A 72089-nucleotide genomic window follows, 5' to 3' on the forward strand; every position below is an offset into this window, starting at 1 on the left:
CGTCGGACTTTGGACAAGGTTTATCTAAGCAGGTTGTTACGTCAATAACGCCTCAATCCGTACTAGGTTTAGCATGATGCATGTATATTTCAAATTGGAGCGGGGTTTATAGAAGGGTCTAGACTGGTACTCTCAAGTGGACAACTTGAGAGGGAAAGGCACGAGACCATCGACTGCACCGCTGATCAACTAGTCTACCGCAAATAAGCCTTTCTGATTAAAAAGGGTGATTTCAGGAAAGCGTGGACACTCATCAAGCACCGCTATGTTAATAATAGGCACGAGTGGAGTATGATGTGGAGCATGCTTTTTGCAGAAATAATAACACATTGCCAAGCATTTTATGATAAAAGTACGTAAAAACGACAATTATGATAAAGATGAATAGGAGTAGAAACAAAAGAGAAATAAAAAGACAAAAAGAGAAGTCAGTTTAACTCATTAAAACGTGCGAGAATGTCACGAAGCGAGTACGAAAATAGGGATGGGAGAGTCATGATATAGCAGTTTTAGACAAGATGAAAGAAATGGAGAGGGGTCATACATGTCATAGAAAATAAATGCTATCCAGTATGACCCTTTTATTCTTATGTATTATAATAGATCCTTCAACTTCTATACCTTTCTTTGCTTATCACTTAGCTTACTCGTCTAATCCACAGTTGTCACACGTCGAAGCCCCTTTTTGCGAGAAATTTACACTATGTGGATTAGATGATTAAGCTAAGTGATAAGCAAAGAAAGGTATAGAAGTTGAAGGATCTATTATAACATATAAGAATAAATGATCGGTACAAATCCTAAAGATTACAAGGGTACAACTGTTGGTCTATGTTAAATGACTGTGTGAAAAGCAAGTATATAAAGAAAAGGGGGGTCCTAAGTTTTTTAGCCTAAAGGATCACCTCGTGCATCATAAATAATACTTCGCAACTCCATTAAGGTAGGGTTTGCTTATATTATTCAGCGGGCATAAACTATCATCACCTGCTACCCAATTACTATATATCATTATTCACACAAAATAGCAAACCCAGATCTAGGTACACCCCAGGACATTAGAGTGTATCGGCTGCATGACTCGAACACAAACCCACACCAAGTCTAAAGGGGGAGCTAACTTACCCGGCAATGCCAAACTTAACCATATAAGTAACAAATTGTTCATAAATTGATCAGACCACTTGAAGTCCACACACTTAGTTCTTAAGACTGTAACTAATAGTAGTTTTAACCAGAGCAGATATTCGAGATCACACGGAGTTATATACATAAGATGCTAGAAATTCAAAAGACGGGATGGAACATCACAAACTAACAGACAATCCCAAGTAGAGTTTCATGATATAATATGATCTAAGATCAACTTAAGTACAATCTCGACAGAGGAATCTTGAAGAATTACAGATAGAAGAAAGTAAAATAGCAGTTGTCATATGGAAATTTCTACCATGAGGGTCTAGTGCAAGTATGATCATAACAAACAGGCTGATGAACATGGTCTATAACAATCCACTCAACTAGGCATGAGGAATTTTAACATTAGCAATTATACACGAAAGTTTAAATAGTACCATGCATAATGGACAAGAATATGTAAAATATAGGTTAACAGGACTCGCCTACACTAGGCTTAATCACATATAGAAGAAGATTCTTAGGCAGTATTAAAGAACACCTGATTAAACAAGCCAGGGAACACGTATTAGTTTACAAGTAGTAGGGAAAGTACGTTTGGGCTAATAACACGATCAGGAGTTAACTCTAGAAAAGTATTAAGTTGCACATGAATAACTCAACAAGCATTAGAACATGTTCTGGGCATGACTCGACTTATCACAAGAATACAAAACAAGGCACAGGCTAAACTCAGAATAAGCAACAGTGATAAGCATTCGAACACATACATTAATGCAATCAGTCTTAAGAAAATAGAACCAAGGCAACAAATAGGCAAGTTGGATTACTAGAAGGTATAGAGCCTCAAGAATAGTTTTAGAGCCTATAATAACATGTTGGGTCATAGAAAACAATCTCAGAGACATAGATATGAAGAGCAGAAACTCAAACAAAAGGAGAATGAAATTGCAAGGGTCATAGGTACTTACCAATTACAGATTAATGAACAAGTAAACAAGAGGAATAATTTCAGCAATACCCCAATGTCAATAACAAAACGAATAGTAGAACCCAGGAATCTCAGTGCGTTAAAATTCCCAAAGGTTTCGAATGAACCCCGGGCAGTGCTCACAATAAGAAAGGTCCGATAATCGAATTTCGGTGGCCTTGGCTTTCAACCGGCCAAGAAATTAAGCCTCAGAGTGGTATAATACAAGTGAGAATAAAATAATAGTAGTAATTTCAGTGATTAAGCCCTCTCCTAGGGAATTAGGGGGGGAGGGGTTTATATAGTAGTAAAATTCAAACGAACGAACAAGAAAAATAGTCAATCAACATATTAAAGGAAAGACTATCATGCAAAAATCAATTTCGAATTAGATTAAAAGAGAAACCAGACAAACCCTAGTTCGATAGAAATTAAAAATCGACCACAGATCTTGGTGAATCGGCCCCATATCACCTATGAATGTATACAGACGAAATACCATCTAGATCTTAGAGATTGAAAATGATTTCACATGATTCAAGTCATGGTACTTGCCAAAAATATACAAGTACGAAGTGATACCATAATCGTGTAAGTAACACAGAGACAAAACATATAAGGAAGGAAAATCATAGAGGGATTCCATATTAAGGCCGAAATCGGAGAGGATTGAAGGGTGTGGCGGCTAGGGTTTCTCAGAGATGAATGAAACAGAGAGGATTCAGAAGCGGCTGGAGTGGGGAAATGGGATTAGGGTTTGGGTGAGGGGATATAAGGAAAGGTGTGGATTTATTATAGGTCGTTGATCATTTAAGATCAACGGCCAGGATCAAAGGGAAACGGGGCGGGTCGTTTTACACGGGTCATGATCGGGTTCATTAAAAGGGTTGTCTATTTTGGGCTTGGGGTTATTGGGTTAGGTTTTGGGTCCGAAATTAACTCAAACATTGGCCAAAGTTTTTAAATACACTAAAATTATAAAAATAATTTGTAAGAAGTAATTAACAAATAATAAAAATATTATTTGTGTAGTAAGATGCTTGAAAGTAATAATTTGACATTATAAAAATATAAAAATGCTATTTGGGCACAAATAATGTAATAAAATATAATTATGCACAGCATACAGGCTATTATTGCAAAATTATGTAAATATCTTAAAAATACAAATATAATTATATGAAAATGAGGTAAAATATTATGAAACATATATGTGGATACAAATAATAATTTTGGATGATTAAGTCATCATAAAATAATTTAAATGGGTAATTAATACATATTCAAATAATTTAAATACAAGAAAATTAATTTTATAGCTTTAAAAATTATGAAAAATTATAGAAAATACTTGTATGACTCTTGTAAATTGGTGATGATGCAGGAATAATATTTTAAAAGCATATGTGACATTTATAAAAACATGACGGAAAAATTAGGTATCAACACTCCTAGTCTCCAAATCAGGAGAATAAAAAACCTCCATATCCGATCCCAACTCAACCACTCAAGTGACTGACACATCCTTCATGCACAATCATTCCACGAGAAATACTTCCATAATTTTTCCATGCCACATAGCAAAATATGAATGTCAGCAGTCGATCAACCAGGATATTACCATAATACCAGTCATGCATCCGCAAGTCAAAACACAATGCGCCTTTGGAAATACACACTCTTCTCAGGTATTATCAAAATTGTGCCAGCATTTTTCTAAAACGCAAACTTGTACATGCACACCTCAATCCCACACGACGCACCGCCTCTATCATACCATCATAGGAAAGCACGAGAATCCCATTATCAACTTTGAGTCACAAGTAGGATACATACTCATTCAGCCAGAAACCTTCCACTTGATCCTATCCGGGAGAAAATCACAACACACAACATACTCCTCATGCCGGTAGAAAATATCCATCTCATAGAAATCATTTAGAACTCTTAGAAACTCATTAGCACAAGATCAAGCCATCAGAACTAAATCCATCTAACTCAACCAAGTCACACAGGTTGCTTAACCCAAGAGTATTGCCTCAAAACACCGGTAAAACCCCACCACACAAAGAGAACCAAAAGAACCGATTATTTTCATTACCATGCCGATCTAAACCACTACCAAGTTGACCTATTTCTCTGAGTTTCTTCTGAATTACCTTCAAGTCAATATTTCTCCTTTCCAGGACACAACGATCCTTACGCAAAGCTCACCACAAGAGATCCTAGCATGAAACCATATTGTCATAAGGCCCATGAGCCACTGTATTCCCTCTTAAGTACCCAAAAATACTGCACCCCAAATACCTACTCTAGAGAGACCATAAATAAATCTGAAGTTGTTTTCCTTAACCTCCCTAATATTGAAATGTATAATCCAATAATGATACCGAAATACCGCGAGTCCCGACACTATCCAATGCAAATCTCATATCTTAGCCATTTACAAATTTGGAAATTCCTCAAATACCACATATGAATCTTTATCCCATTAGAACCTTCTCGAGAGTCATCCACTCTGCTCTAATCTCTAATGTACTACCAAAATGGGTTGAACAACTTGTGCTCCATTAGCACACAAATACCTTAAGAAGTAACCCACATCTCTAAGCAACTGAGTAAATTCCTACTCCATGCACACTACCTCCACCTCGCATAATAAACCCGAATCATCCCAAGATTTCCATATATCCGCAAAGTGTAATACATCATGCATCCAAAAATTTTCTTACTCGAGTTAACCTCAAACCAACCTCTTCAAGTCGTAATTTATCCACAAATATGCCTCAGAACAAAACTAATATAACACATAACCATGCAATCAAATCATCGATAGTAGACTCATGTAACGACCCAACCGGTCGTTTTGAGCATTTGCATTCCATTCAGTTATTCGAAGTCTTGAGTAGATTCATGTGATCTATTGTGACTTGTGTGAATTGTCTGTTTTAGTTTTCAGGTGATTGGGGTTGATTTAGAAGAATGATTCTCATTTTAGAAGCTTTAAATTTGAAAAGTTAACCAAGTTTGACTTTTGTGTATTTGACCTCGGATCGAAGTTTTGATGGTTCGATTAGGTTCATATTGTGATTTTGGACTTAGGCGTATGCCCAAATTTGCATTGGATGTTTCTAGAAGGTTTCAGCACTATTTGGCGAAAGTTGACAATTTAAAGGTTTGAAAAGTTCATAGGTTGACTTCGATGTTATCGGGTTCGGATCAGAAGTTGGAATATGTTCATTTTGTCATTTGGGACTTGTGTGCATGTACTCGTCAACCAGATACAAGAAGTCGCTTCATCCCATACATGAACAATTGAAAGATCTACCAATATATCTGCATTCTCAGTTTGCAAAATACATCAAGACAATAACCAAACATATATAGCCCCTCATAGTCCATTCGCAACATTGCAAGCCATCGGTGAATAGCTGATACTAAGTGTGCAACATCACATAAAAATGATTAGGAAGAAATCGAAGATACAGGCTTCAAGCTGAAACAAGGTCGAACGATAAGGAGATAAAGAAGGGAAGTTTCCTAGATGCCCTACAGCCTCTTGAAGATAGGTACGGATGTTATCATACCAATCCGCAATACTTTACTAGACACTTGCTCATGACTCATAGAACTTATGAACCTAGAGCTATGATACCAACTTGTCACGATCCAAAATCCCATCAATGTCGTGATAGAACCTAAACCAACCCGCTAGGTTAGCCAAACATCACAAGTTACTACTACAATGAGAAATCATCAATTTATATATAAGACTGCAAAAGAATTTAATACAACTACCCTAAGGACTGGTAGTATAACTCATTAGCCTCTATGATTTATATTTACAAAGTTGGTGAAATAAATAAATACAACATTTGATTTACCACGAATATTCTCGATCCGTCTAGCAATCTCTATAACCCGCTAGAAGGAAATATCATCCCCAGTCTCCTTGGCCATCTGTAGCCTGATATAAAAAGTATGGCCATCAATTAATTTCCTCACTATCTCCCTCTCGTACTGGGTAACAGTCATGCTACCATGCTGGGGATGATCAAACTGGATACAACACTCCTCTCTTAGAGTAAAAGGGATGAACTTCTCCAAGAATAACTGTGAAAATTGATCCCAAGTGAGTGGAGGTGATCCTGCTGGTCTAGCTCGAACATAGTCCTGCCACCAGCTCTTGGCTGAACCGAACATCTGGAATACTGCAAAGTCAACTCCATTGGACTCCACTGTACCCATGTTGTGCATCACCTCGTGGCAACGATATATGAAATTATGTGGGTCCTTAGAAGGCGTACCACCAAATCGAATAGGAAATAACTTAGTGAACTTATCCAACCTCTTCAAACCCTCAGAAGACATCACGGGCCTCTCCTCGGTCAGTGGAGCAACAATAGGCTGAACTACTATAACTGGCAAAACTGCCGGAATCTGATATCCGTGAGACATCTACTCTGGTGTGTGAGTAGCGGGAGTCTGGGCTCCTCTGCCAGCCTGAGAGACAACTAGTGCTACCGAAAATGCATCGTCTTGGGCCACTCTCCATAAGTCCCACCAGACGGACTAGAGCGTCCTGAAGTAATGGGATGGCAATAAACCCCATTAGGACCTGAGCTGGTCTAATTGGCACGGTCTAAATCGGGACCTTCTCCTCCTACTCGAACTGAGGCTCTGAAATAAGTGTTGCTGCTCGTGCTCTATACTGAGCTCTACCTCTGCCTCTGGCTCGACCTCGGCCCCGGCCCCTATCCCGGTAGTGGATGCAACCTGGGGCTCCAGCTCCTGACCAGCCGTGGATGTTGTGCGTGTCCTCACCGTCTGTGAGAGAATAAGAATAAAATGATTCAAATTTCAGTGATAGAATAGAGTCGCATGACAAAGTAAGAAAGAAGCAAAAATTTTCCTAAAGCCTTATAAACTCTAGAAGATAAGTACAGACGTCTCCGTATCAATCCTCCAAATTCTACTAAGCTTGCTCATGACTCGTGAGACCTAGGCAACCTAGAGCTCTAATACTAACTTGTCATGACCATGAATACCAACCTTGGGGCCATGATGGTGCCTAACATCTACCTGCTAGGCAAGCCAATGTTAGATAATCAATTAACCATCTTAACAATTTAGAACAGAGTAGTAACAATTATTAACGGTCGGTAAAACTAAAATACATAAGATAAATCCATAATATAACACACAATGTAGTCTAATCCTAGAAATCTGGAGTCATTAGTACATGAGCAACTAGAATACTAAAAAGTATGGTCCGAACAAAATACAATTGTTTGAAATGAAATAAACAGAAAAGATAGAATAGAAGGGGACTTCAGGGACTGTGAATGCCAGTAGCTCTATCTCAAGTCTCTGCTGTAGATATGATCTGAGAAGAAGTACCGCTAGACACCGTTGGGACCAATACAAGAATCTGCATAAGAAGTGCAGAAGTGAAGCATGAGAATAACTGACCCAATTGTAATGACCCGATCGGTCGTTTTGAGCATTTACACTTCGCTTGGTTGTTTCAGGGCATGAGTAGCTCTGTATGATGTAATATGACTTATGTGAATCATCGATATTGGTTTTCAAGTTATTCGGAATTGATTTGAAAGAATGATTCTCAGCTAGAAACTTTAAATTTGAAAGAGTCGACCAAGTTTGATTTTTTATGAATTTGAACTCGGAACGGAGTTTTGATTGTTCAATTATCTCCGTTGGGTGATTTCAAACTTAAGAGCGCGCCCGGATTGTGATTCGGAGGTCCGTAATTGAATTTGGCTCGAAATTGCGAAAGTTGAAATTTTGGAAAGTTTGACCTGGAGTGGACTTTTTGATATCGACTTCAGATTGTGATTCCAGGAATTGGAATAGTTTTGTTATGTTATTTGGAACTTGTGTGCAAAATTTGAAGTTATTCCGGATTGATTTGCTATGTTTCGGCACGAGTTATTGAATTTGAAAGTTCAAAGTTCATAGATTTTAGATTTGAGGTATGATTCATCGTTTCGATGTTGTTATGCATGATTTGAGGCCTTGAGTAGGTCCGTGTTATGTTATTGGATTTGTTGGTATATTCGGACGGGGACCCGAGTGGCTCGGATGAGTTTTGGACGAGGTTCAGATCATTTTACTTCATGTTGCTATTGCTGGTTCTGGTATGACCGCACATGTGGCTGGTTTGTGCAGGTGTGATGGTCGCAGAAGTGACGAAGGGGTCACAGGAGTGGAAATAGTTCTGGGTGAGAAAGACCATAGAAGCAGAGATTTGGGTGCATATGCGGATGCGCAGGTGCGAGGTGATGAAACGCAGGAGCAAGGTATTTCGCAGGTGCGGATGGTGGCTCGCACCTGCGATGTCACAGAAGCGGATATGTTATCCGCAGGTGCGAGGGTCGATTCCTCAGCTGATTCTGCAGAATCAGAGGTTATGTCGCAGAAGCGACTCCGCAGAAGCGACTAATGTGACGCAGGTGCGAAAATGCTGGCAGAAGCTATAAATTGAGGTTTTGGTTCGTTTTTCATATTTTGAGATGTGGGACTCGGATTGAGGCGATTGTTGGAGCAATTTTCATCACAAGGATTGGGGTAAGTGTTCTCTACTCAGTTTTAGTTATATTTCATGAATCCACCTTCATTTTTGGTAAATGGATTGTGAATTTTAAAGAGGAAATTGGGGGTTTTGGCCTAAAGTTTCATAATATGAATTTTTGAGTTTTGAACATCGAATTGGACTCGGATTTGAGTGAAACTAGTATGGTTGGACTCGTAATTGAATGGGTTGTTGAATTTCATAAACTTTTGTCGGGTTCTGAGGTGCGGGCCCGGGTTGAGCTTTTGGCCGATTTTGGGCTTTTGATTCAAGATTTGATCTTTTTCGATCGGGATTGGTTCCTTTAGCATTGTTTGATGTATTTGAGTTGTTTTTGGTTAATTTTGAGCCGTTCGAAGGTCGAAACACGCGGGATGGCATTTTGGAGCATCGCTCGGCTTGGTCGGTGTTGGAATTGGCTTGTTCGAGGTAAGTAACTCTTCTATTCTTGGAGTTGAGGGTATGAAACCCCAAAATACGTGTTATATGATTAGTGTTGAGATGACGCACATGCTAGGTGACGGGATTGTGGGAGTGCACCATGTGAATTTAGACTCTGTTATTCCCACGGCATTGTATAGTGGTCCTACTTTGTTGATATTCGTGTTCTCACCATGTGATAAAGTAGTTAAGCTATCAATCATGCTAAATATCATGTTTAGGCATTTTGCCGATACTGTTTGGACCTATAGTGGTCGTTTCTTACTGCCATCTCACTGATTTCATTGATATTTCATACTCAGTCATATCCATGCATTCATACCATATCTCAGTCTCAGATATTATTTATTGATACATCATATCATTGTTGTCGGGATAGTTTCAGGACATTGTGAGCCCGTGAGTGAGACTGGAGAGATTGACGACTGAGTAAGGCCAGGGACCTGAGTGAAAGTGACATTTTAGGATCGGGCTGCACGCCGCAGCATATTATATTGATTATATTTTATATGGATCGAGTTGCACGCCGCAACAAGCCTGAGGGTTGTATGTATATGGATCGGGTTGCACGCCGCAACGAGCCTTAGGGCTGTATATATATATATATATATATATATATATATATATAGATTGGGTCGCACGCCACAACGAGCCTTATGGCTATTTATATGTTATGAGATCGGGTTGCATGCCGCAACGATATAGCGCTTGGGCTGAAGGTGCCCCTCCGGAGTCTGTACACCCTTAGTGAGCGAACTGAGCCTTTTATTTCGGAGATACCCTTTTGTTATGGTACTATGCTGTTATGAAATATGGTGGGATATTGGTGTTGTACCCGACCTTGTTGTTAGCTTGTCACTACTTTCAACCTAAGTTTAGGTTTGTTACTTATTGAGTACATGGGGTCGGTTGTACTCATACTACACTTCTGCACCTTGCGTGCAGATAATGACTGTTGATGTCGCTGTGTTCGATGGGAGCTGGATTTGAAGATGTACCTGCATCCCGGTTGTAGCTGCCTCTTGTTCGTGGTAGCTTTAGATCTGTAAAACTCTGTTTATGTACTATTCAAACAAACTATGTATTTATTTCATTTTCGCTTTGTAAACTCTATTCTTATAAGCTCATGATTTATACTACCAGTTCTTGGGGAATGTATCAGATTTAGATTTAGATAATTTCTTTACTTAATTACTTTATTAATTGTTATTAGAATTGGTTAGTGGTTAACTAGCTTACCTAGCAGGTTGGGTTAGGTGCCATCATGACTAGTTGGATTTTGGGCCGTGACAGGTGGCATCAGAGCTCTAGGTTCATAGGTTCTACAAGTCATGAGTAAGTATCTAGTAGAGTCTTGCAGATCGGTATGATGACGCCCATACCTATCTTTGAGAGGCTACAGGACATTTAGGATATACTTCCCATCTTTCTTTCCTTATCATGCGGCATTGATTCAGCTTGAAGCGTAACTCTTTAAATTCCTTCCATACATTTGTATGTGCATGTGAGCGCTCGGTATCGGCTGTGTGCCGACGACTTGTGATTCCATGGTTGAGGTACGAGATGTGATTTTGGCGTGCTGATGATAGGCCAGTCTGGAGGACTTGAGGTCGGGTTTTGATGGTGGCTTGAGCACAGAGATTTCGGTTATGTGAGCACGTGTTTTTGGGACTTATGTCCGGTGGTGTCCCTGTTATAGGAATTTGTGATTGGATGACTATGGGGTAAGTATGATGAGACTGCGAGATGTGTTCCGATTGTTTGAATGTGATGAGAAGAGTTTACTTGAGATGTAGCAAGGACTATGGGGTGTTTGATTTCTGTCTTGATTTGGCGTATGGTCTCGAGTTATGGGTGTGTTGAGGGACCTCTCATGTTGTTTAGTTATGGAGTGAAGTAGATTCTCATGTCTTATTGATGAGTTTAGAATCAAGAAGATTAAGTGATTGCGTAGTAGTTGTGACTGTGGAAGGGTATAGAGGGATGTCAATTTGAGGTTGAGCAGGCGGGTTATCTTCTGCGAGGTGTCCTGAGGTTGTGTGGTCCTTATGATGTTTTATAGAGGGTTCTCTTTTACCAGTGAATGATATATGTTGCATTTTGAGTTTGGATCGCTTGTGGAAGTTGGCTTGACTATTACAAGGGTGAATGCGAGATTTGCAGACGATTTGAAGTATTATATGGTTTGTGTTACATGGGCTTGCGAAGGATTTAGTTGAATTTTAGTGCGGGATTCTAGCAGTAATAGAGTATGGGTATCGTGATGTTATCGACTATTTTGTTCTATGGCTTTGAGCCAAGTGGGGGAGTCTGTTATCGATGAGCTATTTGCACGGTTATGTGTCATATTGGTTTTAGTTCGGGGTATACTGGTGAATCAGTTATGACTTGCAGAGGTCGAGATCGAGATCGAGGATGACTCGGGTAAAGGAATTTCTAGATACAGATTGTATTACGCTCTATGGGTATATGGGAATCATAAAATAATTGAGTGGTTATTCACGAAGAATGTAGGGTACATGGAGTAGGGATTTTCTCGATTGCTTAGGAGTGTGTCCCTTGGGTGTTGGTGTACTAATGGGGCACAAGTCGTTCAGACCGTTTGGTCGGTTCAATTGATATTTGAGTAGAGTGGATGACTCTTGAGAATGTTTCTAATGGATTCAAGAATTACATGAAGAAATTGAGAATTTTGGATTGGTATATGGCTAGGATTTGATATTTGCATGGGATGGTGTCGAGACTTGTGGCATTTTTATATCATTGTGGATTATGCATTTCAATATCAAGAAGGTGAAGGAAACAGTTTTAGGTTCACATAAGGTCTCTTTAGAGTGGGTATCTCGGTTGTGGTGCTTTGGGGTGCTTAAGAGGAAAGTCAACGGCTTATGGGCCTTAGGGCGTGGTGGTTTTATACTAGGGCCTCTTGTATGGTAAATTTTGGTTAAGGATCGTTGTGCTCCAGCAAGGAGAAGTATCAACTTGAAGGCAATTTGGAAGGGACTTGGAGAAATAAGACATCGTGGTAGTAGGTTAGCACAGTAATGGGTATGATCGATTCTTTGGGTACTTATGATGTGGCTAGTCTTTACAGGTGTTTCGTGGCAATGCTCTTGGGTTTTGGAAACCTGCGTGGCTGGGTTGAGTTAGAGAGATTCGGTTCAGATAGCTTGGTTATATGCAAATGGGTTATGAAGAGTTCTCAATAGTTTTTACCAAGGTTCGAGGGGTATATTTCCTACTGTCGTGAGGAGCGTGTGGTGTATAGTGAATTTCTCCTGGATGAAATCAAATGGAAGGTCCTTAGCTAATTGAGTACGTAGTTGCTTGTGACTCGGAGTGGACTATGAAGTTCTCGTATTTTTCATATGATGGCATGGTATATAAAGTGTGTTGTGTGGGATTGAGATTTACGTGAGCAAGATCACAGTTTTGTTTGGAAGGGAAGGTCATAAAAAATAATTCGTAGGCAACATGGATGGTTTCAGATGACTAGGTAAATGATATTACTATTTGGTATGGCTTGATGAGAGTATACATTTCAGAAGGGGCAAAGTGTTTTAATTTATGGATACTTCTCTGATATTGCGGCACTCTCCTGGTTGATCGACTGCTGATATTTAAATTTTTCTAAGTGGCACGGAAGAATTTTAGAAGTATTCCTCGTGGGATGATCGTGTATGAGAGATGTGTTAGGCATTCGGGCGGTGGAGATGGAATCAGAAATGGTGATTCGTGTGTAGTATGGATTTGGAGACTGGAGTTCTAAGGAGCAGACTGTTTCATGGTTGTGGACTGTGAAGTCATGGATGAAGCTGGAGAGATGATAGTATGTGTTATGATTCAGTCATTGTGGGCTTTCGGAGGGTTATTTATCTATTTGTGGGTGGCCGGAGTTGATTTGGAGGTCCATTGGTAGGCCCAATTAGGATGTGTATTCTACACCGAGCCGGATTGGCTGGCTCCATACTGCTATTGTTGAGAAAAGTACCATTCGGTTGTTGTTGAACTTATTCATGGTCGGAAATGATCTGTGAGTTACTCTTCTATGCTACAAGGAGTTGTGATCCGTTGGTTATAAGCACACCTGGTGCAGTTCTATTTGGGCTTTATAGCAGAATTTGAGCGAGATAAGTAATTGGGTATTGCATGGTTGATGGCGTATGGGTTATGTTCTTTCAGGTTTTGCGTGGCATTGTGTCATCTTCTTCTCCGTGGTTATGGTAATGCACTTTGAGTACTTGATGTCGGATTGCGCGTGGTTATTGATTTTGAGCATGGTGGCTGAGGTATTTCATATGGATCAGTGTTTGGATGGGGTCGCGCATTGCGGCAGAGTTATGTTGAGATATGATCCTTGGTGTTAGATTCGTGTGTTATGGTTCTACGGTGTGTGATGGGTTCTTAGCATTGCGTCGGGGTGGTACCCGTCGAGCTTGCGGGACAGTTCTCTTGTTTGAGTCATTTTCGTAATTGAGTACATCTGGAATATTGCTTATTGGTGCACGGATTACACGGGTTGTGGCTTTAGATAGTATTGGTGTGTCATGTCAGTAGAGTAGCTGGTATTTGATGAGATGAGGTCATTGTACCTAGAATGGATACTATCGGAATTGATGTCAGCATGGTTGGAAGGATAATATCAAAAGTCGACTTAGAAATTTGCTATAGTTCTTGTCAAAGGAGATGGAGTACCATGACTTGTTGATCTGATGAAGGGTTATGAGTTCTGCATGTTTCTTTTATCATTGGCAGTGTACGAAGGTTTAAAACGAGGCTTTGTTTGATATGAGGTTGTCACCGGTATTGGGTTGATTTGAGCAGCTACTGTGATTAGAAATCTTTGCTTCGAGCGTTTGAGCTATGTGGTATTTGAGTTTTGAGTATTTGAGTTATGGTTATGGCTTTTGGTACATCTTGTTTAGACTTATACAGTGTGTAGGTTGCGGGATTCAGATCTTATAAGAGATTCTGAATGTTGGAAATTGGATTCGAAGGCTTGTGTGCTAGTTTGAATTGAGAAATTTTTGTTATGTTGTGTTATCAGACCTGTCCTAGGTATGTGCATGGTAAGGTTATACGGCGGTTTGATGGCTTTGAGAACAACTCTGGACACGTTCGAGGACGAACATATGTTTAAGTGGGGGAAGATGTTACGACCCGACCGGTTGTTTTGAGAATTTACACTTCGCTCGGTTGTTTGAGGGCATGAGTAGCTCCGTATGATGTAATATGACTTATGTTAATCGTCGGTTCTGATTTTCAGGTTGTTCAGAATTGATTTGAAAGAATGATTCTCAGCAAGAAATTTTAAATTTGAAAGAGTCGACCAAGTTTGATTTTTTTGTGAATTTGAACCCGGAACGTATTCTCTACTCGGTTTTGGTTATATTTCATGAATCCACCTTCATTTTTGGTAATTGGATTGTGAATTTTAAAGAGGAAATTGAGGGTTTTGGCCTAAAGTTTCATAATATGAATTTTTTAGGTTTGAACATCGAATTGGAGTCGGATTTGAGTGAAACTAGTATGGTTGGACTCGTAATTGAATGGGTTATTTAATTTCGTAATTTTTTGTCGGGTTCCGAGGTGCGGGCCCGGGTTGGGCTTTTGGCCGATTTTGGGCTTTTGATTCAAGATTTGATCTTTTTCGATTGGGATTGGTTCCTTTAGCATAGTTTGATGTATTTGAGTTATTTTTGGTTAGTTTCGAGCCGTTCGGAGGTCGGAACGCGTGAGATGGCATTTTGGAGCATCGCTTGGCTTGCTCGGTGTTGGAATTAGCTTGTTCGAGGTAAGTAACTCTTCTAATCTTGGAGTTGAGGGTATGAAACCCCAAAATATGTATTATGTGATTAGTGTTGAGGTGACGCACATGCTAGGTGACGGGCGTGTGGGCGTGCACCATGTGAATTGAGACTCTGTTGTTCCCATGGCACTATATAGTGGTCCTACTTTGTTGATATCCATGTTCTCACCATGTGATAAAATAGTTAAGCTGTCAATCATGCTAGATATCATGTTTAGGCATTATGCCGATAATGTTTGGATCCATAGTGGTCGTTTCTTACTGCCATCTCACTGATTTCATTGATATATCATACTCAGTCATATCCATGCATTCATACTATATCTCAGTCTCAGATATTATTTATTGATACATCATATCATTATTGTCGGGCTAGTTTCATGACATTGTGAGCCCGTGAGTGAGACTTGAGAGATTGATGACTGAGTGAGGCCGGGGGCCTGAGTCAGAGTGACATTTTGGGATCGGGCTGCACGTCGCAGCAGGTATTGTACAACGCTGAGTGATTGAGTGTGTTGAGCATTTAGCATAGTGAGAGAGAATGCGAGACAATGAGATTGAGTACTCTGAGAGTGTGAGTACATGAGCTCATCGTTGAGATGCATTGCATTTGACATGCGTACTTGAGATACATGTATAGAGATGCATTTCCTTCTGCTACCCGGGTTTGGGGACATTTATGATTTTACCTGTATCTTGACATGTAGGTATAGAGAAGTACTTTCCTCATGCTATCTGAAAATGAAACATCTTACTATTTGTTGAAAGGAGTTTTGGGAAAAACCACAATTTTCAAACTTACTCGTACTTTGGCTTTTTCGGTAAAAAAATTGGGTTTTCCCTGAGATACTTGAAAAGAAAATGCCTATTTTTCTGAAACTATGAACGAACTGAGCCTTTTATTTCGGAGATACCCTTTTGTTATTGTACTATGTTGTTATGAAATGTGGTGGAATATTGGTATTGTACCCGACCTTGTTGTTAGCTCGTCACTACTTTTAACCTAAGGTTAGGTTTGTTACTTATTGAGTACATGAGGTCGGTTGTACTCATACTACACTTCTGCACCTTGCGTGCAGATAATGACTGTTGATGTCGCTGTGTTCGACGAGAGTTGGATTTGAAGATGTACCTACATCCTAGTTGTAGCTGCCTCTTGTTCGTGGTAGCTTTAGATCTGTAAAACTCTGTTTATGTACTATTCAAACAGACTGTCTTAGAAGCTCATGATTTGTACTACCAGTTCTTGGGGAATGTATCAGATTCAGATAATTTCTTTACTTAATTGCTTTATTAATTGTTATTGGAATTGGTTAGTGGTTAACTGGCTTACCTAGCGAATTGGGTTAGGTGTCATCACGACTAGTTAGATTTTGTGTCGTGATACCAATGTACTCCGTAAGTGTCGAGCCTAACCCTGATGAGGTAGTGATGAGGCTATGACAAGACACCTACTAACAGTGCTTCTAAGTGATTAACCTAACCCTGATGAGGTAGTGATAAGCCTGACCCTTTTTTTGAGAAGTGCTTTTCTCAAAGTGAGAAGCAATTTATGTCTGACTAATTAATTGGAAAAGTACTTTTGAACAGCAATTAGTTTTGCCAAACTTTTAAAAAGTGCTTCTAAGTATATTTTTCTCAAAAATACTTTTGAAAGAATTTTTTTTTTTTTTTACTTCTCAAAATTCAAAAATATTTTTTTTTTTCTAAAAGTTTGGTCAAACAACTTTAAAAAAGTTATTTTTTCACAAAGTATTTTTAGCCAAAAAAAAAAAGTTTGACCAAATAGACTATAAAACCAAATACAAATTGCTTCTTGCCATCAAAAGTATTTGTACTTCTCTAAATAAATAAGATGTCAGTTACACTGATGACCTAAAATTTTTATTGCATATACTCTAATCCAAAATTGTGAAGTCTTGTATTCAATATACTCTAATCCCGTTAGCAGTTTGTATTCAATATCTGTACAAAAAAAAAGGTTTGTATTCAATGTCAAAGTAAATATTGTAGGCGCTAGGCTTCTATTCTTTTCTAGGTTCCTACTTCCTAGTCTTAGGCTGCTCCCCTATTTCCTAACTCCTCCAACAAAGCTAGATTGCATCATCTCCCTCTACCCGTTGATCACAGCAATTGCTCCCCAACCTTATAGCTCGAAATCAATTACTGGTCATTTTAAGTGAAATTTATAGTTTTGCACTCGTGTTTTCGGGCGAAGAAGAAGAGGTGCGAGATAGAGAGAGGAGGCTGGTCTTTGAGAATGAGAAGAAGAGGAGATTTATGAATTCCTTGAGTGGGTCTGTCGTGGATAACATTGATCCTTGAAATTATCTAGAAAGTACACAATTGTAAGTTTTCTGGTGAAATTAGGAAAAGACCCAGTTCAGCTGTGAACGTACAGGTTGTTTTAGTTGCGATGAGTTCAGGAAATGTGGGGCGGCTGCCATTGATGAATGTTGTTAAATTTAAGGGAGTGCCAATTCTGCAGCAATTGCATTTGGAGGAGCGGCTGCTAAGGACTTCACCTCAAAACTGGTGCATTGTAAATGATGGAACCAATGAACCCACCATTGTCATGGGTATTTCAGGGTGAGCTATCAATTTTCACCCTTTTTTATGGTATGACTCTTTTTTTTTCATAGTAATACTTTTACTAGAATTGTTTCTTGATTGTTTTTATTGGCGGGTTCATTATACAACTTGCCTTGACGATTGGGTTTGCACTGATCCTGGTTCCTACTGCTTCACTTATTAATCCTTCACCATCTTTAAACTATAGTGGGCAATGGTGGAGCCAGGAAGGGGATTCGAAAAATTCGAACCTAAAGCAATTTAACATATGTGTGTCATAAAGACACTGATAACAATGCCAGTTTTTCCACTTTCTGATATTATTTAGACTGTATATTCTTTGGAGCTAAGCTATCAGTATTACCTGCACTGCTGTTGCATGTTCTGATCTATCAGCTTTCAATTGATGCAAAAAGTTACGAGTACTTGAATGCCATGGCCGTAATGATAGAACGTTTTTTGTTGTATGTTTCTGATTGAGTTATTTGTATAACAACATTAACCATTGTCACAGTAAAGCAGCTGAACTTCTTGAAATCGGTTCTGTTTTGCAAGACAAGATTCCAGTAGTAAAGAGGTTTACTGGAGGAGGCACTGTAATTGTTGATCACAGGACAGTTTTCATCTCCTTCATATGCAACAAGGATGCTGTCCCTACTGTACAACCATATCCTAGGCCCATCATGTCATGGAGCAGCCAACTCTATAGCAAAGTGTTTCAAGGAGTTGGGGATTTCTCTCTTCGTGAAAATGGTACTTTTGCTGCTCCAGGATTATTTTCATTGTTGGCTGTCCAGCTTTTTGCAGGAAGAGGTGCAGGTTTTCTTCTTCAAGAACCAAAAAATGAACCAAAAAAAAAAGATAACCTTGCTTTTATGTCAAAAAAGAACTTACTTTTAAACTTTGTTATGGAGGAAATACTTGCTTATACTTGCTGTATGGTATTTTTTGCACTATATATTTCTCAATGTATATATTTGTGACACTGAGTTAGTTTGATATTATTGATTTATTTGACTAATCAAAAAACAAAAATAGAATTTTCAATTGGCTGACAATGTATTTATGCATGTACTGGGGCTAAAAACCAAGGTTGAGTGTCAGGCAAACGATGCTATTACGCTGCAGTCATCAAGGGAGCTTCCTTTTATGTATATTTAATTATTTGTTGTTGATAAGGTTCACATACTTTCTTACTAATTTCTTGACAAGAAAAGTGTCATTCATTGGATTGGATGCTTCTTTTTCTGTATTCTTATTTCTTCTTGTTAGCAATATTCTATTCTTTCTTCTCTGTGCAGTTGGTTCCCGTTTCTATGTACGTTGTCTTACTTTACCTTAAAAGAATTGTGAATACTATCCCCCCTCTCTCATTCTCTCGCCCGCTCTGGATATCCGTCGAACTGCTTGGTTTTGTCCTTTATTTTTTGGTTCTTTTTTTTTTTTTTGCTCGCACGGTGATATGACTTGAGGAATCCTTATTTTATGTCTTGCTCACTAGCTTTCTGGACATCCAACATCATATTGTACTTTTACATGATCACAGACTACGTTTTTGGCAACCACAAGTTTGGGGGAAATGCTCAATCTATCACAAAAGGCCGTTGGATCCATCATACATCCTTTCTTTGGGATTATGAGATGATGAACATGGCTTATCTCAAACTTCCAAAACGAGCTCCTGACTATCGACAGGTTTGCAAACAATTCAAGTTCTTTGTTCTGCTTGTTAAATAGTCTTGTGAGCCTTTTTTTTAAGAACTTGATGCAGCTGCTTTTTGAACACTGTTTCTGGAAACACTGATTTAAGATGTTGGCCGAATAATCTTAAACGTGTTCAGGATCGATGCAAAATTTCATTCTCGTACACTGCAACATATGGAACAACTATGTAGTAATTAATAGAATTATATTATTATTAAATATTTTCATAACCATAAATATTTTTTCTCTTCCCTCTAACATATAGTACATTTAGGTACAGAGAATAGATAAAGCATTTTCATATAGAAAATATGGTGCTTGCACTGCATGCATACTCTTCTAAGCTGATGGTGTGAAGACCTCTAAGTTGGTGCTGACATCATGGTGAAAAGATGAAGCATGAGTAGTCTTCTCTGTTTCACTTGGCTTGAGGAATGGGTACTGGGATTAATTACTTCGGAAAATCTACAAAATTGGCTCATGTCACTGGTAAGGGCTGTCCCAATGTAGTTATAAGCTAAATTTACTGAAGAGGCTCTTTCATGTGTTCTGAAGAAATTGTCCCTGAAACTATGGATGTGGCAGTGAGCCTTAGAAGTTGTTTACTATCAAGTATACTTGGTAGTTGGCTTGGCTGAAAAGGTAAAGCTAGTTAATCTCAGTTTGCAAGCAGCCACAATGTTGAAGTCCGTGGTACATGCATCATCTCCTCACATAGGAAATTTCCAAGTTTGTCTTTTACACCTTTGTAGTCTTCTAATTTCCTGCCTGCATATCACCTAATATATCTTACTCTTGCGTGTAAAATACACTCGTGTCCTCTTAACTAAGCTCTTGCTTCAGGTCCACATATGAAACTATCCTCTTTTCAAGTGCTCACGTGGGCAATCAAGAACCCAACTATTCCATTATTCAGAATTTTTGCCTGGAGTCATGTCCGTACCAGGGGTCCAAGTTCAAATAACTGTGTGCAGTTGTGATGAGCTGAGCCCAGATCTCCATCGCGATGAGCATGCGACGCATGCTCTGTGTTTGGTCCAGGAGGGGGAGCATGTGATGGACATGCTATGGGGCCAAAACATTCTGTTCCAGGCTCCCTGCCTTGACTGCACTGTGCTCTCTTTTCTAGTGATAGTTCCTGGCAATATCACCTCTTTCGGGTCATTTTCCAACAGCCACTTTTTCAATAAATTCCAAGTGACCCAACTTTTTTCTGACTATTTACTGCAAGTTTTGTGGTGCCTATTGAATCTTTTTATGTTTTTAACCATAAATAAACTCAAACTGGTTTCCAACCTTAGCGTGCATGTTAGAATCTTAAGTGTTAGTGTTAGAGTGTTAGAATTAGAATATTGAAAGAATTAAGTTCTTTAGTTGGATATTCTCATACATTGACAAATCTTTATATATGTTGAGTCTGACACCTACAAATAGGTTTCTAGTATATATTGAATAAACAAGTTATCAAAGTATCTCTTCCTTTTTCTTATTTTCACATTAGACTTTTCTCTTAGATGTAAATATCTTTCTCAGCTGCTACATCGTAGTGCCGTTATATCTTTTTTATCAAACTAAACTAGTAAACTTATTGAAATTTCATATTGTCGTGCTATTCATAACTTATCAACTAGATGAGATCCACAGTAGTTGGTATCCATTTATGCTTGCATCACTGATTCATTTACTCCCTCTCTCCCGGAGTGCTTGCCCTATTTTGCTTTCTGATATTCAAGTGATATAATCTTTGGCTAATACTTTTCACAATAATTTTCTTCAGTGTTAAATTGGAAAACTTAAATTTGTCTGTATTCTTTTTTGTAAATTCTAAACGCCTGAACGTCATTTAAAATAAAAATAATTTTAAATCCACTTAACTAAAATTAAATCTAAAGTATAATCATATAATTGTAACAAAAGTTATTAAGGAAAAACAGGAAGATAACTTCTACTTATTTTATGATATCCACTGGGGTCAGTATCTATTTGTGCCTGTACCAAGGTCTCGTTTGGAAGTTGATGAGTTCCTTATGTGCAAGATAACTAAAGCTATCCATGATCTTATCTTAGGGAATGCCATATCTAAACAGTGCCTTTTGAGGTTCTAGTTTCTATAGTAAATATAGAGAAGCTCTTGTTTGCCTGTTATGTTTGGAGCTTCCTGGTCATCTCTATGGTGCATTAAGTCTAGGCTCTAACGCTGTTAACCCACTAGGAGCCTTAGAATTCTGTGGCTTGAAGGCTTCTAGCCAGATTCGTCACTGGAGGCCTTCTAAGCTACTGCCTTGACTTCTGGACGTAGAGAACATTTAGGCGAGTATCAGCAACTGGTGATATTACCTATTCCCAGTTCAATCTTGATCTGTCATTTTTTTAGAAATGGTAGTCACTGCAACCTATATGCTGATGTGCCCGAACATTCTCCAACATCCAGATCATACTCTTGCTTTCACCTCTTCGAAAGGACGTAACACATTCCCAATCCTAGCGACAGTCGGTGCTTTCTTTGGTGAAGTATTCCACAGAGTATCAAAGTAACAAAAAGTTGTTTCTTTCACTAGCTACCTTTACTCTAACTCTGTCATTTGATATGTCTCTCAACCCTGCTCTCATTTATGCTTATAGTACTTTTCCAGCTTATTTCACTTTAATGCCTCCACATCGCTTTTTAGATGGCTTTGCGAACTTGAACTTTTTAGTATTTACTAGTGTTTTTCAGTCGAATTATGCATGCCATGGAAATCTTATAGCTGAGAGAGACCGCAACATGATAATTACACCTAAATTCTTTGGCTTGAAAGGATCTTTTATGCTTTAACTTCAAGTTGAGTTTAATATTCTCATGGTGAAGTCTTGCTATGTTTTCCCCATGGAATTATGCATGCCATGACCATCTAATAGCTGAGCAAGACTGCAGCATGATAATTACACCGAAGTTCTTTGGCTTGAAGGGATTCTTTATGTGTGAACTTCAAGTTGAGTTAAATATTCTCATGCTGAAGCCTAGTAGTTCCTATTTTACTCTCATTTGTTACTTGACAATTTGCTGTTTTGGTTCATGAGATACTTAACTACTTTTTATTTGTACTAGTTACTTTTCCATTGCACATTAGTAATTTGCTTGCTTTAGTCTTTGATGGAGAGTTTACCTATTGGTTATTCAGGCAAGAGACCATTCAGACTTTATCTGCCGCATGAAGGATTATATATCTCGACAAGAATTCATAAATAGAACCATATCTGCACTTGACAGCCACTTTTCTGCGACTTCTCTGGAGCTTAAATCATTTGACTGTCCTGATGATACGAAATTTATGCCCTCCTCTAGATTGCTTGGAAAAGAAGAATTGGAGGAAAGTTTTGAGTCTGAATCTGGGAATGTCATACTTCAGTCACTGTAACTGCCACAAGACCTTCGCTTGAGGTGCTACTGTATGTCAATGTACCTTAATTGGTTATTCGTCGAGGAATAATTTTCCCTCTTTCCATGAGAATATTTTTGTTGGATTGGGCTCCTAATCTGGTTGTGGTTGCCTACCTCCAACTCATTCATGTTGCTACTTCCTCGGATAAAAATACTGGGAAGAAGTGCTACCTTTTACCATTGTGCGTTACAGGAGGTATAATTAAGTCCTTGTTTGTAAGCACATCGATTGAGCGTCTACATTATTAATTCACTGGACAAACCACCATCTCTACAGATACTGTTTTGTAATCTGACCATCTCTCTCTCCTTCATTTGCTTGTGGTTTTATTTTTTACAGCAAAGGGACTCTGCTTAAAATTTTGAGCTGCCTAGACTTTGATTCCAAGAGTTTGTTGTTGCTAGTAGAGGTTTTCGTAGTCATTACCAGGAAAGAGAAAATTTTCAATTGTACACAACCTGTTGATTGGTAAGTTTTGCTTTCCAATAATCATAGCTATTATGTTAGCAAGCACCCGCACCATGCATGCCAATGTGACAATAGCATCATGATACAAAAGAGTAACTTGCTTTCTTGAATAAATACTGGAACATTCTTTTGCAATTTTGTTCAGATGCAAAATTTAAGATCTTCCGCAAAAGCTTTCTCTTAACCAGATATCAACTTTCAGTGAGCTTCTCGACCATCTGGAAAGCAAATATTCTCTTGATGATCTAGGGGAATAATCCAAGTAAGAATACAGATCTAGTCGTCCTGTACATTAGAGGTCACTTGTTTATAATAAAGCTCAAATCTTGATTAAAACCACTAACTCATGATTAAAAGATAACAGTATCTTTGGCGTAGTATCTGACAGGTTTTCTGTTTCACGAATGTATGTACAATGGTGTTGTGCCATGGGTCTGAAAGGTCCCATTGATCCTTTTCCAGTCACATTGTGTTGTACTATAAATCCCAAAAATGGCAACATTGCCAATCTCCCTGCAAATCCACTAGGACATTAGCTTGTTTCTATTAAGTCATACAAAGTCTTATACAGAAATAAACAGGCTTATTAGTGACTTAGCATTAGCAATCTCCTTCTCCTTATCCTCCAAAGTGGGTGCAAAATTTAGGGGATTGAAAACATGGATAACCAACTACATTAGGAGGTAAGCCATAATTCTTGAAGATAGGGTCTTGGTTGACACTTCCTGGATTCTTGATGTCTTGCCAACGAATCTCATAGAAGAGGGAGAAGAAGTAAATAAAAAAGAAGATTTTGATGATCTGCCTCCGTCCAAGAGGGCAGAACAATTGGAAAGGTTTATCGGTGAAGGTGTTTTGGCTGCTAAGAAAAATAAGAAGAGAAAACAAGAAAAAAGAGCAAGTTCCAATTGATGGATGAACCAGCTGTTGTTGTACTTGTGCTTATAGATCTTGAAATATATGAAGAAGCTAAAAAGAACAGGTTCTTCTGCTTCCAAAAAAAATAGGAGGTATAATTTTGATGAGCTAGGGACCAACTCAAAAAGGAAGAAGGTGAGTTCCTTAACAACTGTAAGAAAGGACCCTACATCAGGCTTTTTGCAGGAAGCGCGAGTGTTACAATGAGGTGGAGTCAGCCACCGTGTTTGTGAAGAGGAAAGCTAAACCACCAGGTAAGGGAAGCATTGTGCTGAATCACAGAAGTAAGAAGGCTAGATTAGAGTGGAAAATCTATGTTTCTAGAGCATGTGCAGAAGCAACTCTCTTCCGGTCAATAAATATGGTCCTTAAGTCTTTTCTAGTGGTCCTTAGAGCCCGTTTGGATTAGCTTATTTTAAGTATTTTTAAGTCAAAATAGCTTTTAAGCCATTTCGTAGTGTTTGGATAAAGTAAAACAGTGCTTTTAAGTACTTGTTTTTAAGCTAAAATGACAAAAATAAGCCAAAAACTAGATTTTCTAACGTATGGCTTTTGGCTTAAAAGCCACTTACAACAAGCCCATCCAAACGGGCTCTTAGTCTTTTCTAGTCAAGTCCTATTTTGTTATGCTATCCTTTGTACTCTACCGGTTTAACATCTTTTTTTTTGTGGCATTTGAAGCAAGTTCTTTGTTACTTTTGTTGGTTTGGGCTAACAAATTCATATGGTTATATAAATAAATTTTTATATTCTTTGTGTGATGAGTCTCTTAAGATGGATAATATCATGAGACTAATGTTTAAGCTCTTGATTTATGTGCATGTTAGTGTAGCCCAAGTGACCATGAGTTTGATATTGCTTAATTTTCACTTTTGACTCTATTGCTGCTTTGTTATCGGTGATGTCAAAAGGGAAAAGTTAAGAATATGCATATATACTGATCAATGAACCTGGTCTCTGTGTAACTCAGTGTTTAAAAAAGCGCTCGCTTCATCGCTTTAAGCGAGAAGCGAGGCGAAGCGTGAAAGACAGCGCTTCAGCAAGGTGAAGCGACTCAAGTCAGTAAAAGCGACCGCTTCTCTGTAAAAAGCGAGAAGCGGGGAAAGCGAAGCGTCCGCTTCTCTGTATTAAAATACCCAACCCTATTTTATTAAAAATAAGTTTTTTGGATTAAACACTGATCTTCAACAACAGCGACTAGTATTCTTCAACTTCCAACAACAACGACTTCTTCTTCATCTACTTCTAATTTCTGAAAGAATCTCAAATCATCAACTAGGGTTGTTCTTCTTCTTCTTCAACTTCAAGTTCAAGACTTCAAGACTTCAAGACTTAAACAGGTATGTTCTGAACTTCTGATTTTTATTTTTCTTCTTCTTCTTCTTATTCTTTTTCTTTCTAAACGTCCAAAAAGCAGCGAAATGCTAGCGAATTTTTCCAGAATTTTACTGCCCAATTTTTCAGAATTTTACTGCCCAATTTTTTCAGTTATTAACAGAGAATTCCTATGATTTTTTATATCCTTTATTCTTAGTTCTTATTGACTTTCTTATGTGTTATGTAGTTATTCTTTTAATGGCGCCAAAAGAAGATAGGAAAGATCCGGCTTGGGCTTACTCTGAAAGAGTTTGCGAGACCAACAAGATGGCAATTAGATGTCTTTTTTGTGACAAGATTTCAAATGGAGGAATCTATCGTCAAAAAGCGCATCTAATCGGTGGTGATCCAAATATCGCATCTTGTCCTAAAGTTCCGTCGCATGTGAAGGAAGATTTGAAAGCATTCCTTCATAAAAAGAAAGAGTTAAAGACTCAACTGATTCATGAACAAGAACTATATAATCTTGATGACGATGATGAAACAAAAGAAGGTGACGATGCTTCGTCGCTTCTACCAAAATCACAAAAGTGGGGAAGGATGCAACCAATGTCTTCTAGTTGTGGATCTACTGGCAAGACCAAAGGTCCTATGGATTGTTACTTCTCGCAAAAATCTGGAGATAAGGAAGAAAAAAGTGGTAATTCTCAAATTGATGCCAAAACGATTTTGAGGGATCGTGCAATTACAATGTTTGCGCGGTGGATATATGATGCAGGTCTTCCTTTTAATTGTGTTAATTATACTGACACTTTTTCTGCTTTTATTGAGGCCGTAGGCCAATATGGTCCAGGAATGAAGCCTCCAACATATCATGAAGTTAGAGGGCCATATCTAAAAAAAGAGGTGGCAGAGGTGAACAAAATCGTGGAGGAGCACAAAGTAGAATGGAACAAGTTTGGTTGTTCCATTATGATGGATAAGTGGACGGCAAGAAATGGAAAAATGATCATCAATATCTTGGTGAATTCTCCTAAGGGAAGCCTGTTTCTTGAATCCGTTGATGCAAGCGACTCTTCGACTGATTCAACCAAAATGTACTCCTTGTTCAAGAGTACAAAATGTTGTTCAAGTTGTCACGGACAACGCCAGTGAAAATGTTAAAGCTGGCGATTTGATGTCTGCTGGGTACCCGCATATTTATTGAACTCCGTGTGCAGCACATTCCATTAATTTGATCTTCGGTGATATTTTCAAGGAAAGACCCTTTAGTTCAATCTTTAATCAGACAATTAGAGTGCATTCCTATATTGTTCAAAGGCCTTTGTTATTGAATATAATGAAGAGATTCACTAAACAAAGAAGCTTGGTGAAACCCGCAAAGACAAGATTTGCTACTGCTTTCTTGACTTTGCATAGGATGTATGAGCAAAAAAGCAATTTGAAGAAGTTGTTTGTTTCAGATGAGTACACTAACAGTGCCTATGGAAGGGAAGCTCGAGGGAGAGAATCTGCAGATATTATACTTTCTCCTTCATTCTGGAACAATGTGGTTCATGCATCGAAGATTGGTGGTCCTTTAGTTAAAGTGCTTCGTTTGGTGGATGGGGAGCAAAGGCCACCAATGGGCTACCTGTACGAAGCAATGGATAGGGCAAATGAGGCTATTCAAGTCTCGTTTAGTGATCAAAGAAAATACAAAAGAGTCTTTGAGATCATAGATAAAAGGTGGGATAGTAAGCTTCATAGCCCTTTGCATGCAGCTGGACTTGTTTTGAACCCGCAACTGTTTTATGACAATGAAGAAAGGATTCTAGGAGATGAACCTTTGTGGAATAGATACTATGAATGTATTGAGAAGTTGATACCTGAAGAATCCGTGCAAGATAAAATAACAGAGCAATTTAGTATTTATAGGAATGCTGAGCAACTTTTTGGAAAAAACATGGCGATTAGACAAAGAAAGACGAAGTCACCAGGTGAGCGAGTGCTTATATGTTGTTTTATAGTTAATAAGTTATTTCTTTATCAATATTATGTTTTGAAAATTTGTTCTACTTCTACAGTTGAATAGTGGAAGCAATATGGCCATTCCACTCCGGATTTACAAAAGTTTTCCATCAAGGTTCTAAGTCTAACATGTAGCTCATCTGGGTGTGAAAGGAATTGGAGCGTGTTCGAACATGTAAGAACTAAGAAGAAAGATTTAGTATATTGAGATAATTAAATTATATCTCAATTGTTCTAATCTTACTAATTACTTATTATTTGCAGATTCATACCAAAAAAAGGAACAAACTAACCTTGAAGTGTCTCAATGATCTAGTATTCATTAAGTACAATAGAACATTGAGACGTCGTTACAACGCTCGCAATGTAATTGATCCAATTAGTTTGGACAACATCGATGATGCTAATGAATGGCTAACTGGAGTCCCGGAAGAATATGCAGATGAAGAAGTATTTGAGGAAACTTCTGATTTCACTTGGGGTGATGTTGCGGAGGCGCGTGGAATTGGGGAGAGGATTTATGGTTTGAGGGGGAGTACCTCAACTTCAAGTTCATAGAGGAAGGGAAAAGAGGCAGCTACTTTGTCCCTAGTTGATGAAGAAGAAGAAATTGAAGAAGATGACGAGCAATATAATAATGATAGTGGAATACAAGAATTTGACAATCTTGTAGAAGAATAGGATGCTCATTTTGTGCTTTAATTGATGCTACTATTTAGTTTTTACATTGAAGTATTGAACATTTGCTTACAATTACATGTGTTGTCTATGCAATATTTATTTATTTATTTATTTTTTAAATTTCGCCTCACTTCAAAAAAGCTTCTCGCTTCTCGCTTTAAGCGAAATGGGGTTTGTCGCTTTTTCTCGCTTCACGCTCTTCACAATACTGGTGTAACTATATTGTTGTGTTCTAAAGAAATATTTGCAGAAAAATGCTGAATCAATCTGGTTCTTATGCCTATGAAAAAGCTTAAGAAGTATTTATAAAGTACACTACAATAAATTTTTTATGTAGTAAATATATTTAAAACTTCTATACATATAATGTCGGGTTGGTTTGGTTTCGGTTTGACTTTTTTAGTTAAAACCAAACCAAACCAAATATGGACGGGTTCTTTTTTCAACACCAAACCAAATCAAACCAAACCATAGTCGGATTTTTTTTCTCGGTTTGACTCGAATTATCGGGTTGGTACGGTTTGTCGGTTTTATTTGTACACCCCATTACCATGTTATCAAATTTGAAAATTTTATTTTGCTTTCTAGGCTAGAGTTTATAGTTTTGAAAGGGGTTATGATATTAAATTTGTCCCTTTGATTATAGAGTTGTAACCTACATTTTAGCTACAATTGGGTTAATTTTAGAGGTAAGGTACTAGAGTTTATAGTCCATTTAATTATTGTATTGTAACCTAAATCGCTCTTGAAGTTAGTGAAATTTTGAGTCAAATCTCACAAGGGTAGGTCGTGATTTTTTACTCTCTTGAGTAAGAAAGTTTTTCATGTAAAATTACCCGTGTACTTTAATTTTCCCACTTCATTTTCAGTTTTATACAATTCATTCCCCTCTTATGTTTAGGTGCATCCCAAAATAACATCAACATAGTGGAACAAGATGAACTCGATCACAAGTAGAGTTGATGAAGATGCAAAGTAGTCAGAATTTCCTGCATCATTTCACGTTCTTTCGGTCCTCAGCAACTCCCAGTGGATCGTCAAAACCATTGCCTCCCGGGAGCCTAAACAAAGTAATGTTCCAATATCAGTACTAGACAGAGTCAGAGTTACGATTTTGAATTTATGAGATCTGTATTTTAAAAACGGTACTAGGTTGTATATAAATTATTTATACATATTAAGTTAATTATTTAACAAAGAATGGGTCAAAGCTACTGTTTTTACAGAACCTGTATGCGAAACGGTAGCTCTGTAGTAAAGAGTTTATATAGTGGAAAATACTGTTGTGCTTATATAGTGCAAAATATATTTTTTTATTGGAAAACGCTTTTGGCAACGAATGGAATGATATGGTTTGTGAAAATTTATATTGCATGACCACCACGTGAAATTTGTTATTATAGGAGAATAACTTTTGTTATTTATGGGTGGAAGTTATGCTCCTTTACAAAGATTTCTATCTTTGAATTAATTATCATTTGCTTTTTTAACACTTTATATTCTTGCTAACACTGAAAATATATCACCAGCACAATCATATTGCCCTATTCTCTATTTTTGTAAGATTACATATGGATATATTTTTATATTCAATCATACAGAACATGAAAAAGTTTTTCATAGAAAACATTTTTCTCCGCATAATAAAAATGTGATTTAGAATGCGCGTACCTGCCATCGAGATAAGTAAGAGATGCTAATTAAGCCTGGAAGCCATTCTCCTTTCTTAGCTACAACCTTAGAATGATTTGAGCTATGATGTTGTTTCTTTTTTTCTTTTTGTCGTGAATTGTTCCAAGCGTTCAATTTAATTCTTTGGCATAAAGGCTCAATGGATAGTTCTGTTAGGCTGGATAATGGGATTGTAAACATTATACATGAAAAAATATTTATTTTATTTCGATTTTGCTATTTTTTTTAATAAAATGCTTCGTGCATAAATCTTGGATTTTAAGAGTTTCATGCTTTGATTTGAAAATATATATAATTTTCAAATAGCTTATGCGGTTAATTGATTTTTATGCATACATGGTTAGAAAATATATTATGTGATTTTCTTAGTTCGCACGAGTCAGATAGTGTGTCGGATACCGATAAATAAGATTTGAGTCGGGACAATCATGATGGAACTCCAAAATATGCTACATAGGTAGTAGAAAAGAAACATTAGAGAGATGAAAAAAGGAGCAAGAGAAATTGGAGTTTTGACTTATACTTGTTTGGCAAGCTTCTAGAAAATCAAAAGCACTTTTTTCCCTTGAAATATGGTTAATCTTGAATCATTTAGGTGTACGGTTTATTTCCTCCAAAGATCGTTCTTTCTCACTTTCCTATTTCTCCTAGTTCAATTCTACTCCCCCTCCCCTCCATTCAAAAAAAGAAATAAAAAAAGAGAGAAATAAGAAAATAAAAGGTAAATGGAGACTTGGAAAACTTTAGTGGAAAGAAAACTATGTCGCCAACTGGAATCTCTCGTCTCATATGATAATGTGACAATTGATTGACTTAAATTCATCCCGGCAAGAGATATCTCACGTGAAAAGCTATGAATGCATAAGCTGGTAAATACTCCATCTGTTCCGATTTATGTGAACCTATTTCTTTTTTAGTCCGTTCCAAAAAGAATGACCCCTTTCTAAATTTGGAAACAATTTAGCTTAAATTTACAATTCTACTCTTAATGAGAAATTTTTATAACCACACAAATACTCTGAACCCATTTTTGACTTGTTTAGGACCACAAATTCCAAAAATCTTCATTTTTTTCTTAAACTCCGTGCCCAATCAAACAGGTTCACATAAACAAGTCAAAAATGGACCCAGAATCAAACAGGTTCACATAAATTGGAACGGAGGAAGTATATGTGTTGAGCTATCAAAGAAGTAATAACCCCTAAAGAAGCTAGAATAATCCCTACTTGAAAATGAAGCGAATTATTAATTGTGTCGTAAAGACCCTTATGTCCATGCCCCAATCGTCCCCCGAGGGAATATGTGCATCTAAAAGATCTTTCATACTGTGCCCAATCCCAAAATTGATTCTATATATATGGCCAACAATAAGAAAAATAAATACAATAGCTAAATGGTGATGGGTGATCACACCCAACTATGCTTTATAAAAAGGACTAAGCGGTCGTTGAAAATATAATCCGGTTTATAAGTTCGGAGTCGAATCCCACAGAGAACTAAGGCTTAGCTACAACTGTTCAATATTGTAAAGAAACACAAGTTCAAATAATTTTCTAGTTATAAAGATTTAATTTTTATTTCTACTAATTAACTAGCAAATATTATAAAGCAGTAAAATTATCAACTAACATGGATGAAATTCTAGACAAGACTAAGGAGGTCTAGAGTTATGATTTCCCTAATTATCGGAATCTTTTCCGCTACGTTTCCTACAAATTTGCCTAAATTTTCTCTACCGACCATGAGTACTCTAACTGTCGTAACTCTCTCTCGAGTAATTACCATAATTTACTAGGCATATTCTAACGAATTACGCTAGCTGGCATTAAGTACAACTCACTCAGATCGCATCAAAGTTTCATTATCCCTAAACCCACCTTTAAACCTCCGTATTGATCCCTCATATACGTTTAGGAGTGATGTTGTGCAACAACTACCTAAATATGCACTCTCTCCCGAGTAATACATACTAAATAGGCACAGCTAATTGAGGGCCCTTCAATCAACCACAAAAATAATATAGTTTAACAAATAGAGAAAATACTACGGCAAATCTATATTAACGTAACAAGAAAATCATCATTCAATAGGTTCCATCAACACCCTAGATTAGGAAGTTAGCTACTCGTACTCATAGTAACAATATCCCAAATATTTTACAAAATTAAAATACAGAGTAAAAATAAAAAGATGTAGAAATTGATGATTCTCACTCCTAAGGGGGTGATTCCACCAGCTCTTCTTGCCTCTGGCTGCTGAAAAAAACGTTCTCTACAAGTGGTGTTTTAGGTCTATTTATATGTGTAGAACAAAGCCTAAATGTGTGGGCCGAGTCCTAGTCAAACCCGGAACGAATTAAGTGTTTAAAACTCAGATTGGACCTGGCCTCAGGCTTGGCGTCGCCAGCCTAACGCCTGGAATTTGGCTGGCCTCGCCAGGCTAAAGCCTGGTCCAGCCTGGCCTTAGGCTGGTCTCGCCAGGCTAAAGCCTGGTCCAGCCTGGCCTTTGGCTGGCCTCGCCAGGTCTCTCCTTTTCACTGTTCTCGAGCACACTTTCAACGTTTAAGTATCCTTTTTACTCTACTTTCATCTCCAATTCACCTACACATAAAATAGACTCCATTATGCACAAATAAAGTATAATTTATCATTAAAGCATGTAAAATGCAAGGCACATAATATACGAAACTATGAAATTATAACTACACATCAATGGGCAATAATAGTCAGCCATAACTTTGCGTTTGTGGATCCCCGATTTATTTTATGGATGTTAAAAGTACCACAATGTTCCCAAATTTGCTTCGTTCAAATTCAATAGTAATGGGCTAAAAACATGCTGGGCAAAACTTGTGAACGAAACATTTTGTTTTCAATTTGAAAAACCTTATTTGTATATCAAATTATTATGTCTTGAGGTTGTTTTTGCATAAATTCCTTAAATAAAGACAAAATTTTTAAAATGGTGCGAAATGATCCTATGTGCAAGTCACCCTTGTAGATTGGGATACCATAAAATCGTGCTAATTTCCCTTAGTTTTTGCATTATGTTTTCTTCTTCTTTCTAAAGGTTTTTCTTTATCTTTCTCAAATTTTTAATTCCCTTTCTCGTTTATAAAAGTTTCGAAGAAAAAAAAAGAAAGTTAAAATTATATATATATATATATATATATATATACCAACATTTGAATTTCTCATAAACTAAATCAACTCTAAATATAATATAAAAAATACGAAAACGAGCACCAAATATCGGGGTGTCACTAAGTCATGAGCGTCTAAATCTATGAACTAAGAAATAAAACTGTTTAACTGTCAATACAGTCCAAAAGAAGAAATGATAAAAGGAGTAACAAGGGCCTGCGGACGCTAGCAGCTACCTTGCAGTCTCCAACGATAGCCGTCCTGAACTCAACGATCGCCGCGCTCTAACTCACCTGGATCTGCACATAAAGTGCAGGGTGTAGTATGAGTACAACCGACTCAGTAGTAACAGAAATAACTAAGGAACTGAGCAGTAGTGACGAGCTAAGTAGAATAATCCAATTATTATTTCCACAATTAAGTACAAATAGGAATAGACAGGTAATTTCATAAATCAGTAAAACTACAAGGAAAATTAAAAGGTAAATGTAACAACATCAAAAGTAAATGCAACCTCACAGCAATGTCACTCCATCACTCAGTACTCGCACTCAGCACTCAATGCTCAACACTCTGCGCTCACTGGCGGTGTGTACAGACTCCGGAGGGGCTCCCAAAGCCCAAGCGCTAAGCACGGACAACTCACGTGCCATCATATCAATACCTGAATCCGTACGGTCAACTCACGTGCTACGCGGACAACTCACGTGCTATGGTATCAATACCTAGATCCGCACGGTCAACTCACGTGCTACGCGGACAACTCATGCGCTATGGTATTAATATCCTCACAGCCAGGCCCTCGACCTCACTCAATCATGTACCTCACTAGCCTCACCATCATCAACAAATAAGGGAACACAACCCACATCAAGTATCACAGAATATTAGCAAATAATAGAGACTGAGGTAAACATGTAAAATAATTTTTATGACTGAGTACAAATAATATGAGCATGAATAAAGCCTGAGCATGATCTCTAACATTAAGGCACACAAGTTCAACAACAAGTAACTACGTAAATACAGATAATGGCCATGAGGCCTCACGGGACGGACCAAGTCTCAATCCCTTGAGGTATACACTCACACACCCATCACCTAGCGTGGGTATCACCTCCAAACAGTCACACGATATCAAATTCTCTGGGTTTATACCCTCAAAACCAGAGTTAAAACTGTTACTTACCTTAACAGCGTAAAATCCTACTCCGGGATGCCCTCGTCTCTGGACTCGATCTCCAAAAGCTTCAAATCTAACCATAATCAGATTAATACCATCAACATAGGCTAACGAATTAAATTCCACAATAAAAACTATAAAATATGCCAAAAATTCGAAACCGGCCAAAACCCGGCCGCCGGGCCCATATCTCGGAACCAGTCAACAATGACAGAATCAAAACCCTCGTCCTTTTTCGAGTCTAACCATATAAAATTTATCAAAATCGGACTCCGTTTGATCCCTCAAATCCTCACTTAAACTCTCCAAAACTCAAACCCTAACTCCCTCAATTTTACTTTGAAATCATCAATCAAATCCCAAAAATGAAGATGGATTCATGAAATATAATCAACACTGAGTAGAGAACACTTACCCCAATCCCTATGGTAAAAATCGCCCCCAAAATCGCCCAAATCTGAGCTCCCCAATTCAAAATATGATCGAATGAACAAACCTTCATTTTATATATTTTTCTGCCAGTTATTTTACCTCGTTTCTCATAGCAGACGATCCCGAAACTCACTTTTTAAGCCTCCAATTGATTCCTTATAAATTTTTAGTCAAGTTAGACTTTTGAATCACTCAATTTGACCTTACAATGAAGGAGATATGTAGGTTTTAATATTTGCAAATAGTGCAGATTTTTAAATACGAATTCAGTGGCAATTTCGTAATTAATCTGTGAAAATATCGCAACCCAATTATTTTAGTAAAATGACCATAAATTCCTCATACGATACCCAAATTAGACGATTCTTTTTGCTATGACTCCGTAATTACGATACGGATCTAATGCTTCAATTAAAACAGAAATCAGAGCTCATTTTCTTAATGTGGTACCATTTATGCTGGAAGAAACGACGTCGAAACATAAGAAAAACGAGCACAACGCAGCCCAAACCTATCCGAAACTCACTCGAGCTCCTCGGGACCCCGTACGAACATAATAACAAGTCTCATAATATAACACAGACCAACTTAAGGCCTCAAATCATGCATAACAACATTTAAATGACGAAACGCGCCTCAAATCAAACTAAATGAACTTTCGAACTTTCGACTTCCAAAAACTCGCGCCGAAACATATCAAATCAACTCGAAATTAACTCAAATTTTGCACGCACGTTATAAATGACACTACGAATCTACTCCAACTTCCGAATCCGACCCCGATATCTAATTTTTCACTGCCGACCAAAATCGCCAAATTTCTAACTTTCGCCAATTCAAGCTTAATTCTACCACGGACCTTCAAATTACATTTCCGTCACACTCCTAAGTCTAAAATTACCCAACAAAGCTAACCGAATCATAAAAATTCTAATCCGAATTCGCTTACTCATAGGTCAACTTTCGGTTGACTTTTTCTAACTTAGCTTTCTAACTAAGAGTCTAAGTGCCTTATTTCACTCTAAAACTATTCTGAACCCAAGCTAGATGGTACTTACTATATACGAACGTTAGAGATGTACTTACAATATATGAACGCTCCCTTGTACAGACCTTTTATCCTGGTACAATAATTATACTGTGTTTTGTCTGTTATATTCTTTGCAGAAATAAGATTTTCAAATATAATTGGTGATCATATATCATCGAGTAAAATGAGACATAAACGTTTGTGAGCTATTCTGTAACCAATTTTACATAAACGTTTGTGAGCTATTCTGTAACCAATTTTATTTTGGTTTTGGATAAGATATAAAACAAAAGGAGTTTTCGGTTATTTCATTTCTCTCAAAAACATTTTTACTCAATTTCTGTTTCTTTCTTAAACAAACAAGTTTCAATTTCACCACCGGACACAAAAGAGAATAGAGAATTCGAAAAAGAGAAAGGGAAGAGAAACAAAAGAGAAAAAGAAAAGCAAAAGATGTGTGAAATATAATCCAACAAGCAATTGACCGCACTGGGACTATTGTTACTTTTATTCCGAAAACTTAAAACTATTATCAAAATAATTATATTGTGGATGTTCATTTATTACTCCGTTATAAATAATTTTCCTGAAAAAGATTATCCATTTAGTACTCTGTTGAAGTTTATCTACAAGCAGCTGATGCAGGCAGGTTGCAAGCAGCTCAATGAAATGATTTACAGTAGCTTCTTATTAAACAGGCAGGTTGCAAGCAGTTCATGCAGACAGCTTACAAGCAGTTAAAGAAAAGTCTTGCAGCTGCTTCCCGAAAAGCCTTGCAACTGCTTCCTGAAAAGCCTCGCAGCTGCTTCCTTTCTTCTATAAATAGAGGAGTTTTCAGTTCATTATGTACATAAGTTTGAAGTTTGAATAATATATCAGTTTCTCTCTATACTTGTCTTTACTTTACAGTCTTTATTTTATAACACGTTATCAGCACGAGACTCTGCCATCTCGAGAAAATACTTTGAAAGTATCAGAGGTACGAACTTTCTTTCTCTAAATAATGTCAAATCTTTCTAAACTTGAGTTTGTAGCCCTGGATATATCAGGCAAAAGCTACATGTCTTGGGTGCTTGATGCCGAAATTCATCTTGATGCGATGGGTCTGACAGACACCATCAAAGATAAAAATCAGGCATCAAACCAAGACCGTACCAAAGCAATGATATTCCTACGCCATCACCTTGATGAGGGCCTGAAAATGGAATATCTTACTGTTAAAGATCCAGTCATACTGTGAAATAATTTGAAAGATAAGTATGACCACCTGAAGATGGTCGTTCTTCCACAGGCACGATATGATTGGACTCATATAAGGCTACAAGATTTTAAATCTATCAGTGAGTATAATTCTGCTATGTTCAGAATTATTTCCCAATTAAAACTATGTGGTGATAATATTACTGATCATGATATGTTGGAGAAAACTTTCACCACTTTTCATGCCTCTAATATGCTCTTGCAGCAGCAATATCGAGAGATGCAAAAAAGTATTTTGAACTTATCTCACATCTTCTTGTAGCCGAGCAACATAATGGGCTATTAATGAAAAACCATGAAAGCCGACCTACTGGTTCTTGTCCATTCCCTGAAGTGAATGAGACGAACTTCCACCAAGCTAAACGTGGAAGAAGGCGTGGCCCTAATCGTGGTTATGGCCGTGGTCGGGGAGAAAACTCTAATCGTGGTAATAATAATGCACCAAAGAACCCTCCTCACCACCAGCAGTGGAAAAGGAAGGAGCAAAAGCATGAAGCGGTGCAAGCATCAAAGCCAGAAAATGCATGCTATAGATGTGGGGGGAAAAGGGCACTGGTCCCGTACATGTCGTACACCAAAGCACCTGGTTGAGCTGTATCAAGCCTCCCTAAAGAAGACAGAGAAAAATGCTGAAGCAAATTTTATTTCTGAAGATAATTTAGACTTCATGCATTTGGATGTAGCTGATTATTTTGCACTCCCAAAAGGAGAAACAAGTCATGTGATCGGTAGTGAATCTGTAGAAATGTAAATATTTTAATTTTTGTTGTTTGTAGTAGATAGTATAGTTATGTAATTGTTGTACATAAATAAAAGTTATGCTTTGATAATAATGTTTACTGTCATATTTATTTTGTTTATGTCATTTTAAAGAATATGGATAATCCTCAAATTATGTTTGGATCAAAGACCAATCATGAAGACATTTGTGTAATTGATAGTGGAACAACTCATGCCATATTCAAAGATCAGAAATACTTTTCTTATTTGCATAAGGAAAAAGTAAATGTTTCTACAATTTCTGGTTATCTGTACGGGTCACTTGATAATGAAATTTACATGAAAATCCCTGAAGGATTTAAAATGCCTGAAGCATATTCAAAATTTCGAGAAATGTACTCAATCAGATTACAAAGATTTTTGTACGGTTTAAAACAATCTGGACGCATGTGGTATAATCGCCTCAGTGAATATTTGTTAAAAGAGGGTTACATAAATGATGTTATTTGTTCATGTATTTTTATAAAGAAAATGGCTTCAGAATTTGTTATACTTGCTGTTTATGTTGATGACATAAATCTTGTTGGAACTCCAGAAGAGCTCCAAAAGGCAATTGAATATCTTAAGAAAGAATTTGAGATGAAAGATCTTGGAAAGACAAAACTTTGTCTTGGTCTGCAAATTGAACATTTAGCAGACGTGATCTTTATCCATCAATCTGCCTATACAGAAAGGGTCCTAAAACGCTTTTACATGGACAAAGCGCACCCATTGAGTACACCAATGGTTGTTAGATCACTTGAAGTGAATAAAGATTTGTTCCGACCTCCAGAAGAGGATGAGGAACTCCTTGGTCCCGAAGTACCCTATCTCAGTGCAATTGATGCACTAATGTATCTTGCTAGTGTTACAAGGCCTGACATAACATTTTCTGTTAATTTACTAGCAAGATATAGTTCTTCTCCTACACGGAGACATTGGAACAAAATTAAGTATATATTGCGATATTTCAAGGGAACTCTCTTGCTTTATGCTAACAAAGATAGTGCAGATCTTGTTGGTTATACAGATGCAGGTTATTTATCTGATCCCCATAAAGTTAGATCTCAAACAGGGTACGTGTTTACATGTGGAGGTACTATCATATCATGGCGCTCCACAAAACAATCTATTATTGCTACTTCTTCAAATCATGCTGAAATAATAGATATTCATGAAGCAAGTAGGGAATGCGTATGATTGAGATCAATAATTCATTTTATTCGAGAAAAATATGGTTTGAAATGTGAGAAAAAACCCACAATTTTATACGAAGATAATGTTGCATGCATAGCCCAATTGAAGGGAGGATTTATAAAAGGAGATAAAACGAAGCACATTTCACCAAAATTATTCTACACACACGATCTTCAGAAAAATGGTGACATTGATGTGCAACAAATCCGTTCAAGTGACAATCCGGCAGATTTATTCACTAAATCTTTACCAACTTCAACTTTTGAGAAGATGGTATACAAGATTGGAATGCGGAGACTCAAATATTTGAAACAAGGTTTTCATGAGGGGGAGTAAAATACGCGATGTACTCTTTTTTCCTTACTAAGATTTTTTCCCACAGGGTTTTCCTTATAAGGTTTTTAATGAGGCAGCTAGCAATGCGTATTACTAAATATGTGTACTCTTTTTCCTTCACTAGGATTTTTTTCCCACAGGGTTTTTTTCTAGTAAGGTTTTAACGAGACACAATACCTTTTTAATGAACATCCAAGGGGAAGTGTTATGAAAATAATTATATTGTGAATGTCCATTTATTACTCCGCTATAGATAATCTTCCTGAAGAAGATTATCCATTTAGTACTCTGTTGAAGTTTATCTACAAGCAGCTGATGCAGGCAGGTTGCAAGCAGCTCAATGAAATGATTCGCAGCATCTTCTTATTAAACAGACAGGTTGCAAGCAGCTCATGCAAACAGCTTACAAGCAGCTAAAGAAAAGCCTTGTAGCTGCTTCCTGAAAAGCCTCGCAGCTGCTTCCTTTCTTCTATAAATAGAGGAGTTTTCAATTCATTATATACATAAGTTTAAAATTTGAATAATATATCAATTTCTCTCTATACTTGTCTTTACTTTACGGTCTTTATTTTATAACAAAAATAACGGACATGGTCAATCGGTTTTACAATCTGAAAAACACACACGAAACGAGAACAAGAAAACGACACACTTTTGACTTCTTCCTCCTGCATGCCTTCTCCAATTCCCGGTGCCAGTTTTTTAGTGGGCGTTTGGACTTTGGACATAAGAATTGTAAATTAAAAAAAAAAAAATATATTTTTTAAGTAAAAATTATATTTTAAAATTAGAGTTGTGTTTGAACATAAATATAATTTTGGGTTATTTTTAAAGTTTTGTGAGTGAAAATTTTGAAAAATAGTTTTTTGGATTTTTTTAAATTTTCGAAAAATTTCAAAATTCATCTTCAAGTGAAAATTGAAAATTTTATGACCAAACACTTATTTCGACAAAAATGAAAATTTTTCGGAAAAAAGTGAATTTTTTGTGTCCACAATATTTAATTTTTTAAGATATCAAGGAGGAATTTTAATTGATTTTTTGACTTTTTTTTTGTGATCCACAATATTTGATTTATTAAGATATTAAGAAGGAATTAACTTTTTTTTCCCAAAAATTGCCATGTAGTAAAGAATCTAGAAGTATTTGTTATATTTTTAGTAAATAAATTAAAGTTAATATAGTCAATTTTATTATTAATTAATGATAAAATATGAATTTCTTAATATATGTAAAACAACCTAAAAATCAATTAAAGTAGAGACTAATAATAAGAAATCACGACAACAATGTCACAAACTACTTTTCCAAGTGGAAATGGGGACCATACAAGACCATATCTTAAAAATATTAAATAAAAGTTACAAAAAAAAAAAGTGGTTTCACCATATTACCCTTACCATGAAGTACTACTACAGCGGGTGGTGACCAACAATAAAATCAATCCACCTCTGCCTAATTTCTGTCGTCCTAAAATGACATTTGACAGAAATTAACCACTCCATACAAATTAACACCCTAATAATGTCTTACTTAGAGAGACAATTCAGTAGTTAAAAGGTCACAATTCGAACTGTGTATTAAGAATTCGAATTAGGTGGCCTCCCTAAAGAAATGGATAAGAGCCACTTTAAAACAAGCCCTTCCCATAATTTCAACACTAATACTAATCACTAGTAAGAAATCCTATGACACAACACTTGCGCCCTACTCATTAAGTGAACTGGGCGCCGGTGAAAGTTTGGCCGAAGGACCAGCCGCCGGGGATAGCGTTGTTGCAGACGACGGTGCGGCCGTCGCCGGTGGTGACCTTGAAAGAGAGGATTTGGCCATCAAGAAAGGAGTTGCTTTGCCAATTTTGACCCCAATTGCGAGACATGGGTAGCCAGTCAGTTCTTGTGCCTTTAATTGAAACTGCATGAACATCCCCTGAACCTCCCACGTTAGTCACTAGGACTAAATTGAAGTATGAGTGACCATTCAGAGTAAATCTGATGCCTCCCCTCTTCTTGCAGGGTACCCTGCATTTATCACAAATTAATCACAACCTCAATGTTATAATATTATGATTAATTTTCTTTCCACAAGAAAATATCTAATTGTCCGATCGAAATGCAACCATAATTAACCAACTACTCATATGTTAGATAAATTAGAGGGTGTTGGGGCAGAAAAATAACAGGGCGTCATGCGGAGGCTAATAGTTGCAAATCTTGGACGACCATAAAATATATTAAAATATGCATAAAAATATGATTTGGTCAATTGGCCTACATATAAAAAAAAAAACATAAGATCCTATTGAAAGAAAATTCTCCCCATAAATAAAGCTCTCTAAACCACCACATTGTTGATGCTATTGTATATTCTAGTTGTGAAAATGATGTCTTCAATTTATAGATGTCCAAAACTTTTCTACTAAGACAAGAAATAACCAAATATAAAAGATAATTATATTTTTCTTTCAAGAAAAGTAAAATTAATTACGGTAATACTTTGACGGTGAGAGCGACATTCTTAGGTAGCGTATGACAGTGAGCAAAATCAACTTGGTTGGGTGCCTAATTTTTGGTCTGAAATTAGAACCAACTTTTTATTTCCGGCCCAAACTAGTTTACTATGGTCTATAAGCTATAAGTTCTGATTTTGGTCCATAAGCTTTGTGGCAAAACAAAGAAAGGAGGCATGTAGATTAATTGTATGCTTTACCTTCTGTAAGCAACAGGAACAATCCCAGATCTGTACTGAGCAATTTGTTGGAAAACAGGCTGAGAGAGGTCAAAATGGTGCAATGGAGGGTTGCACCACCCACCTGCATTATTTGGGAGGGCATAGTTTGGTGGGCAGAAATTGGTGGCTGTGACCACTATTGACCCTCCTAGGCACCCCTTTGGGTCACTCACACACTTCAACTCAAAGCAGGCCCCACAGCTCAACCCATTGTTGAACAGTGCTGTACTCAATGCTGCTGTGTTTGTACCATACCCTTGACTGTCCAAATTCCCATAACCACATGCCCCACCTGGATATTATCCAAATTATTAGTAAGTGATTGTATGTGACTTCTCAAAATCTGGATATAATCTTTTGCATTAGGTTGCCTGCTTTACTTTCGGTTAACTACTCTTACTTAATCCTCTATCCCATTTTATGTGGTACAATTTAGGATAAGATGGTCAAATTATCTAATGTTTAGTGTGAAGTAGAATATAAAATCTTTACGTTTTTGAAATAAAATTTATATATTTAAAAACTATATAACAGTATTATAAATCATAATAATTAACGATTCATAATATTTAAAAAAGCAAATGAAAAACAAAATTCCATTAACTTTTCAAATAGTAATTGTATCACACAAAATGGGATAGAAGGAGTATTAAAATAGTTTTTTGTTCTAATATTTAGGTGACCAATGAGATAAAAAGAATTTATACTGTGAAAATATTTGTGAGGTAGATAGCAGAAAAGCATAGGCCTATGAGTAGCAGAGAACTAACCCATGGTTCCTGAAGCATCACCACCTCCATAGAAAGTGGCATGAGCTTGAATCCATCCTTGTTCATTGCCATGAACACAGGAAACCACAAAAAGAAACCCCACAATGAAAAGCCACAGAGTGGACATTTCTTGCTGTAAAATCAAGAAAAGTATAACTGTTAGACACCCTTTAAAATATAATAAAAGAAAAATAGTTGTATTTTGGTCAGTACTAACCTTAATTTGTTCCTTAACAAAAATGGAGTTTCTTGATATCTTTCTTTACTGTTGTGTTCCAGGGAGTGAATGAGTGTATTTGTAATGAGAAAGAGGAGTTGAGGTGCGAATAAATAGATGCTGTGAGGGGAAAGAGGGCTCTGCAGTTTGCAAGCCAAAATATCAATGTTTTTCATGTTATTTTGACACCTTTTTTGAGGTTGTGGGGCCTACAAACCGTCAACAACTGTGCAAAGCGGTTATTTTTGTTTGTTGAAGAGAACCAGTTCTTTTTTGCCTACAAATGGCTAGCTGCAAAGTATACCTCGTTTCTTTTTCTTTTTTTTTCTCTTCAAAGTAGCACAATGGTAGCTTATTAATAAAGACAAATCAAGTTGAATGGGAACCGTCCAGTTGTAGCTATTTCTTCCTTTTTGGGGAACGCAACTTGGTTCTTGTGTTAAAATTGAATGGTTTAATTGTTTTTAGCGAATCTGGCCGATATGCTATAGTTGGACTCCTTAGTCCTTGCATGAACCTGCGAATGTGTAAACATCTGATGTGTACATGTTTCGTTTCAAATATTAGTGATAAACTGAATTTGTTTAATTTTTTTTTTACGTTTTAGAAAAATTATTATTTTTGGTAAATAAGCAATTTTATTACCTACTAAGAGAAATACAGCTCAAGAAAAAGAAGAAAATACCAAATTAGACTACCCAGGTTTGCACTCCGATTCTACCCAGTTCACCACACCTTCCAAATCACTTTTGCACGGCAAAATCCTCGTGCTATGAAGTGTATAATTTCTGTATCAATATCAACCAAGATAACCAATGAATAATTTAAACACAATTAAATACAATTTTCAAATTAAATACAGTGAAGCATCATGAGTCATTAAGCCAATTTAGAATTTAAATAAGATAAAATATTGGAGAGGTTGTACAAATAGAATATCAACTGAGTTTAGTTTAGAAGTATATGAGATCCGATAAAATATTATATTTATACAAAATAAGACATTCAATCAAGTTTTAATGAGATAAATATGAGATTTATTAAAGTAAAACGAAATAACAAATTTTCACGCAAATTACACGACAATAAGACAATGAGAAGGTTGAGACATCAATTAGAGTAAAAATATAATTATCATTTAATTTAGTAAATCTTCGAATAAGATATGAGTTTTATTTTTAAAAGACACATAAGTGGAACAACTTGAAAATTCTTTCATTTACCTCAGCTAAATTCTCATCAACTTAACATATCACATAGGATGCATGACTCACGCAAGAAGGCCATATTGTTCCATTTTTAATATATTGACAGTTAATTAATTATAATCAAAATACAATGAGGTGATTTAAGAAACCACAGTAACCGTCCTAGCATGAAATGCATCATGAGAATCATAATCGGAACTAACCTTAACATCACAATAATTTTATATTTGTTCATTTGTTGCGGCGTGCAATCCGATCCCATGCAATAATAAATCATATCTGTTGCGGCATGCAATCCGATCCCACACAATAATAATTATATTTATTGCGGCATGCAACCCGATCCCTCTCAATAATAAATCATATCTGTTGCGGCGTGCAACCCGATCCCTCTCAATATTAATCAGCCAATTTACAACCAACTACGGTATACCACAAAATCAAAAGAAATAACGAGTCTACACAAAGAAGTCACAACTAATGAAAAAGGCTACACGATAGCTCACGAAATAAAGTAGCAAGGAAATAACAATCCATAAGCCAATGCACAATTTATGAGCATCAATTAACAATTAAGGCATGTAGTAGGTAAAGCATGAATTCAACGAGTGGTTACGATCAACAATTAGAATATAAGGTGATCTTGACAACAAAGATGGAACATCTGCTAACAATTTCCGGCAAAGCACGTACAAACAATTCTAACAACAAAAGATATAATCATGAAACGATATTTACAATCAATTGTATAAAAGGAGCCTAACGGTCCAAACCGATCAAATACCACATATAGGTCGTGTACCCACTCGTCACCTCGCGTACACGACCTTCACTTAACACGAATGACACAATCATCTCAAATTCTAAGGGGTAATTTCCCCCCCACAAAGTTAGACAAGACACTTACCTTAACGGAGTTAGGCCGATATTTCAAAATAGCCTTCTTGTGCGAAAACGACGTTCAGACGAATCCAATCAAATCAAAATATTCTTATAAATTAATTACAATATTTTTGGATAATAATACATCGATTTCCAATTTTATTCTAAAAGTCAACCGAAAGTCAACGCGAGGCTCGCCTCTCGAAACCTGACATAACTTTTACGAAATCCGAACGCCCATTCCGATAGGAGTTTAACCATACCAATTTTATCAAATTTTGATAACGAATCGACCTCCAAATCTAAAATTTTCGTTCTTGAAGAGTTTTATAAATTTCTGCAATTTATCCCATTTAATTCACTAATAATTGATGAAAATAACCACGGAATCATGGAATATAATCACTTTTGGATATAGAATACTTACCCCAATCCATATGGTGAAAATCGCCTAAAATATCACTTCAATCCGAGCTCCGTAGCTCAAAATATGTTAAAATGGCTGAAACCCCCATTCTTAGAATCTGTCCAGGCAAGTCGCATTTGACATTTGAGACTTATAAATTGCATTTGACACATGCGATTTGCCTCAGCCCCATAAAAATAACAACCTTTCCTGATACAGAAATGTGCATAACTCTTTCATACGATATCCAAATGATGAATGGTTTAACTTTCTTGAAACTAGACACCAAGAGCTACAACTTTTATGTTTTTCTCATCTGCCAATTCCTTATAGATGGCGAGATATGAGTTCCCAAAATCAGCCCTGTGACGCAGAAATTTCTTCTTCGCGATTTCAAAACTCTTCCCAGACAGCCTTTAGTGTATCTACCATAACGTTTTATACACAACTCCAAATTCCAAAAAGTTTACATTTCCGAAATCTAGACACAAAGAGCTACAAATTTATTTTTGGATCACCTCCAAATTCCTTATAAATTGCGAGATATAAGCTTCCAAAGTTAGCCCTGTATAACAGAGATTTCTGCGATGCACACTGCTGTAGCCAAAATCCAGCAGTTAACAATGGCATAGAAATGGTCCGAAACCACTCCAAAACTCACCCGAACACCTCGGGAGTCCGAACATACCAACAAGTCTCAAAACATATTATTGACCTACTCGAGGACTCAAATCACACATAAAAACGGCAAAACTACAAATCGTGCGTCGATTTGTACTTATGAGTTTATGAAACTTTCCAAATTCTATTTCTTGTGTCGAAACATATCAAATCAATCAGGAATGACTTTAAATTTTGCATGCAAGTCATAAACGATATAATGGAGTTTTTCCAATTTCCAGAATCAAATTTTGACCCTGATATCAATAAAGTCAACTCCCGGTCAAACTTTCCAAAAAATTTCTATTTTCCAACTTTCGCCAAAATGCGTCGAATTGTCCTACAAACTTCCAGATCCAAATCCAGACATGCGCCTAAGTCCGAAATCACTATACGAAGTTATTTGAATCATTAAAATTTTATTTCGAAGTTGTTTGCTCAAAAGTCAAATCTCTTGTCAAATTTTAGAAATTCAAGCTTTATAAAATCAAACATTTTATTTATTTTGTTCAAAAACTAATGGAAAACGTACCTACGCACCTCGGAATAACTTAAAATTTTGTACACAACTCATAAATATTGTTACAAAACTGATCGAACTCTCGGAATTCAAATCGGGACCCGGTATCAACAAAAATCCAATTATGGCCAAATTGAGGAATTCTTTAAACTTTTAAATTTCTAGTTTCCGTCAAATGGCGATAATTCAAGTTAGGGACTTCCAAATTTGATTCCGGACATACGCCCAAATCCTAAATCATGATACGGACCCATCTGAACCGCAAAAATACTGATCCTGGTCCGTTTGCTCAGAACATTGACCGAAATCAACTCAAATAAGTTTTATAAGGCAAAATTTCACATTTTCTTTAGTTTTTCACGTAACAATTTTTTGAAAAAAAGATACGGATTGTGCACGCAAATAGAGGAAGGATGAATGGAGCTATTCAAGGTCTCGAAATACATAAATAAAGGTTAAAATTAAAAATAACCTATCAGGTCATCACATTCTCCACCTCTAAAACAAACGTTCGTCCTCGAACGTGGCTAGAGTTATTCTGAGGTTTTCAAATTGCTGATTTTTCTCTTACACATATACTCGCGGGTGATTCTACGTCACCGAAATCGACATATATCTGACAACACCATCTCAATTGAGATTATTTCTTTTATCCACATTTATAACTTTAAAACCAATTTTTTTACACTCCAAACATTTTCAAAAAGTCCAATTTTTATATCAACACACGATATTAGCCTCAATCGGTGGTAGCAACTCGTGCCTACGCACACATCATACGTATGCCCATAACCACATCTATGGTCTTAATAGCTGTTCATAATCAATTACAGCATCATCAATTAACCTCATGTTAACAAAAATTTCGTTTCAAACCTTCACCTAACTAACAACAAGACACGAGGCATGAAGACCTAGTAATTATTTACCAGAATTAAAAACGCCACCTGGGCACCCACCTCGTAGGTTAAAACTCAATAATTATAACACGAATATGGTTAAATATGCACAGGAAAATACATACAAGCATTATCAAATAAGCCTAATACGCATGACTCTCTATTAGTACTATAGTACAAATTTAATTTCACAAGGTAGAATTTAAACACATAAAGTTTCATCACAAGGATCTCGTCCTTATATAACTTCCACCATGGTTTGTAGCCAGGTTTAAACATATCAAATCATATTACAATGTGAGGATCCCGTCCTCAGCTCTGAATCACAAGTAATATGCACATTGTGCCAATCAAAATATTTTCCTTTTCTTCTTTAAAATAATTTCTATTAAACAAGGTCACAACACATAATGAACCCCCATACCGGTAGGGCATATAATTCACAATTTGTAATTAATTATCCGGAAATTAAATCAAAACCCATTGTAGTGAGTAACAGAAAGTCACTTTTGGACTCATAGCCCTCAATAGTGTACAAAACAAAATGATAGACACGGGCTAACACCATCAAATCTCCCAACAGGGATAAACATAGGAGTAGAGTACTAATTCACAAACTCACCATATAAGGAGCATGAAAGGAGATCTCACCTCGATAATAGGAATCGAATCAAAATAAGAATAGTGGTCCTCTATTATGAATTAAATCATACCTGTAACGACACCATCTGATGTAACGGCCTCAGCCAATTCATAGCAATTATATCAACGGGGTAGGCCTCCTCCTCTAGGACGCCCTCTACCCGCTTGTCCTCCACCCCTAACTAAATATGTAGGTAGAGTAGCAACTGAAATGGAGCCCGTGGCTTGAGTGCTCTGATGTAATATGTCTCTCCCAAGTCTGGGACAATCTCTCATGATGTGCCTAGTATCATCACACTTATAACAACCCCTCTCCAGATTCTGTTGCTCATACTAAGTCTGTGCCGGATAACTGGAATAACCATTATAGGAATCTCATGTCGGTGGTGCAGTAAAAGAACTTACTGGTGCACCCCGAGTAATCTGATGCGCGGACTGAGCTGACCGACTACTCGAGTCTCCACAATAGTGAGTTATAGCTGTAGAGTAGCATCCACTGAATTCTCCAGAACCTCGAGACCTCTTGGTCTCCCTAGTTTCCTTTTCCTCACCTCAAACACGTTCTAACATTTTGGCAATTTCCACCACTTGCTGAAATGAAGTATCAACTTGTAGCCCCCGAGTCATACAGAATCTAAGATCATAACTAAGTCCTTTAATGAATCTGTGGACTCGTTCTCTAGCTGTAGGAACTAAAGTAAGAGTATGACGGGCTAACTCTTTGAACCCGATGGCATATTCTGACACCGTCATGGTGTCCTGACGCAGCCATTCAAACTCTGGGCGCCACACATTCCGTAGAGTCTGGGGAACGAACTCCCTCAAAAATATATCTGAAAATCTAGCCAAAGTGGGTGGTGTTGCATTGGCTAGTCTACCCTTCATAGACTTGATACAAACGCCGATGGAGAATTATCTCTCCAAAGGCCAATTTCTTCCTTTGCTATGCTGACCCAGCACCGCCGAGATGACCATTTCTTCACATATTCCTTGATTATTCCTTGGCGTAATACTCACCCCTATTTGTACATGATGATCCCAAAAATAAAGCTCCGTACAGACAAATCAACTGAGACGTCCACGTTGAATAGACCTTCTGCCAATTTGAAGTTGTTTCTCTAACTCTTTTGATACTGAAATATAGGATTATTAAGGACGCAGTCATATTGCAAGTCCCAACATTATCACCTCTGAAATCTCAGGCCTTAAATATGTGCAAATTTTGGGAAACCTTTCAGTACCACATATGTACATCACAAGCTAGAACTGATATAACACATGATCCCGCAATATGTTCGTCTATAGTGGACTCCCCCACTTGGCGTGAAGCCATAGGACGTAATGTTCGATGATCCACAATACTAACCTTCACAGCTCGTACTCATCAACCAGATGCCAGAATCCGCTGCACCCCCACGTAAATCACTGAGTGATCCTTCAATACATCTACATCTTCAGTCGGGACCACACATTGAGACGATGTTTGAGCATCCCTAGCTCCCTCGCAGTTTATCCGCAACATTATGAACCGTCGGTGCACAGCTGATACCGAGTGCTCAATGTCATACACGAGTGGATGTGAATGAATATAAAATATATGTTGCAAGCTGAATCAATATCGCACGATAAGGAATAAAAGAAGTGGAATTTCTAAATAGTTTCTGTAGCCTCTCAAAAATAAGTACAGACGTCTCCGTACCTATCCGCAAGACTCTACTAAACCTGCTTATGACTTGTAGAACCCATGAAACTAGAGCTCTGATACCAACTTGTCACGATCCAAATTTTCGTCCGTAGGATGTCATGATGGCACCTAGTTTTAGGGACTAGGTAAGCCTAACACTTACTGAATTAGTGGTGACTCAACCAACAAGTATTAAATATGAAATAGAAATTTCCTACAATCCCAAAACCGGTAGTGCAAGTCACAATCTCTACAGAGTTTGCTAGAAAAATTTCTAAATACAATTGTTCCATAATAGAATCAACAGTGCAGGAAGATATCAGAAGGTGACTCTGAGGCCTACGAACGCGACAACAGGTCTCCACAACAATCTTCTATCAATTAGAAGGATTATCAACGACACTGAGGTACCTGGATCTGCACAAAAATATGCAGAAGAGTAGCATGAGTATACCACAGCGGTACCCAGTAAGTATCAAGCCTAACCTTGGTAGAGTAGTGACGAGGCCAGGTCAAGACACCTACCGGACATATAAACCTGTAAAACATGCTACATAAAGCTAACAAGGAAATAATATCAATGTAAGGCCAATAACAGAAGAATTTCCAATTCAAATCAACAATGAGAACAATGAGAACACGGATAGCAACGCGAAAACAATCAAGTAATTAAGAAACAACATAGTCAGAGTATAAATGACATATGAATGTGTTCAAGTAAGGAATCATATGACAAATCAATCAATTAAATTATTTATGATGCATGTATTTCAACATAAATTACCCGAGGTATCACTCCTCGAAATCTCAATTCATGATTCACAACTTTCAATTCTTACCCACACCTTCCGAATCACTTTTGCACGGCAAAATCCTCGTGCTACCATGTGTATAATTTCTGTATCAATATCAACCAAGATGACCAATGAATAATTTAAACACAATTAAATACAATTTCCAAATTAAATACAGTGAAGCATCATGAGTCATTAAGCCAATTTAGGATTTAAATAAGGTAAAATATCGGAGAGGTTGTACAAATAAAATATCAACTGAGTTTAGTTTAGAAGTATATGAGATCCGATAAAATATTATATTTATACAAAATAAGACATTCAATCAAGTTTTAACGAGATAAATATGAGATTTATTAAAATAAAACAAAATAATAATTTTTCACGCAAATTACACGACAATAAGATAATGAGAAGGTTGAGATATCAATTAGAGTAAAAATATAATCACCATTTAATTTAGTAAATCTTCGAATAAGATATGAGTTTTATTTTTAAAAGACACATAAGTGGAACAACTTAAAAATTCTTTCATTTACCTCAGCTAAATTCTCATCAACTTAACATATCACATAGGATGCATGACTCACGCAAGAAGGCCATATTGTTCCATTTTTAATATATTGACGGTTAATTAATTATAATCAAAATATAATGAGGTGATTTAAGAAACCACAGTAACCGTCCTAGCATGAAATGCATCATGAGAATCATAATTGGAACTAACCTTAATATCATAATAGTTTCATATTTGTTCATTTGGTGTGGCGTGCAGCCCGATCCATGCAATAATAAATCATATCTGTTGCGGCGTGCAATCCGATCCCACACAATAATAATCATATATGTTGCGGCGTGCAGTCCAATCCCTCTCAATATTAAATTATATCTGTTGCGGCGTGCAACCCGATCCCTCTCAATATTAATCAGCCAATTTACAACCAACTACGGTATACCACAAAATCAAAAAAAATAACGAGGCTACACAAAGAAGTCACAACTAATGAAAAAGGCTACACGATAGCTCACGAAATCAAGTAGCAAGGAAATGACAATCCATAAGCCAATGCATAATTTATGAGCATCAATTAACAATTAAGGCATGTAGTCGGTAAAGCATGAATTCAATGAGTGTTTACGATCAACAATTGGAATATAAGGTGATCTTGACAACAAAGATGGAACATGTGCTAACAATTTTCGGTAAAGCACGTACAAATAATTCTAACAATAAAAGATATAATCATGAAACGATATTTACAATCAATTGTATAAAAGGAGCCTAATGATCCAAACCGGTCAAATACCACATATAGGTCGTGTACCCACTCGTCACCTCGCGTACACGACCTTCACTTAATACGAATGACACAATCATCTCAAATCCTAAGGGATAATTTTTCCCACACAGAATTAAACAAGACACTTACCTTAACGGAGTTAGGCCGATATTTCAAAATAGCCTTCTTGTGCGAAACGACGTTCGGACGACTCCAATCTATTCAAAATATTCTTATAAATTAATTACAATTCATAAAAAATAATTTTGGATAATAATATATCGATTTCCAATTTTATTCTAAAAGTCAACCGAAAGTCAACGCGAGGCTCACCTCTTGAAACCTGACATAATTTTCACGAAATCCGAACGCCCATTCCGATAGGAGTTCAACCATACCAATTTTATCAAATTTTGATAACGAATCGACCTCCAAATCTAAAATTTTCGTTCTTGAAGATTTTTATAAATTTCTCCAATTTATCCCATTTGATTCACTAATAATTGATGAAAATAACCATGGAATCATGGAATATATTCACTTTTGGATATAGAATACTTACCCCAATCCATATGGTGAAAATCGCCTAAAATATCACTTCAATCCGAGCTCCGTAGCTAAAAATATGTTAAAATGGCCGAAACCTCCATTCTTAGAATCTGTCTAGGTAAGCCGCATTTGACATTTGAAACTTATAAATTATATTTGACACCTGCGATTTGCCTCAGCCCCATAAAAATAGCAACCTTTTCCGATACGGAAATGTGCATAACTCTTTCATACGATGTCCGAATGATGAATGGTTTAACTTTCTGGAAACTAGACACCAAGGGCTATAATTTTTATGTTTTTTTCATCTGTAATTCCTTATAAATGGCGAGATATGAGTTCCCAAAGTCAGCCCTATGATGCAGAAATTTCTTCTTCGCGATTTCAAAACTCTTCGCAGACATCCTTTAGTGTATCTACCATAACGTTTTATACACAACTCCAAATTCCAAAAAGTTTACATTTCCGAAATCTAGACACAAAGGGCTACAACTTTTATTTTTGGATCATCTCCAAATTCCATATAAATTAGGAGATATAAGTTTCCAAAGTTAGCCCTGTGTAATAGAGATTTCTGCGATGCACACTGCTGTAGCCAAAATCCAGCAGTTAACAATGGCCTAGAAATGGTCCGAAACTACTCCAAAACTCACTCGAACCCCTCGGGACCCCATTCGAACATACCAAGAAGTCTCAAAATATATTACGGACCTACTCGAGGACTCAAATCACACATAAAAATGGCAAAACTACAAATCGCGCGTCGATTCGTACTTATGAGTTTATGAAACTTTCCAAATTCTATTTCTTGTATCGAAACATATCAAATCAATCCGGAATGACTTTAAATTTTGCATGCAAGTCATAAATGACATGATGGAGTTTTTTCAATTTCCAAAATCAAATTTTGACCCTGATATCAATAAAGTCAAAATGCGCCGAATTGTCCTACGGACTTCCAGATCCAAATCCGGACATGCGCCTAAGTCTGAAATCACTATACGAAGTTATTTAAATCATTAAAATTCCATTCCGAAGTCGTTTGCTCAAAAGTCAAATCTCCGATCAAACTTTAGAAATTCAAGCTTTATAAAATCAAATCTTTTATTTATTTTTTTAAAAAAACTAATGGAAAACGTGCCTACGCACCTCGGAATAACTTCAAAATTTTTACATAACTCATAAATATTGTTACGAAACTGATCGAGCTCTCGGAATCCAAATCGGGACCCGGTATCAATAAAAATCCAATTATGGCCAAATTAAGGAATTCTTTAAACCTTTAAATTTCTAGTTTTTGTCAAATGGCGATAATTCATGCTAGGAACTTCCAAATTTGATTTAGGGCATAAGCCCAAATCCCAAATCATGATACGGACCCATCGGGACCGCCAAAATACTGATACGGGTCCGTTTGCTCAAAACATTGACCGAAATCAACTCAAATGAGTTTTAAAGGCAAAATTTCACATTTTCTTTAGTTTTTCACGTAAGAATTTTATGAAAAAAGATACGGATTACACATGCAAATCGAGGAAGGATGAATGGAGCTATTCGAGGTCTCGAAATACATAAATGAAGGTTAAAATTAAAAATAACCTATCGGGTCATCACTTTCTCCACCTCTAAAATAAACGTTCGTCCTCGAACGTGGCTAGAATTATTCTGAGATTATCAAATTGCTGATTTTTCTCTTATACATATACTCACGGGTGATTCTATGTCACCGAAATTGACATATGTCTGACGACACCATCTCAATTGAGATTATTTCTTTTATCCACATTTATAACTTTAAAACCAAATTTCTTACACTCCAAACATTTTCAAAAAGTTTGATTTTCATATCAACTCACGGTATTGGCCTCAACCGGCGGTAGCAACTCGTGCCTACGCACACATCATACATATGCCCATAACCATATCTCTGATCTTAATAGCTGTTTATAATCAATTACATCATCGTCAATTAACCTCATGTTAACAAAAATCTTATTTCAAGCCTCCACCTTACTAACAACGAGACACGAGGCATGAAGACCTCATAATTATTTACCAGAATTAAAACGCCACTTGGGCACCCACCTTGTAGGTTAAAACTCAATAATTACAATATGAATATGGTTAAATATGCACAGGGAAATACATACAAGTATTATCAAATAAGCCTAACACGCATGACTCCCTATTAGTACTATAGTACAAATTTAATTTCACAAGGGAGAATTTAAACATATAAAGTTTCATCACAAGTATCTCGTCCTTTTATAACTTCCACCACGGCTTGTAGCCCAGTGTAAACACATCAAATCATATTAAAATGTGAGGATCCCGTCCTCAGCTCTGAATCACAAGTAATATGCACATCGTGCCAATCGAAATCTTTTTATTTTCTTCTTTAAAATAATTTCTATTAAAAAAGGTCACACCACATAATGAACCCCCATACTAGTAGGGCATATAATTCACAATTTGTAATTAATTATCCGGAAATTACATCAAAACCCGAGGTGGACCAATCTGCGAATCGAGCGAGTCCATTGTAGTGAGTAACAGAAAGTCACTTTTGGACTCATAGCCCTCAATAGGGTACATAACAAAATGATAAACACGGGCTAACACCATCAAATCTCCCAACAGGGATAAACACAGGAGTAAAGTACAAATTCACAAACTCACCATATAAGGAGCATGAAAGGAGATCTCACCTCGATAATCAGAATCGAATCAAAATAAGAATAGTGTTCCTCTATTATGAATTAAATCATACCTGTAACGACACTATCTGGTGTAACGACCTCAGCCAATTTATAGCAATTATATCAAAGAAGTCAGAACTAATGAAAAATGTTACACGATCAGGGGCGGATCCACGTGGAGGGGTATGGGGCACGTGAACCCATGCACCCCTCCCTAAGTTGTGTATTGCACTAGTATTGTTCTGGTAAAATACTTATATATTCATGTGGGAACCCCTGCTCAAAAGAGCATTTAGTGCAGTGGTTGCATAATTCCCCCTTGACCCTTAGGTCCAGGGATCAAATCCACACACTATCTTTTAATTGAAATCTAGTTTTCTATTTCTTCTTTTTTTTTTCTTTCTTTTCTATGCCCGATCTTTCTTTTTTATTTCAATTGAAATCTCACCCTCTATCTTTCTTTTCTGTTTGTTTTTTTACTTCCATTCGTTCTTTCTCTATTTTGGTTCACTCTTTTACCTATCTTTGGATTACATTCTTATTTTTCTGTGTTATTTGCTTTTCTTCTTTTGTTTTTTCTTCATTTTTTTTGGTTCAATCTTTGAGTTTCAAAACTCTAAAAAGGTTAAATTCTAAGTTCGTTTGATTTTTTTCAATTTCAAATTCTCTCTTTCTTCATTTTTCATTCTTTCTAGAATAACTGTTTAGTTTTATTATATAAAGCTAAGTATTTGTAACTATATTGCTATGATATTATTCTCCAATGTAGGAAAACTATCGTTGATATTTGTCAATGGAATGACGCATTTTTTTCATAATAATATTGATTGTAGTTTACTTATTAAGCTATTGTCATGGAAATATTTTAGAGAATCAAATACATTAATAGTTCACCCATCCTCATAAAATTATGGATACGTCTCTTTACACGAAATCAAATAGCAAGGAAATGACAATCCATAAGCCGTGGCACAATTTATGAGCATCAATTAACAATTAAGGCATGTAGTAGGTAAAGAATGAGTTCAACGAGTGGTTACGATCAACAATTGGAATATAGGGTGATCTTGACAACAAAGATGAAACATGTGCTAACAATTTCTAGTAAAGCACGTACAAACAATTCTAACAACAAAAGATATAATCATGAAACGATATTTAAAATCAATTGTATTAAAGGAGCCTAACAATCCAAACCGGTCAAATACCACATATAGGCCGTGTACCCACACGGCCTTCACATAACACGAATGACACAATCATCTCAAATCCTAAGGGGTGGTCCCCCTCCCCTCCCCTCCAAAGTTAGACAAGATACTTGACTTAACGGAGTTAGGCCAATATCCCAAAAATAGCCTTCTTGCATGAAACAACGTTCGGACGGCTCCAATCTAATCAAATATTTTTATAAATTAATTACAATACATAGAAAATAATTTCAGATAATAATACGTCGATTTCCAATTTTATTCTAAAAGTCAACCGAAAGTCAACGCGAGGCCCGCCTTTCGAAACCCAACATAATTTTTATGAAATCTGAATGCCCATTCCGATATGAGTTCAACCATACCAATTTTATCAAATTCTGATAATGAATCGACCTCAAAATCTTAAATTTTCGTTCTTGAAGAGTTTTACAAATTTCTCCAATTTATTCCATTTGATTCACTAATAATTGATGAAAATAACCATGGAATCATGAAGTATAATCACTTTTTGATATAGAACACTTACCCCAATTCATATGGTTAAAATTGCCTAAAAGATCTATAACGACCCGATCGGTCGTTTTGAGCTCTAGCGCGTCATTTGACGGTTTGAGGCCATAAGCAGCTTCTTTTCAAGTATTATGATTGGTACGCGTGGTCGGAATTGAATATCGGGGAGATCGGAGTTGGTATTGGAAAGAAAATCCCCATTTCAAAAGCCTTAAGTTGGAAGAATTGACTAAGATTAGATTTTTGAGTAAACGACCTCGGAATCAGGATTTGAAGGTTGCAACAAGTTTGTATGATGATTTATGACTTGGGCGTATGTCTGGATTGGGTTTTGGGTGACCCGGGAGCGTTTCGACGCCTATTGTGGAAAATAGAATTTTTAGAAGGATTTCATAAATTTGGGTTGAAGTGCATTTTAATGTTATCGAGGTCCGTTTGGGATTCCGAGTCTGAAAATAGCTCCGTATGGTGATTCTGGTATTGGGAGCACGTCCGAAAGTGGATTTGGAGGTCTGTAGGTCATTTTGGAGTCATTCGACGAAAGTTAGAAATTTGAAGGTTTTTGAGAAGTTTGACCGGGAGTGGACTTTTAATATCGGGGTCGGATTCTAATTTTTAGAGGTTGGAATAGGTCCGTAATATCAAATGTGACTTGTGTGCAAATTTTGAGGTCAATCGGACGTGATTTGATAGGTTTTGGCATCGAATGTAGAAGTTTGAAATTTTAAAGTTCATTAAGCTTGGAATGGAGTGCGATTCATGAATTCGACATTGTTTGATGTGATTTGAAGGCTCGACTAAGTTCGTAATGTGTTTTGGGACATATTGGTATAATTGGTTAATGTCCCGAGGGCACTGGGTGGATTCCGAGTGATTAACGGATCGAATTTGGAATTTGAAGAAGAGTTGAGGCAGTTGATATCTGGTGTACCCGCACCTGCGAGGTTTTGACCGCAGGTGCGGAGGGCGCAGAAGCGACATTAGAGTCGCAAAAGTGGGGTAGGTTAGACAGGTGAAGGACCGCAGGTGCGGAGCTTTTGGCCATATCTGCGCAAGCGCAGAAACGGATAGTACCTCGTAGAAGCGGAAGCAGGCGCATAAGCGGAAGGTTTCTCGCACCTGTGAAGCCGCAGATGCGGCTACTTGACCGCAGGTGCGAAGGACGGGGTTGGGTAGTGTGTTCTTTAAAACGAGGGCTTAGCTCATTTTCACCTCATTTCTTCCATGAGAGCCGGTCTTGGAGCGCGTTTGGAGCTCATTCTTCGTCATCAATGTCAAGGTAAGTGATTTACACTTCTTTAAACTAAATACATGATCATATATGGATTTGAACATGAACATTAGTAGAAATTGTAGGGTTTTGGTAGAAAACCTAGAATTTGATATTTTTGGATTTTGACCACGATTTTGGGTGTGAAATTTGGAATAAATTACATATTTGAGTTCGTGGTGCCATGGGGTAAAGTTTATCTTCAAAATTTCAGAATTCGGACACGTGGGCCCGAGGGTGATTTTTATCGACTTTTCGATCGGGGTTAGAAATTATTATAAATTTGATTATAATGAGTAGTAGAGTATATCCTTATGGGTTTGTATATTTATTGGCTAGTTTTGGAGCGTTAGGCATCGGTTTGAGTCATCGGAAGGGCTTGGGAACCAGTTAAGGAGCTTCGGAGCGAGGTAAGTCTCTTTTCTAACCTTGTAAGAGGGAATTTACCCCATAGGTGAAATAATTCAATATGTGCTTCTATTTGTGGGGGCTACGTACGTACGAGGTGATGAGAGTCCGTGCGTAGCTACTATTATGCTTATGTTTGGGTAGTCTAGGACCCAAATCATATTATTCATGCGATGCTTGCATCCTACTTGTTAATTTAACAGTTTAAAACAGATTGGAACTTGATAAAGGAATTTCAAAAGGGTTAGACTTCACCTACTTGGGTTTTGGACGTGTCAGTTGACCGTTAATAAGAATTGATATTTCCTTAAACATCAAACCTAAATAAATCCTTGATTTGGTTGTCTGAATATGTTTATCTTTTGTGGAACATGCCGAACGGCTCAACAGATTAAATAGATGCATCTATGGTTCGCGCCGTTCAACCCTCTAATAGTGCACAATTTAATATTATGTTGGATCGTGCCGTATGACCTCGGCATGATTTGCGCATGACTTAATTGATTGTTTTGGAATTATTGATAATTGATTTGGCTTTATTGGCCGGAGATATAAATCGTTAAAAGATGAAAATAAATTTGGAAATCCCTTATTAACAAGAGAATTATTTACCCGCTTCATGTTATTGAGTTTACCGTTTCCTTATAAAATCCATAATTTATTATATTATGGTATATTATTATTGGACCACTAGTAAGAGTCAGAATCGACCTCTCGTCACTACTTCTTCGAGGTTAGACTAGATACTTACTGGGTACACGTTGATTTACGTACTCATACTATACTTGCTGCACATTTTGTGCAGGTGCATATATGTCTAGCAGCCTTACAGGCGTAGAGGTGTGGTCAATGCAGAGACTTAGGTGAGCTGCATTTCCATCTATGATCCGCAGCCAGTAGAGTCCCTTTTAGAGTTACTTATGTATTTTCCTATCTAATTTGTATTCTGGACAGGTGTTGTATTTTATTTCATCTTCCTAGTTGATACTCATGCAATTGTGACACCGGATTTTGGGATGATTATGGGATGTTCGGTATTGAAATTGGAAAGCATTGTTATCTAATCTGTAAATTCATCTTTTACTAGTTAAATTGAAGTAAATTTACGATTTCAAAAATATTAAAACAAGAATTTAATTAACTATTTAGTGTTGGCTTGCCTGACAATGGTGTCCGGCGCCATCACGACCTTTAACGAATTTTGGGTCGTGACAATATGGTATCGGAGCACTAGGTTCACTTAGGTCTCACGAGTCATGAGCGAGTCTAGTAGAGTCTTGCGGATCAGTACAGTGACGTCTGTACTTATCTTCGAGAGGCTACAGGGCTGTTAGGAGCACTTCCCTTGTTGATTCCTCATCGTGCGATTTAATTCCTTTGAGGCTTATGCCTTCATTTCTTTCCCATTCAATCTTATGTGACGTGAAGCGCTGGTTATAAATCGGGAATTGAGGAATTGTTATGGTACTACAGATGTGGTGCGGGATGTTTCTCTATGCGTAGTTGATTTGGCTATTGTCGTCGCCTTGTGGAAGGATATTCTGTCATTTCAGCTTAGTAGCTGTACTTCTAAGAGCTTTGAGGCTATGCACAGGTTGCAATGATGCTCATGAGTTATTATAGTACAATATTGATGTGATGGTAGGATGCTTGCCTATGTCTCTGGGCAGTGAATGATTTGAAAGGAGGTTTACTCAGTGCATGATTCAGAAATTTGGTATTTTACTTCTGACGGAGGAAAGGCAATCGAACTAAGAATGTTCAGACTTGGGTTGATGGAGTAGCGACACTCGATATTTTTGAGCGTGGTGGAATCTTCGCCTGTGATGTGGAGTTATCGTCCTTGATTGGTTATAATGTGTTAAGTTCGCCAGTGTTATAGTTTCCTTCAATTCGCCTCAGGGAAGAGTATTATAAATGGTGCCGGGAAAGCGGTTGTCAGAGGTCGCAGTGTGCAGTGGTTCAGGATCGAATCGGTATTTCTGGTATTGATGGCTCGAGAAAGATGATTTCTTCAAGTGCTACAGAGGTAGATTTTGATTTAAGGCAACAACTGGACAACGAAGGATGAGGAAGGACATGTGGGAGGTGCCTTGCGGTGGATAAACTTATAAAAGGCCAAGTGTGAGAAACAGGAGTCGGGTAGTTACTTAAAGGAGTGAGTTTGACCAATGTGGGAGAGTGGCAGAGTAGCATGAGGGTTCTTAAATAGGATAACTACACGCCTTGAGGAAAGTTTAGAGTGATTTGGGAATTATGGTGGACAGTAATTGGGTCTACGGACTTAATTTGAAATATTGGGTATTATACGGCGGGGCATTTGGATACAACAGAAAGGAGTTGCTTGATATGAAGAAAGATACAACATGACTTCGGATTGGAATGTATTATCGCACCTTTAGTTGACGTCCATGAGGAGTGAACGAACTGGTGCAGCTGGTGAATGAGCTCGGACTCAGGACGATCTACTGATTTTGTAGTAATTATACCTAGTGCAGCGACGTTGGAATATGTCGACATGTAATTTCCATAGGTGGGTTATCTCCTGTGAGCAGGTTAGTGGCCGCGTGGTGTTGATGAAGCTTTTGCGAAGAATTCTACTGACTACCCGGTAAGAGATTGAATATGTAAATGTGGCTAGTGGTTCGGAGTGTTCATTAAAGGTTAATGGAAGGATTTCGAGGAATTTGGCAGGTTGATTGTGCTGGATCATGTCGATGAAGGAAGAATCTTGGTGGGTTCCAGGTTTATGTAATAGTAGCTTCAAGCTAAGTGGGAGAGTCCCACTGCCTACAGTTGGATTGCATGGTCATCTATTTGTAAGATTTCTGGTTATCGGCATATTGATGGGTTATTATGACTAAGGAAAGAGAACATCAGTGGTAACTTGAGCAAGCGATTTGAGGAATGTGTGCTATAATTGGACTTATCGATTCATGCTCAGGCTTTGGGAAGACTCAGGATTTATGCTTCGTGTAGAGGCAAGTTACAAGGAAGATGATTCGACCAGGTGCTTCTTTGAGAGGGTGCTCATGTGCTAGCAGAGCCTTGGAGTTGATTATATTCGGGACCAAGTCAGAGTGGGTGACTCTCAATAACGGTCCTAGTGGATTCAAAAATTAAGGTGTGGTGCCTAAGGATTTCGCGTCCATATTATGGTTGAATATCGAGCTTTTGCAGCATATTATGATAAATGAGCTTGGAGTGTTTCGTGTTATCTTGGTCTACAGTGTATCATGAGAGGAAAGGGAGTATGTAAATTTGGATTTATAGAAGAATCATCAGAATGGGTGTATCATTCAAGACGAGTGCGGATTGAGTTCGCTATGTTTTGAATAGAGCTACTATTATTCCTAAGGCAAGTCCATGGTAAATTAGAAAGAGTCGGGTCGATTAGCAATAGTTGAATCGGCATAATGATGGCCATGATCAGCTCCTTCAGTGTGTTGGGTTATTCATGCGATTTGTGACGGTACGTGCGAGGTGTGACGATCGCCGTAAATGATCTTATTTGGAGGCTTTCGAGTATTATTGCTTGTTATATACAGATGGATCCCGTAAGGGTTATGGTGGTTTAGACCACTACTTGAGGTTGGTATTTTCTGCGGATATGAGGATTCAGTCGCGTGTTGCGATGGTTCTCTTGGAATGAGTTAGATAAAAGGTTTCTATGTGATGAAGTGTTTACCCTATTAGTAGTTCGGAAGTTAAGATGAAATTCTTGTACTCTTGCGCATTGGTATGATTAAGTGCAGTGATCGGCATGGTATTCGGAAGTTGATAATTTAACTGTTTAAAACAGATTGGAACTTGATAAAGGAATTTCAAAAGGGTTATACTTCACCTACTTGGGTTTTGGACGGGTCACTTGAACGTTAATGAGAATTGACATTTCTTTAAACATCAAACCTAAATAAATTCTTGACTTGGTTGTCTAAATGTGTTTATCTTTTGTGGAACGGGCCGAACGCCTCAGCAGATTAAATAGATGCATCTATGGTTCGCGTCGTTCGACCCTCCGGCAGTGCACAATTTAATATTATATTGGATCAGGGCGTACGACCTCGGCATGATTTGCGCATGACTTAATTGATTATTTTGGAATTATTGATAATTGATATGGCCTCATTGGCTGGAGATATAAATCGTTAAAAGATGAAAATAAATTTGAAAATCCCCTATTAACAAGAGAATTATTCACCTGCTTCATGTTATTGAGTTTACCGTTGCCTTATAAAATCCATAATTTATTATATTATTGGTATATTATTATTGGACCACTAGTAAGTGTCAGAGTCGACCTCTCGTCACTACTTCTTCAAGGTTAGACTGGATACTTACTGGGTACACGTTGATTTACGTACTCATACTATACTTGCTGCACATTTTGTGCAGGTGCATAGATGTCTAGCAGCCTTGCAGGCGTAGAGGTGTGGTCAATGCAGAGACTTAGGTGAGCTGCATTTCCATCTATGATCCGCAGCCAGTAGAGTCCCCTTTAGAGTTACTTATGTATTTTCCTATCTAATTTGTATTATGGACAGGTGTTGTATTTTATTTTATCTTCCTAGTTGATGCTCATGAAATTGTGACACCGGGTTCTGGGATGATTATGGGATGTTCGGTATTGAAATTGAAAAGCATTGTTATCTAATCTGTAAATTCATCTTTTACTAGTTAAATTGAAGTAAATTTACGATTTCAAAAATATTAAAATAAGAATTTAATTAACTATTTAGTGTTGGCTTGCGTGACAATGGTGTCCGGCGCTATCACGACCTTTAACGGATTTCGGGTCATGACAAAATCACTTCAATCCATGTTCCGTAGCTCAAAATATGTTAAAATGGACGAAACCCCCATTCTTAGAATCTGTCCAGGCAAGTCGCATTTGATATTTGAGACTTATAAATCGCATTTGATACCTGCGATTTGCCTCAGCCCCAGAAAAATAGCAGTCTTTTGCGATATAAAAATGGGCATAACTCTCGCATACAATGTCCGAATGATGAATGGTTTAACTTTTTGAAAACTAGATACCAAGGGCTACAATTAAGGTAAAGTCATCCTTAACCCAATTCCTTATAGATGGTGAGATATAAGCTCCCAAAGTCAGCCCTGTACAGTAGAAATTTCTTCTTCGCTATTTCAAAACTCTTCCCAGATAGCCTACAGTGTATCCACCATAACATTTTGTACGCAACTCCAAATTCTAAACGGTTTAAATTTCTGAAAGCTAGATATAAAGGTCTACGACTTTCATTTTTAGATTATCTCCAAATTCCTTATAGATTGCGAGATATAAGCTTCCAAAGTCAGCCATCTGCACCAGCAGTTTCTGCGATGCACACTGCTGTAGCCAAAACCCAACAGTTAACAATGGCCTACAAATGGTCCGAAACTACTCCGAAACTCACCCGAGCCCCTCGGGACCCCGTCCGAACATACTAACAAGTCTCAAAATATATTACTGTCCTACTCGAGGTCTCAAATCACACATAAAAACGGCAAAACTACAAATCGCGCGTTGATTTAGACTTATGAGTTTATGAAATTTTCCAAATTCTATATCTTGTGCCGAAACATATCAAATCAATCCAGAATGATTTCAAATTTTGCATGTAAGCCATAAATTATATAATGGAGCTGTTTCAATTTTCAAAATCAAAATTTGACCCCGATATCAATAAAGTCAACTCCCGGTTAAACTTTTCAAAAATCTTCTATTTTTTAACTTTCGCCAAAATGCACCGAATTGTCCTACGGACTTCCAGATCCAAATCCGGACATGCGCCTAAGTCCGAAATCACCATACCAAGCTATTTGAATCATCAAAATTCCATTCCGAAGTCGTTTGCTCAAAAGTCAAATCTTCAGTCAAACTTTAGAAATTCAAGCTTTATAAAATCAAACCTTTTTTTTTATTTTTAAAAGTTAACGAAAAACGTGCCTACGGACCTCAGAATAACTTTAAATGTTGTACATAAGTCATAAATATTGTTACAAAGCTGATCGAGCTCTCGGAATCCAAATCGGGACCCGGTATCAACAAAAATCCAATTATGGCCAAATTGAGGAATTTTTCAAACCTTTAAATTTCTAGTTTCCGTCAAATGGCGATAATTCAAGTTAGGGGCTTTCAAATTTGATTTCGGGCATACGCCCAAATCCTAAATTACGATACGGACCCACCAGAGCCGCCAAAATACTGATCTGTGTCCATTTACTTAAAACATTGGCCGAAGTCAACTCAAATGAGTATTTAAGGCAAAATTTCACATTTTCTTTAGTTTTTCACATAAAAATTTTCTGAAAAAAGATACGGATTACGCACACAAATCGAGGAAGGATGAATGGAGCTATTCGAGATCTTAGAATACATAAATAAATGTTAAAATTAAAAATGACCTATCGGGTCATCACAGATCAATTCTAGAAAATATTCACATAAAATACTTAGTTTGACGAAGATCATGCGTTCACGTACCTCATAAATTAGGCTATAAATTCGCCCCTGAATACATAATTACCCCGTGATTGTTCCACTTTACCAGATGTACTCTTATATTTTTTGCGAGGGTTCTATGACACTCCTATCGTTATTAAAAGTATAATAAATGCCGGAGAGAACCAATTTTTGTGCTGTGTGTGATATCCACGGGTTAGCTTTTTACTTTATTTTTCTTTTCACATTGTTCCCCTTCTTCTTCATCATTTTCTTTCTCTTTTCTTCCCTTCTTCGTCATTTTCTTTCGCCCCTGGACTTCATCATTTTCTTGAATTTAAGTTGCAAAATCAGTTCTTGGTTTTCAAAGATTTATCCATTTAATTAATTAAAGTTAAAAGCTTTCTAAAGAGTGATAGTGGTAATTGACTGGTGGAGTTGAAAGTAGGAACAAGGTGGCCGGCAAAGTTTCCGGCGAGATGGAGAAACGGCAAGATGAACAAGGTGGCCGGCAAATTTTCCGGCGAGATGGAGAAACAGCGAGATGAACAATGTGGTCGGCAAAAAGTTTCGTCGAGATGAACATGTTGGCCGACAAAATTTTCAGCGAGATGAACAAAGTGGCCTACGAATTCTAATAAATTATTTGTTTTTCGTGAAGTGATTGCAATCTTTCGATCGAAAATCTTGCATCTGAAATGAAGATTTTCTTAAAATAGCTAGCAAAGAAGGTGTCTGAATTTTTTTTTTAATTTAAGCTTCTTTGGGGAATTTATCTATCTAGCTGGGTGAATTAGTCAAAAAAACTTGGCAAATACATAAAGAGAAATAGAAACCAACATTTGCAAGAAATACTGTAAGGAAGAAGAAAACCGTAAAATGAAGAAGAAAAGAAAAAATAAAAAGAAAAGAAAAGAAGAAAGAAAAAGAAAGAATAAGAAGAAAAAGTAAATGAAACAAGAAATACAGATAATAATAGATTTTAATAAAAAATGTCTAAAAAATAAGCTTATAATATTTTTTTTGCTTCTCACTCTCCTTCAAGAGAGTTTATTCACTCTCTAGGTCACGTGCTCCGAGAAGGTGATATTTATTACAACAACAATAACAACCCAGTATAATCTCACTAGTGGGGTCTGGGGAGGGTAGTGTATACGCAGACCTTACCCCTACCATGAGGTAGAGAGGCTGTTTCCAATAGAAGGTTGCTTACCATCAGAGCAACCCCTCTTGTCTGAAGGTGATATTTATTACACATCTAACAAAGATAAGGGTGTCATAGGACCCCCGCAAAATATAAGGGTACATTATGTATTATCCCTCCTAAGCCTCCTTTTTCTTTTATATATTCTTATCACCTGGCACAACATGTTTATTCTCGGCAAGGATTACAATCTCTTTCCCACGTGTATGACCCAAAATCTGATTATGGAAAAAAAAACAATTAAATTATTAATTTAAGGCCTTAAGCAATTGGTTTGATCCAAATTTTGAGCAAGAAAACAAATAATGAATGAAATTTATTAAAAGCAATAATAAAGAAATTTTTATTACAGACGAGCTTCGATGGTCCGTATCGGCTACAAGATGACCGAACTTTGCAATGGATAAGCAAAGCTTGAAGACTAAATTAAATAAAGAAGATAGATGGTCACCTACTATTGAATGCTTTTTTTCTCTTTGGTTTTCGATGCCCCCCTTCTCGAGGAAGGAGGATGGTTTTTATAGCTGGTGGGAAGAGAATCGCCACTCCGAGTTTTGTGCCAGTACGTCAGGAAACTAGGTAGTGGGCAACAAAATCCTTGATAATGGTAACTGCGTCCGCGTAATGCCTGATGTCCACAATTCTCGGGGCAGTTGACTGACTTTTCGAGTGTGCGCAGTTATTCTTCGAATACTCATTCTCCCAATAGTCAGAAGTTCTGGAACAATAAGAGTCATCGAATTCTGTAACAAATTCCATAACCCATATCCATTCCTGGGTCCTTTTTGACACGTGAAAAGGGTAAAATTTATCAATACAAATAGTACCCCCACTTGTCGGGCTATTCGACGATGAATGCTCGATAAATGATAGCCTTTTTTTGGGTAAGAGTCAGCCTTACTCAGTATCCTTCTCTAGAAAGAAAAGAATTTTGACAGGGCTATGTCATTAAGATTGACGTGACACATGATTAGTATATTTAATGTACTAGGACACATGATAGCCTCTCATTGACTCCTTCATCTGTTACAGTCCCCAGGTAATGATGATTACTTATGATAGGACCCCTTGGCTGTTATGAAAGGAAAATATTTTCGCCTATATATACCTAGTTGTGGGCCTTCTTATTAACTTAAAATTCTTCTATTGATCTTCTTCTTCGCTTCTTTTCTTGCGTCATTAACCCCCCCCCCCCCCCCCCCAAATTCTTCACTTCTCATCTTCTTTTTCGATAATCTTACGGACTCTCAAAGTTCTAACCCTTCTTCAATGGCTGACAACCTTCAATGCCTAAAGTTAGAGGCGCTCATTTGTCCTTACCAGAAAAACCCCTACTTCTGGTCCTAGTATGTCTGCGAGAGCTTCAACTATTGCCACTTCTGAGAAAAAAGTTTTCGAACTTCACAAAGGCATGAAGGGGAAGCACAACTTTGAGCCCTTGGTCCCAGAAGTTCTCCCCAAAAGCTGGGATTATGAGGGGATTGTTAGCGTCAGGATAGTTTGAAAGTTTTCACGTTAATAACATAGACTCCCTTGTTTGTGAAGAACATATTCTCATAATCCTTCATGACTATCGTTGGGGTGACCATGTTTCCATTCACGTTCCTCAGGCGACCAATTGAATTTTCAGCCACAAGCCCGACTTCACTTTCGTCTACACTTACCCGTTCACCTTCGGGTTTGAACCTACGATAGACCCCGTGATCCTTGACTCATGCCGCCACTTTGGCGTGTGCTTGGGTCATGTTGGGCCTAATGTATGGAGGCTTGTGGTATGCTTCCATTTCCTAGTGAGTGCGGGTGACTTCTAATTCTCTCTTTCGCACCTTCATCACCTGTTTACTCCCAAGCTGCTCAGGGAGAGCATTATTTCGATGGTTAGTGGGGGTACCTGGACTCTAGTGGACTCGGAGGATGACCATGATATGGGCTGGTTTGACTGATTCGTAGCAGTCCCCACTCAGAGTTGATTCTACCCGAGAACGGGCCTATCCTAGAGAAGTGGAATAACAAATGTAAGGATACTTCCTTTTGATCAGATTGTAATTTCCTTTCCCTATCTTTTTTTTCTTCTGATTTACCTCCTCCCTTCTTTGTTGCCACGTTGGTAGCTCTAGAGATCATTCTGGATATCAAGAAGTGGGTTGAAATAATATGGCGACCTCTCTGATAATGGAGTGATCTTGGAGGTTTATATTGTAAGTTCAGGGTGGAGAGCCAAGGATCACGGTAAGTATCTAAACCAACCACTCCTTGACTGCGAGCTTATAGGTTTTTTCTTCCTAACGCGGTTTCGCTTGTTTTCTTTATAGGTATTCCTTTGAAGAAGGCGGCTCCACAAGTACTGATCAAACTCCCAACTTCTATTGATTCAACTAGGGAAAGAGTCAGATAATTGCCTACCTTTTAAAGAAGAGCAGATTCACTAGTTTCATCTTCTGTGGGACTTCCACAGAAAAGAACAAGGTATAATTTTTTGATAGGTCCTGATGGTGTCCAAGGTCTCCCCGGACAGCCCTCGAATCGAGGGTCCCCGAGATACCACACATATTCTGTTAGAGGATGAGGGCTTGGAGTCCCCTAGTTCAAAGCCAACAAGAGGAGTCATGAGGGACTAGGGTTTGGAGTCCCCAGGTTCGAAACCAGGGAGAATCGAAATCCCCCACTTGGATAAGAGAAAAGCAATACTATGGGCAACACTGTTAAAAGACCAATTCGCCCACACCCATTGCATCATTCTACTCTGCGTCCTCCCCTTTCTAGTTCTTCAACAAGCACTAGCACCCGCTCAATCCTGATCAACATGTTGGTGGAGGTTAATCTTCCGGACCACTCAGGAGAGGGGTTGGCATGGCTAGAAGGATTGATAGGGCCATTGGAGAGGGAGGAGCTTTCTGCTTAATCCAGAACCACATTGGAAAATGATGTGCTTCATTGCATCCTTCGGGTAATATTCTCAATCTTCTATTTTTTTTCACCTCTTTGTTTAAATTCTATGTAAGTTTAAATTATTTCTGCACAGGCAAAATTAATCTCGATCTGGATCAAAGAATGTTTCTCGTTATATGAAAGAACCATAGAGGACTTGAAACAGTAAGCCAAAGAACGAAAAATTCGTTGTTCCAATATGCTTTTGGATAGTGGGACTTACTATATATTGGCCCGTTTTGCCCATGATGAGTTGAAGGAGCTGAAGAAGGAGATCGAGAAAATTAACACTATGGTTGAGCACCTAGAAGCATCTCTAGCCAAGAAGGAAGTGCAAGAGAACCAATTGACTGATGCAAATGTTGCTTTGTCTTATGATTTGGTTCAGGCCAAGTTGCATGCATCGTACCTCGAGCAAACTCTTGGGTTATGTAGGAATTCCACCGATGCTCAACAGGCTGATGTGTCAAGATTACAAGGAGAAAGAGATGGCTTAGCCCGAGAACTTGACAGGTTGAAGTTGCAATCGAAGCTGGCGTAAAATGTCATTTCCTTGAGTCCACATTGTCTACTTTGGAGGGCGTTCGTGCAAGGATCCCTGACCCAGGGGAAGAAATATTAAAGACAAGGCGAGCCACGGAGGAAGCTGGATTTATTATTGTCACCCCCGAAGGTGGGTTGTCAGGGAATGAAGAACTTGTTGACCCTTCGGAGAAGGGCAACAATGAAGAATCCCCACAGCTCGCGCCCTTTCCTTTCGACCCCTTAGAGTGGTCCGTCAGATTCTTTACCTCATTTTGCTGCACCCTCATCTCGATATCCGCAGTTCCCGGGCAGGGATCATTGAGGGTGTCTTTCTAGTGTCTAGGAGTTTTAAGTACATTTGTTGTTTTGCTAGCATTTTCTAGTTTACTTCTTTTCTTTTCTAGTATATTTTTTGTTCGAGGTCATACCTCAGCTTGTAATGAACCTCATTAATTATATGAAAGCAATTTGCCTTCCTTTTTGTTTAATTCTTTTCACAGCAACTTATGAATTCGAACTGGGTCGACTACACCTCTTCCGATCAAAAAAGGGATTCATGGCAATTTCGTGAGGGTGTATCTTTGAGGCAAAAATTGATATTCAAATAGTGACAACTCCGTAAAGACGCTGGGTCACTATGCTCGCTTTTGACACCCGACAACAAGTATCCGGACTCTTCCTTTTGAGTCACATTCAATGCATCTAGGGAAATATGAAGTGAAAAAATGCGTCGTTCCTGTCAGGCATTCTTTCAAGTTCTTGACATTTGACGTCGCCTCTGTTTATTGCTTTAGACACGTGGTCAAATCCTGTTTCAAGCGGCTCTAAAAGTTGCTCCACTTGGATAGGTATAAAAAGAGGTGGGAGTTCCCATTGCCTATCTGCTTATCTCCTTCACGCTTCTAAGTTTTAAATTTCTCTGAGTTCTATCGTCTTCCATATTTTTCTTGGAAAGATCTTATTTATCAAAAATCAAGCTACACCTTCATCTAATAAATTCTCAGGATCAAAATATCTTTGATCTGTCATCGATTGCCTCCCCCTATGATGTATAGTAGGAATTCCTGACGAGCGTCGGCATAGAAAGGACAACGATGGGCACTGCTCTTTTGCCGAAGAGGATGAGGACCACAAAGAAGGTGGACTTGACATGCCAACCGAAAAGAATAGTTTCCGATATAGTGCTTAAAACAATGAGGAACAATAACAATTTCAACATTAAAGAGAAGTCAGTGGGGCACCGAAATGCTCTCGTATTTATCTATCCTACCCTCATCACCACCGACATCCTACCTAGTCTTCATACGAATAGCGGATAGGAGGACCGAACAGAACTTGTTATCAAACTTCCACTGGAGGGTGAGAGACTTACCAGCTATCGCCCCAGTCACTTGTTAATCCCTAGTACCCGTTTACTATAGGGTTTCCTTTTTCCATTGACGACGTGATTACTGAACTCTGTGTTTAGTAAAAGTTGTGTTTGGCATAGGTCCGCCCTCAGGTTTGGAGGCTGGTCTTTTGTTTCCATCATTTGGCAGAGAAGGCTGACGTTCTTCTCACTTTTGAGTACCTTATTCACCTTTACTCCCGTAAGATCTAGCGACAGGGCGTAATTAATATGTCGCAGCGGGGCTTAAAGTCTCTGATATTCGACTACGGTGACGAGTTTTATTGCCAATGGTTTGAGAGGTAGTTGGTAGATTAGATCATTTTCCTTACACAAATGACAAGATACAATTCCCAGAAAAGTAGAATTTTAATCCTAAGTATTCAAGTCATAATGTTTCAACGATATGCCTTGAATTATTTATAATTTTTGATGTTTTGCAGCCATTACGGAGCCTCTCGAATGAGTGCTCAAAATCAAAGGATGGGTATCTGGGAAATCCATTGTTGGTGAGCTCAGTGACATTCAAGCTTTGAACCACGATAATCACGAATTTAATTATTTACTCGTGGAATCATTATCTTACCATTTTTCCTTCTCTTAACTTGAATAAAATCCTAATAGGGGTAGGACTCGATAAAAGAGACCCTTTCAACTACATGCCTCAGTTGACCTCCCCTCTGTGGACAATGCCTCCTGGTTTATTAGGGAGCTTCTTCCCGAAGTATCTCGAGGGGGGGGGAGGGCAATGGCGTCACTTCCGCGGTGCCTCCCCTTCCTGTTGTCACCCGCAAGAGGAAAGTTTCCCAAATGAGATCAGTGCACCATACGGCTGAAGGGGGATTCCGCAGGGTAGTCCCCAAGTTTCCCAAACGAAGTGACTGAAAGGTTGGTCCGATCCAAGACCATCGCAGTTGAATCTAATGAGGAAACCTCACGTCCTGTGATTTTGATCTCTGAGGATGTGGCTGTATTGGTCCCAAATAAGGGATTGATTGTTGGGCAGCCCGACCAACTCAAAGTGGGGAAGGCTGTGACACTTTCCTAAGGTTTTGAGGGTTGATCAACCCCTGCCCTGCCTGTATGTGCCCACCAACTGACGATAAGAGAGTCGTCAATTTTTATTTACCCTACCGAGAGGATGTATTCGCGAACCCCAGGCCCATGGCTGCACAATTTCCAAGTTAATGAA

The 72089-nt window shown here is 37.6% G+C and overlaps 3 protein-coding genes and 1 pseudogene across 6 annotated transcripts; 2 read left to right on the forward strand and 2 right to left on the reverse strand.

Annotated features, from left to right (window-relative positions):
- The first annotated feature begins 16950 nt into the window (after positions 1 to 16950).
- On the forward strand, positions 16951 to 22923 carry LOC104095799 (uncharacterized). 2 transcript variants are annotated; one of them, XM_009602012.4, is made up of 4 exons: positions 16951 to 17538; positions 18035 to 18273; positions 19067 to 19215; positions 22386 to 22923. In XM_009602012.4, the coding sequence occupies exons 1-4, from the start codon at positions 17366 to 17368 to the stop codon at positions 22620 to 22622; spliced, it is 798 nt and encodes a 265-aa protein (XP_009600307.1). In that variant the 5' UTR covers positions 16951 to 17365; the 3' UTR covers positions 22623 to 22923. The 2 variants fall into 2 exon arrangements, with proteins under 2 accessions (XP_009600307.1, XP_009600308.1); XM_009602013.4 differs by having other exon boundaries at positions 17431 to 17568; positions 18076 to 18273.
- A 104-nt stretch (positions 22924 to 23027) lies between these two features.
- On the forward strand, positions 23028 to 28170 carry LOC138899651 (uncharacterized). Of its 3 annotated transcripts, XM_070186317.1 has the most exons (5): positions 23028 to 23114; positions 25312 to 25372; positions 25597 to 27328; positions 27416 to 27534; positions 27624 to 28170. In XM_070186317.1, exons 3-4 carry the CDS (start codon positions 26689 to 26691, stop codon positions 27421 to 27423), a joined length of 648 nt encoding a protein of 215 aa, XP_070042418.1. In that variant the 5' UTR covers positions 23028 to 23114; positions 25312 to 25372; positions 25597 to 26688; the 3' UTR covers positions 27424 to 27534; positions 27624 to 28170. The 3 variants fall into 3 exon arrangements, with proteins under 3 accessions (XP_070042418.1, XP_070042416.1, XP_070042417.1); XM_070186315.1 differs by lacking the exon at positions 23028 to 23114; XM_070186316.1 differs by lacking the exons at positions 23028 to 23114; positions 27416 to 27534; positions 27624 to 28170 and having other exon boundaries at positions 25597 to 27415.
- Positions 23454 to 29912, reverse strand: LOC138899752 (chlorophyll a-b binding protein 4, chloroplastic-like; annotated as a pseudogene).
- Positions 29913 to 40343: 10431 nt separating this feature from the next.
- Positions 40344 to 42933, reverse strand: LOC104116287 (expansin-A15-like). The gene is made up of 4 exons (XM_009627111.4): positions 42790 to 42933; positions 42573 to 42705; positions 41782 to 42094; positions 40344 to 41093 (listed from the first exon to the last, which is right to left on the reverse strand). Exons 2-4 carry the CDS (start codon positions 42697 to 42699, stop codon positions 40787 to 40789), a joined length of 747 nt encoding a protein of 248 aa, XP_009625406.1. The 5' UTR covers positions 42700 to 42705; positions 42790 to 42933; the 3' UTR covers positions 40344 to 40786.
- Between the last annotated feature and the right edge of the window lie 29156 nt (positions 42934 to 72089).

Source organism: Nicotiana tomentosiformis, chromosome 10 (genome assembly GCF_000390325.3).
Source record: "Nicotiana tomentosiformis chromosome 10, ASM39032v3, whole genome shotgun sequence".
Lineage (NCBI taxonomy): Eukaryota > Viridiplantae > Streptophyta > Magnoliopsida > Solanales > Solanaceae > Nicotiana > Nicotiana tomentosiformis.

Bases quoted from the DNA above. Each gene is read 5' to 3' on its own strand.
- LOC104116287 (XM_009627111.4), bottom strand. From the start codon at position 42,699: ATGTCCACTCTGTGGCTTTTCATTGTGGGGTTTCTTTTTGTGGTTTCC. The intron at 42,095-42,572 runs GTTAGTTCTCTG...GATAATATCCAG, and splicing joins TGATGCTTCAGGAACCATGG to GTGGGGCATGTGGTTATGGG. The intron at 41,094-41,781 runs GTAAAGCATACA...TGATAAATGCAG, and splicing joins GTTCCTGTTGCTTACAGAAG to GGTACCCTGCAAGAAGAGGG.
- LOC104095799 (XM_009602012.4), top strand. From the start codon at position 17,366: ATGAGTTCAGGAAATGTGGGGCGGCTGCCATTGATGAATGTTGTTAAA. The intron at 18,274-19,066 runs GTACTTTTGCTG...ACATGATCACAG, and splicing joins TTTCTCTCTTCGTGAAAATG to ACTACGTTTTTGGCAACCAC. The intron at 19,216-22,385 runs GTTTGCAAACAA...TTGGTTATTCAG, and splicing joins GAGCTCCTGACTATCGACAG to GCAAGAGACCATTCAGACTT.
- LOC138899651 (XM_070186315.1), top strand. From the start codon at position 25,608: ATGGCGCCAAAAGAAGATAGGAAAGATCCGGCTTGGGCTTACTCTGAA.